This window comes from Artibeus jamaicensis, unplaced genomic scaffold (genome assembly GCF_021234435.1).
Source record: "Artibeus jamaicensis isolate MK-2021 breed Jamaican fruit bat unplaced genomic scaffold, CSHL_Jam_final contig_387, whole genome shotgun sequence".
NCBI lineage: Eukaryota > Metazoa > Chordata > Mammalia > Chiroptera > Phyllostomidae > Artibeus > Artibeus jamaicensis.
The window spans coordinates 37,421,895-37,493,983 of record NW_026521812.1 but is presented as its reverse complement, the minus strand read 5'-3'; the positions used below and the strand labels follow the sequence as shown (position 1 = coordinate 37,493,983).

The window sequence follows — 72,089 nt, the reverse complement described above, 5'->3', positions numbered from 1 at the left end:
AGTATAGGAGCATAGGTGACAGAAGAAATGAATTAGCCCTAGTGGAGGATGTGGAAGGTAACATCCACAATACTGTGCTTACTCAATGAGAGACCTAGGCCGAGCCTCCAGCCTCTCTCCCCAGTCTCCCAACAGCAAGGTGCCATCAAGCCAGGACCAGAACTGGCCTGCCAGCTGGTCTTGTTCCTCCAGAAGTGCCATTTCCTCACATGGCCAGCTGCAAGTCTCCCAGTTTCTGGCTCCAAAGCAAAGCTTCTTTGATGACTGCAGCTCCTTCCCTGCATTCAGGAGCAACTTGACAAATGCTGATGCAAGCAAAGCAGAAATGCACTTGTTGCCATTATATCAGAGCTGGCACGCCTACCTGACAATTACAGATCCTGAGAACCGGAGATTGTCCTGTCAGTGAGTCTGACCCTGTCCCCATCACTGCGGTTTTCCTTTTCCTTTTTCTTCCTTTTCTTTTTTTTTTAATGATTTTATTTTTTTATTTTTTATTGATTATGCTGTTACAGTTGTTCTATTCCCCCCTTCATTCCCCTCTACCTTACCCCCCGTCCCCACCATTACCCCCCCTTTAGTTTATGACCATGTGTCTCAAGTTCTTTAGATTCTATATTTCTCATGCTATTCTTGCCCCCCCCATCAATTTTCTATCTACTGTCTGTGCTACTTATTTTCTGTACCCTCTCCCCCCTTCTCCTCCTCCCACTCCCCTGTTGCTAACCCTCCTTGAGATCTTCATTTCTATGTTTCCACTCCTGATCTAGCTGTCCTTTTAGTTTGCTTTTGTTTTAGGTGTGGTTGTTAAGAACTGTGAGTTTGTTGTCATTTCACTGTTCATGTTTCTTTAACTTCTTTTTCTTAGATAAGTCCCTTTAACATTTCATATAATAAGGGCTTGGTGATGATGAACTCCTTGAATTTGATCTTATCTGAGAAGGACTTTATCTGTCCTTCCATTCTAAATGAAAGTTTTGCTGGATAGAGTAATCTTGGTTGTAGGTCTTTGGATTTCATGACTTGGAATACCTCTTTCCAGCCCCTTCTTGCCTGTAAGTTCTCTTTTGAGAAATCCACTGACAGTGTGATGGGGACTCCTTTGTAGGTGACTGTCCCCTTAGCTCTTGCTGCTTCTAGGATTCTCTCCTTCATTTTAATTTTGGCTAATGTAATGATGATGTGCCTTGGTGTGTTCCTTCTTGGGTCCAACTTCTTTGGGACTCTCTGAGCTTCCTGGATTTCCTGGAAGTCTATTTCCTTTGCCAGATTGGGGAAATTCTCCTTTATTATTTGTTCAAATAAGTTTTCCACTGGTGGCTGTGCCTTTCCCCCTTCTGGTACCCCTATAATTCGGATGTTGCAGCGTTTAAAGATGTCCTGAAGGTTCCTAAGACTCTCCTCATTTCTTTGAATTCTTGCTTTTTGACTCTTTTCTGTTTGGCCATTATTTGCTTTCTTCTGGTTTACTCCATTGATTTGAGTCCCAGTTTCCTTTTCATTGCTATTGGTGTCCTGTGCAATTCCATTCATTTCAATTAGTTTCGCCTTCATATATTTGTCTAATTTGTGGCTATAATCAACCAGTTCTGTGAGGATCCTGATCACCAGTGTTTTAAACTGTACGTCTGAGAGTTTTGCTATTTCTTCATCGCTTAGATTTATAGGCTCTGGGGCTTTAAGATCTTCTTGAGCCATTTTTGGTCTGTTCGTGCTCTTTAAGTGTGAGGAGCGGCGCCTTGGACTCCCAGGTCGCTGGGTTGTGACGCTGTATGTGGGGGCGTGGTCAGAGCGGGGAAATGGCGGCCACCTCTGCTGTTTCCCGCCGCTGGGTGAGGAGGAGCGCCTTAGGTGGTTCACCAGGGCCGGGCCACTCAGGGTCGCTGGGTTATTACGCTGTATGTGGAGGTGGGGTCAGAGCAGGGAAATGGCGGCGCCCTCCCTGCCGCTTGCTGTGGGGACCCGCTGGGTTCCCGTCCAATCGCCCACTCCCTTGCTTGTCTGTCGGCGCACAAATGCGCGACCACAGTCAACCCGCAGCCCTGATCCCTCGCTGTTTCCCCCTCGGTCGCTGGCTTCGTTGCTCGCTCGGTCCCTCACTATGTCCAACCCTGCACCTGGATTCTGCGCACCTGAGTCCATCTGACCGAGTTTTCCTGTGCAATCCTGCTCCACCAGCTGCTGGTTTCGCCCCTTACTGGTCAGGCTGAAGAATTTGTTGTTAACAGACTTCCGAAAAGTTCAATTTTCTGTGTTCTGGCTGTGTTTTCTGTTGCTAATATTTAGTTGTCTCTAAACTTGGTTGTGTGAGAAGGCACGGCGTTTCCACCTATGCCTCCATCTTGGTGGAAGTTTTCCCTTTTCTTTATATGTATAAAAAATCACTAAAAATATACCTATTCACAAGGGAGAAATGAAAGGAACATATGCATGTGTTGTTGAGATCAGTTTGTAAAGAGCAGTCCTATGAGATGAAAGGTGTGCAACCCCGTGTTCACTGCAGCGTGTTCACAACAGCCGAGGTTTGGAAGAAGCCCACATCTCGTGGAGATGAGTGGACAAAACAGCCGTGGTACACTTGCACAGTGGAATACTACTAGGATATAAAGAAGAAGGAGATCTTACCTTTTGTGACAGTATGGATGGATTTGGAGAGCACTATGCCAGGTGAAATGAGCCATCAGAGAAAGGTAAGTACCACATGATTTCACTCATATGTAGAATCTAATGAGCAAACTGAACTAACGGAAAACAGACACAGACTCAGGCACAGAGAACAGACCGACAGCTATCAGAGGGGAGGGAGTTGGAGGGCTGGGTGAAATAGGTGAAGGGATGAAGCAAACAAAAAACAACTCGCAGACACGTAGCAGTATGGCGATTACCAGAGGGGACGGGGGAACAAATGGTGATGGGGGGAGACCTGACTTGGAGTGGTGAACACACAATACAGTATACAGATGATGTAGTGTACAGAATTGTACACCTGACACCTATATAATTTTATTAACCAGTGGCACTCCAATCAATTCAATTAAAAAGTCATGTTTTAATGGATAACAAAATGCCTCAATCCTAATAGACAGCAGAATAATAGAATTTGAAACAAAGGTAAAGGAAATCTCTTAAGTAACAAATACTTAATTCTTCCTAGCCCCATTTGGCTGTTTTTAAGGGTAAAATAGAACATCACCAAAGCACTGTGTCTGAGTGGGGGCATATTTCACTGTTTCATTTCAACGAAAGCGCCTCTCGCTCACCCAGGGGAGCAGCCTGCTTGTGCACTGCGGACCAACCGCCCCCACACTCGTCACAGTGGCAGGCTGTTAGCTGAGGGGAATGGTAGGTTGTTCAGATTCTAAATGAAGTTCTAAGGAGCAATTACAGGTAGAGCGATGTTTAAACATTTCAAGCAGCAAAACTGGCTCAGGTACTAGCTTGTTTAGGCAGGGAAGAAACATAAGGGCAGATTTCCTGTGTTTTCTGATTTATAGACCTACTCAAAGAGTACGTCTTTTCTATCAGCCTTAAGATAGTCACCGAAGCTGGCAGCATTTAGTTTTAAGTGTGGTTGTTTTCATGCTGACACTGGGAAAGACAGACTCATCTGCTGCCTCCTGAGTGTGAGAATGGTTAAGAAAGAATGAATGAATTCTCAAGGGACAGGAAGAAATGTTTGGAATTGGGGAACCTCTCAGGATCTTGACTACATTGGTTTCACAGGTGTATACATTTTGCCAAAACTGAAATTGTACACCTAAATATGTGCAATACAAATAATACCTCAGCTGTTGAGCATTTATTGCTTAAGAGCTTTAAAACCTTTTGTCTAGTTCAAAACTAATTTACTGTAATTAATTTAATTATGGTAATTAAACGACCACTCCCAAGTCCATTAGATTTCTGACTGAAATTACATAAAACAAATAATTTATATGTACATCTAGCTACATAAATATTTGACCATGTTTTCCAGTTTAGGGAAATGTTAAATTCATGTTTTGCTCCGTGTTATTCGTGATGGTCCTGGTCTCTTTAGTGCCTCCCATGTCCTGTGACATGTTTTCTCTAGTGTTTTATGGTATTAGTGTGATTTTTAAAAATCTCCTTTCTACTTTTAATTATTGATATTATAGAGAAACACCACTGATTTCGATTCATATCACATATGGGCAGTATCAAATTCTCTAATTCTAATAGAATTTAAGTAGAATTTTGTAAACTTTCTATACAATTTTACATTCTGCAATTAAAGACAGTCTTATTTCTTAATTGCTAGTGTTTATACTAATTATTCTATTTGGGGCTCCTTTTTCATTAATTAAAACTTAGAAAATGTTGAATGAAGATAGTGCATCTCTACTTTGCTTCAGATTTAATTAAAATGTATCAGATTTAATTAAAATGACAGTCATCTATTTAGTATGCTGTTGGTTTAGATAAATGGTTTATATTAAGCTTGGGAAATTACATTTTAATCCCTCTATGTTATTTGTAACTATTATCAAGTGTCCTCTAGGCATCTATTGATATAACTGTACAGTTCCTTTAAAGTATTTATATAATGAATTACACTGAGATTAAAAAATGTTCTTCTTCTTATAAATCTTACTTCTTGATTGGTGCAGCCACTGTGGAAAGCAGTATAGAGAGATCTCAAAAAATTAAAAATAGATCTGTCTTTTGGCCCAGTGATCCCCCTTCTGGGAATACATCTGAAGAAATCCAAAACACTAATTCCAAAGAACATAAGCACCCCTATGTTCATTTCAGCATTATTTGCAATTGTCAAGATATGGAAGCAGCCCAAGTGTCTATCAGTAGATGAGTGAATACAAAAACTATGTGACATTTACACAATGGAATACTACTTGGCCATAAAAAGGAAAAATTTACCCTTTGCGACAGTATGGATGGACCTGGAGAACATTACACTAAGTGAAATAAGCCAGTCAGAGAAAGACAGATACCATATGATTTCACTCATATGTGGAATCTAATGAACACACTGAACTAACAAGGAACACGGGGACAGACTCAGAGATGGAGATCAGATGACAGCTAGTCGGGGGGAGGTTGGGAGGTGGAGGGACTGAGCACAAAGGAAAAGGGACTCATGGGCATGGACAACAGTGTGGTGATAGCTGGGGGCACGGGGTAGAAGGGGACTACATGGTAATGGAAAAATACGATGAGGATTAAAACAAATAAAAATAAAATAAATTGGAAAAATCCTACTATTTGGTGTATACATTTTTAAAATATTTTGAAGCATTCAATTTGGACAGATTAATACAACGATACCAGAAGTATATCATACTTTAATTTTTTAAATTTATCGATTGATCTTAGAGAGGGGAAGGGGGAGATGTATATGTAGAGAGAGACATTATTTTGTTGTTCCACTTATGTATGCATCCAGTGGTTCTTTCTTTTAGGTGCCCTCGCCAGGGATTGAACCCTCAACCTTGGTGTATTGAGACAATGCTCTAACCAATGAGCTACCTGGCCAGGCTGTACCATGCTTCGTAATGGCTATGTAGTATTACATGGTGTAGCTCTACTGTAGTTTAACCTGATGACTAATGCCTACTTAGGTTGCCCCGTTTACTCAATGCTATGATAAATATAATTGTATAGTACACCTCTAAAATGATTTCTGATTTCACCTTTCCTTTCTTTGCTTCCTCCTTAGGGACTGAGTGGTGGAAAAGACAAAGTTCATATATTCAAAACTCTTTGATTTTTCTGTTATTCAGGTATCCCTTCTTACATAGAAAGGCAGTTTTTTTGTTGTTGTTTTTACCTCAGCCTCCACTTATATAAACACATTTTGAGTTGGTTTTCCACTGTGTTTGGAAGTTCTGTCTCTGTGTCTTTCCTAATCTTATCCTTACTCCGTGCTCTTACTTTTTGTGAATGCCTGGGATATGGCAGATTTCATCTTTCTCTGACTCAGTAAGTGAGAGGAAGCAAAGTGGGGAAACCTCTGGGACTGGATAGAAAGTAAAATGATAGACACATGCTTCTTTGACACGAATGGGTACAGGACAGTGAACAGCCAACAGGTACCTCACTGACAACGAGGGGATTTGCTGTGTCTGCTCTGCACTAGCTGTGCTCCAAGGAAATTACCTTGACACTCCAAGAGTATGTTATCGTAGGTGCGAAAAGACAACAGATGGGCTGTGTGGATTCAAGGTGGACTTTCGTCAGGGAGGATTCTAACCTAGGACATGACTAGCTGTTATAAACTGCTTTTGGTTAGTGAGATTTAATTTTAGTCCATCCTTTGTGGTTATTTTAGGTCTCGGAGTTAAAAGGCTGCCACGCAGGCCTCCCCTGCGCTGGCCAGGGTTAGTGTGTGGCCCCTTTTCATCTCTCCACAGTGACCTTCCCTCCTGGTTATTTCTACTGGGCAACATACGATAAAAAAAAAGGAAAGAACTTCCGGGAAGGACAAAATCCCCAGGGCCAACACCTGAACATTAACCATCGCACTTTTGTTTTCTTTTATAGTCCTTGTTGGAATTGCTCCATTCAGTGGCATTAGTATTTCATTTCCATTAAAGACCAAATAGTTTCTAGAATGACCTTAGGACCTTAGCTCTCTTTTATTAAATCCATAAGAAAATGCATTACAAGTTCTAAACTGAGACTTTTGTATGCCTTGGGGCTTGGGAGACCTGGGTTCGAACTGAGTCTGTCATTTATTAGCTGGGCAAGTTTTCAAACATCTTTGGGCTTCAGATTCTCTGAAGTAAGGACAACATTTGAGAAATACCTGGAACAGTACACTCTCAGGAAATGTTAATTCTGTTGTTTCTTTCCAATAGTATCTCTAAGCTTGTTGAATTTTTCCTCTTATGGCTAATTATTTTCTCATTATAATGGATTGTTTTAACAAAGTTCATTTTTTAATTTTTTCACCTATTTCGTCCAGCCCCCAAGAAGCCTCTCCTCTGACAGCTGTCCAGACTGTTCTGTCTCGGAGGCTGTACCTTGTTGGTTTACGTTCTTCCAGATTCCACGTGCAAGTGAAATCATGCCAGCCAAGGTTTCTATTCATTTATTCATTCACTCAAGATGAAATTGAAACTTGTTTCCTAAGGTGGACTGTCTGTTATTGAATATAAGTTACTCCAAGTCTCGTTCCCAACTAGTGTTCCAACTAAAATGCTACAACTTCACATTGTGAAGTTACAACTTCACATTGTACATCAGTTACACACTCGGGAAAATCTTTTAACTATTGTACAACATAGTGGTCAGGTTTCAATACTAATGAGAATGCAAATTACATCTGCATTCTTGTGGGAGGCCAACTTTTCCTGTTTCTCTTTTTACTGCGAAGGAAGGGTGGAGTCAGAGGAAATCAGAGGAGGCAGTGACCTAGCTTCTTACCCACTCGGTCAGGCTCGTCTGCTGCAACAGACACATGCCAGCATCCCTGGAGGCAGGGTGGCTATGTGGCGTGCCAGGGTAAACAGAGGTCAGCCTATGCTCTTCACATCGCAGACTAACAGTGGCCACAGAATCCACTTCCGTGAGACTCTGCTGAAAACAGATGATGGAAAGGCAGACTCAGTACAAGCCTTAACCTTAGGAGCCTCTTTTCACCTCTGTGAAATGGGACTACCTTCTAACTATCATGTGACTCAAATGAGCATGTAACTTGGCATTAGTAACAGCAGCTTGGGTTACAGTAGGTGTTCAATAAAAATTGGTAACAGGAATTGGTTAATGAACAGCTAGATTTACTAAAACGAAGGTAGAGTTTGTGAAAGAGAGAGAGAGAGAGAGAGAGTGTGTAGCACACACCTATGTGGTGGTTGGAGGGCTAGTAGGTTGACAAATGAATATAATACTTAATATAACTTACATAGATAACAAAAAATAACCTTTAAATTAGAAGAATCACTTAACAATGCACGCCATGCTGTACTTCCTACAAAGTAGTACTTGCTGAGATTGTGAAGAGCACCCATGTAACCAAAATCGTGAATGGCAGATGATGTGTAAACTCTCCAACCAGCCGGCCCCTCCAAAATCATGGTCATCTCACAACAGTGTCACACTACAGGAATGCCGACTCCGGAGTTCGCGTTCCCCTTTGTGTAAGGTGGGAGCACGCCACTGGAGCAGTGCTCCTCACAGCTCATTTGCTGATGTAAACCACTCACCATCTTTAGGAACAAGTTTAGAATAAAAACCTGAGTTTTATTACAAACAAAAATAAATAAAAAACCTTCCTTCAATTATCCAGTATGCACAAGGATTTCTGTATTCATCATTTTACATAAAATGTTCTAAATGATCGAAGACGAACTCCTTACTATTTGAAGAGAGGAACTGACTGCTGAAAGTCACACATCTACAGAAAGAAACACGTTTTGCAGGCATGGCCTGTGACCTCTGGCTACAGGCAGGAACTGAAACTAGAAACATCAAAGAAACTTGGAGGGGAAAAAAAGACATTCAATACCCTAGAACACATCAGCAAAAACAGTCTAACATTTATATAAACAACACTTAAACAAATCTCTTCAATAAGCTATACTGCTAGAAGGTAATTTTTTTAATAATTTATTTAAAAAATTAAAAAATGTTTTAAATTACAGCTTACATTCTATATTTTGTATTAGTTTTGGGTATATAACATGTTGGTTAGACAATCACATACTTTACAAAGTGGTCCCCCCAATATGCCCAGCACCCACCAGGCACCACAGTTATTACGAATTATTGGCTCTATTTCCTATGCTGTACTTTACATCCCCATGACTGTTCTATGACTACCAGTATGTACTCCATCCCTTCACCTTTTACCCAGCTCCTCCCCCCACCCTGGCAATCATGCATCTGTTCTCTGTATCTATAAGTCCATTTCTGTTTGTTCATTTATATTATTTATATTGTTCTTTAGATTCCACATATAAATGAGATTATACGGTATTTTTCTTTTTCTGACTTATTTCACTTGGGCTAATGCCCTCTAGGTCCATCCATGCTGTTGCAAATAAGATTTCTTTTTTTTATGGCTGTTTATTATTCATATTTCAAATATGAATAATAATACTGATATGGTGCTAATAAACTCCTTTTAGCCTTTTCTTTCTGGGAAGCTCTTTAGCTGTCCTTTAATTTTACATGATAGTGTTGCTGGGCAGAGTAATCTTGGTTGTAGGTCCTTGCTTTTCATCACTTTGAATATTTTGTGCCAATCTCTTCCGACCTGCTAAGTTTCTGTTCAGATATCTGCTAAAAGTCTTATGGGAGTCCCTTGAAGGTAACTGACTGCTCTTCTTTTGTTGCTTTTAAGATTCTCTTCGTCTTTAATCTTTGGCATTTTACTTATGATGTGCTTTGGTGTAAACCTCTTTGGCTTTGTTTTGTTTGGGCCTTTGCGCTTCCTGGACTTCTACAGTTTTTCCCTTCCTTGGGTTAGGGCAGTTTTCCATTACCATCTTTTCAAATGTTTTCAATTTCTTCCTCTCTCTCTTCTCTTCTTGGTAACCCTGTGATGTGAATGTTGGTATGCTTAAAGGTGTTCCAGAAGCTCCTTACATTATCTTCATTTTGGGGGGATTCTTTTTTCTTCTTGCTGTTCTGACTGGGTGTTTTCTGCTTCTTTATATTCCAAATTGCTGATTTGATTTTGTTCCATCTACTCTAGTGTTGATTACTTATAATTTATTCTTCACTCTAATCAGTGTAGCCTTCATTTTGAACTGGTTCTTTTTTATGGTTTTCGTGCCCTTTTTTAACGCTAATTTTTATTTGATTCAAAAAAGTACTTTTATGGTTTAGGCATACTTCCCTCTAGATTAGGTAAAAGCTTTGTTTCTTTTCCTGGAGGCAAGAAGCTTTGTTCAGGGACTATTTATGAATTTCTTAGACTTGGGGCTTCTAGCTAGTTATTTGTTATTTTGGCCCCCAAACAAGGGTCAAAATAAATGGTAAAACCAGAATTAATTTTTAAAAATTGGCTCCCTGATAACATCTCTCTTTGAATGTTTGATGGGTGAGGACACTGGTGAAACTGGCTGTGGACTTCAGCAGTCACTGCAGTCCTCTTCTCTGAGCATCTATGATAGTCAGGTCTTACGAAGTATGAGCTTAGCAACACAACTATTTAAAAACCAAGTAAGGCTGAAGTGCACCTGTACCCAGGACAATTATAGTGAAAATCTCCAGGAACTTACTGTAGACAAACAAGCAAGCGTGCAAAAGCCTTTTTCACATTTGGCACCATGACTTAAAAACACTATTCCCGTTTACCTATTTGCATATTTTTATGAAGTGACTGCATGTAATAATTATAATAAAAAAATTTCCCTCTAAGTATGTAGAGCAAAACCACATTGATGATTAAGAAGTAAAATCAAAATCTAAACCCTAATGGAAAAGTCGAGCCTTAGCAGCCATGCTTGGGTACCTCATGGTTTTCCGGGATAATGAGAAAAGTCCCCCAGCGCTGACTGGGCCCCTCTCCGTGGAGTGACAGATTTCTATGCGAGCAGCACTGCTATGGCCCAGTTACGCTTCCCTTTCCTCTACAGTTACTTCTGTGCCAGTTTTATTTTACTATTAATATGTTGAAGCCCAGTATTACTTTCAGCTAAATAAATCAAATTATTTGGAAATGATAACCCTCCTTTTGTTTAAATGACGTGATAGTAGACATTTAATAGCAGATTTTGAAGAAGCTAAAAATGACACAGTGTAGTACAAACTGTCCTTTACCTTTATTGCTTGTATACACAAAGAATACATTATAAAACTCAGTGGGAGAAGGAAAAAAATAACAAAGAAAAAGTTACCTGCTTTAGCATTTTTAAGAATAGTTTGATAACTTCTTAGATTAACTTGCTTATCTGAAATTGAGCAAAACTACAATACAATCATGATATAATTTTAAGAATCATAGCAATTATGCTTTCAGTTTTATTTTTTCTTGAAAAACATTAATGTTATAAAAATGAGGTTGATGACATCCTTATTTAAAAGACACCTTGTACTGGTATCAAAATATGATTTATTTTAATACCAACTGAAAAAAATAGATCTCATATAGTCTATTACTTCAATGAAGTTTTATTATTACTTTTATTTTCAAAGTTGGTAGCAAAGTTATTTTTAACAATATAAACTTTCTCTTTATAAGTGTTGAAATTCCCTTAAAAGTACTGAAAGGCAGCAGGCATTCTAGGAAGGGCTTGCTACGAAAATCACTTATTCCAATATTGATAAATAGGATACTTGATGAATTTATAATTACTTTAACTTCCTTACTAACATTTCCTGATTTGCCAGGTTTTTTACCCATTTGGTATCATTAAAGTATCTAAGTCCAAGCCATTTTTCTGGAGCCATTACTTCCATTATTTCTCCTCAGTTTTTCAAATATATAGTAAAATGTTCCAATAATCACTGCAGGAAGGAATGATCATGTAAGTTGGATAGTGCTGATTTACTTTATAATTTCGTTTAAAAGCTATCAGTATTAGAGTCATAAAGGCTTTACAGTTTCAACACACATACATGCCATTACAGAATTAAACATCTTTATACCCTATAGAAAGGGTTCCACTTTGTTAATGTATCATAGTCAAATTTCAGTCTAATGAAATACACTTTCATTAAATACAGCAGCCACCACTTACCTTTAAATATTTTGTAGACGAAACTAAGTTCAGTACTGATCCAAGGATTCTGGAACAGAAGCCCTCACTCCCAACTATCCCTTATAAAGGTTCTGCATTTTTAAAACGCACCACCAATTATTTTAGATTTATCATACCCTGTTTTTAACCTGGTATATACCATTTCTTTTGAAAAAGATTTATTTTTTGAGATGAGATACAAGAACAAAATCATTCTTGAGGTTCCACCTCGAAAAAAAGATGTTTGCACATAGCAGCTATAGTCTGACACCCCCGTGTTCGCTGGGCTAGCCTTCACACAAAGAGCATGCACGTACAGCCACGGTTCACGAGTCTGCTTTGAAGTTGGGAACTGCTGCTTATTCAAGTCACAGATGCCCTCAGATAACGCAAGGAGACAGTTGAATTGTATGTCCACCATGAGAAAAGGAAAATTAATGATGACACAAAGTAGCAAATATAGGCAGCTGGCATTCAGAACACGCCAAAAAGCTAACACTCTTGATTGTCATTATCAGGGCTTTTCTTTCCTTAAAAAAAAAAAAAAAGTCTTTCTTTGCATATTTTAAAATTTAACGGTCCCAGAGAATCATGAAGTGCCTTGTCGTTTTTGCTGCTGACTTCTGATGACCTCTAGTTGTTTTTTGCATTGCTGGTAGTAGGTAGAAAGGCTTTTGTTTTCATCTAAGAGCTTTTTATGTTCCTGTACCAGACGGGATGTATTTTGCTGGTCCTTTTCATCCTGGTCCAGTTCGGCAACTAGTTCTTGCCTAAAAACAAATACCAATAATGAGATATTCTACACAATGGAAAAGATTCGTACCTTAACAGCGGCCGATGAAAGCTCAATGATTTAGAGTTTTTATTCTGGGTCGATCGTTGTCATCTTAAGTGTGGCACTCAAACTTATTTACGTGCTGGAATGTAAACTATTAATCACTCTTCTGGTGTAACCATACAAATACAATCTTTTTAGTAAGTAACTATACTTAGATAATTAGTGAAAACAGATACAATGGTGTAACACAAGTTTCAGAACATTTCCTCTGATATTCTTTTCGACAAAGAAGAATAAAAGACTAGGAAGGGCTTCATCTGATTACAGGACAAATAACCTGGAATTTTTATTGTTAACATTGTGCTTTTATACTCATGTACTTATGTTTTGAAATCGTAATCCTATTTAAGTAAAGTGTAAAGTGGTAGCTAACAGAACATTTGCCAGGTAATTAAAATGTATATGTTATCAACTTAAATCTCTTTCCTATTTTAAAACAGTAAGAATAATATAAAGTACCACTTTTAAATTATTCAAGTTTGCAAACACTTTCAGGAAACACCCTGAGTCTTTTATAACCTGATGAACTTTTAAAAGTCCATTTATTTGGGGGATGTTAAGTAGTAGCTCTTGAAATGAAGCCACTGGATATACTTAAATATTTCATAAAAAGTCCTCAAAATGATTTCCTAGTAATATTTCTCAGTTAAAGAAAGTATTTAAAATTGATTAAAACTATGATAGTTTCACATCCCTCAAGTTACTATTCGGTTTTCTTGCACAGAACTTCTCTCTCAAATAATTAAAATATGGAAGAAGGCTCTGGCTGGTGTAGCTCAGAGGACTGAGAACCAAAGGATCGCCAGTTCAATTCCCAGTCAGGGCACATGCCTGGGCTGTGAACCAGGTCCCCAGTGGGGGCCACATGAGAGACAACCACACAGTGATGTTTCTCTCCCTCTCTCTCTCCCTCCCTTATTTATTTATTTATAAATAAATAAAACCTTAAAAAATATTTTTAAAAAAAGTATGGAAAAGGTATAGGCTAAATATGTGAAATGAGAAATACAGAGGTTCTTTTTTTTTTAAACACGAAGTGCCAACAGTTCCATAATTCACTCTACAATCTGCAGACTCTAATACAGGACAGGGCAAAACTAGGTTTATAATTGTTCGTATGAAAAATAAAATGATAATCAACAAAGAATGATACAAAAATACACTCTGGGTTTTTGCTCACTCACAACTGTAACCCTACTCTGCCCCACCTTGTATTTATCTCCTTTCAGATAACAGCTTGAATCCTCTTAAATCACTGTTATGAGTGAATTGTGATGAAACGATTCTTTCCCTTTTTTGTATGTGAAAGAAAACTTTCCATAGATTACTGCAGGAAACAAGTTTTTACTATCAGAGGGGACCCTGCCACCGCACGCACTGGGTTCCAGGAGCCTCTCCTGCAACAACCCTATGTCGGTCACACCGTCCGCCTGAGGGCCACGCTTAAGCAAACTAAATCACGTTTTTCTTAAAAAAAAAAAAACCCTGTAAATAAAATGATATGAAAATTGTACTATATTTCTTAAAAAAGAGATAAAGACAGTCTCTACAACTCTCAGAAAAAACCGTGTGAGTATAAAACTCCCCAGAAAAACGTTCATTAGGTATGAAATAAAGTTCACTAACAAGTAACTCTACTCTCCTCACCACACTCCCGGAAAGAATGTAACCACAAAATGTTTCTAAGATAAAGCACAACTGAATATTAGTAAATCAAATTATGTTACCTATGTCCAAGAGAATGAATCTTTATAACAATAAATCTAAATAGCCTTTAACTTCAAAATGCTGAGAACACTAAACACATTCATGTAGCACCAGTTTACTTTCCTCAGTAATAATATAATATGATATACTCAAGAGTTTTTTTAAAAATTTCAATCCTCACCAGAGGATATGTTTATTGATTTTAGAGAGGAAGGGGGACAGGGAGAGGTAGAGGGAGGGAGAGAGAGAAAAAAAGCATCGATGTGAGAGAGAAGGATCGATCAGTTGCCTCTAGTACCAAGGACAGAATTGGCAACCTAGGTATGTGCCCTAACTGGGAATTGAACCTGAAACCTAGGTATGTACCTTGACTGGGGATCCAACCTATGACCTACACACGTGCCCTAACCAGGGATCAAACCTGCAACATTTTGGTGCATAAGATGACACTCTAACCAACTGAGCCAAGGCAAAAGGGTTGACTTTTGCATGAAAAATAGCCAAAAGGGGCTTAAACACAAACATATATGCTTAATAACTAATTTTTAAAATGATGAAGGTTTTGTGTCTTCAAACAATACTGCAGCTTAACATATTTCAAACTCAAAATACTAATTTTTATTCATAAAAGATAACTTACTTTCTCTGTAATAACAATGCAATTTCTGTTTGAACTTTCATATATTCTTGTGCCATTTTACAATGCTGTTCAAACACTGCCATAGATTCTTTGGAGTTTGGGCATGGTGCTAGAGGCTGAAAATTTAAAAAAAAAAAGAAAAAGTTAAAACATAATTAAACTAAATCCCAGTATCTCATATCTCGCTAAGAGTTAAGACTGTGTAATATATTTTTATAGCATTAAAGTAATGATCTCTTAAAAGTATCCCTTGGTCAGGGTTAACTCAGAACTTAAACTTACACTTGCTGTTTTCAACACTTGCTATTCCATCAAACCACGCCTACAGTACGCTTGGTCTCTGGTTTTACCTTTCAGGTCACCAAGCTGTATTACACCAGAAGATGTTCACAGCTCTCATACTCATGAGGAGACACTACAGTGTACTATTCACATTTTCAGTCACTACAAAAATGCCAATCACAAAATGTATTATGTACGAATGAGCTTATATGAATTTTATATCTTAGTGCACTAAAATTAAAGAACAAAAATGCTATTCTTGGCAGTTTTAAAAATGTGAGAGTATTTTAACATGACTGTTGGGATAAGAACATACGATTCTGCCAATTTTAGATCGGATTAACTTAACTGAAAGAATAATTTATTTTCACAAGAATAAGGAGGTGAACTGAGAGTATGAATGAATATACAATGACAGAAACACAGCTGTCAGCCTTAAAGATACATTGTCTACACCCCGCTAAGAAAACACTGAGTGAGAAAGCAGTGCTCCTTTACCTGCAGCTGGTGATCCAGTGTAAGGTAAGCCATTGGGATGGAGTTATCTGATCCATTGGTATCTGTAATTCAAGCATGTTGTTTTATTTCATATAAAATATAAAATAATTCATAATTCAATAATTCATTTTCTTTCATAAGTAATTATAAACAAAATTAGGAAAGCATGTATGAAATACTGGTATTTTTTCCTAAAGTAAATAACACATAAGTTATTGTTACTGGTGACAAAGACTCTCGTTTTGAACTTTAAAGATAAACAAAGGGCCCTGGCTGGTGTAGCTCAGTGGATTGAGCACAGACTGTGAACCAAATGGTCACCAGTTCGATTCCCAGTCAGGGCACATGCCTGTTGCGGGCCAGGTCCCCAGTAGGTGGTGTGTGAGAGGCAACCACACACTGGTGTTTCTGTGTCTCTTTCTCCCTCCCTTCCCCTCTGTCTAAAAATAAAAATAAATAAAATCTTAAAAAAAAAAGATAAACAAAGGATATCCAATTACCAGATAATTAGAATGAAATCACACTTTCATACTTTCAATTTAAGTTGGCTATAAATTAAATAAAATTAAAGCTTGTAATCCCTTGTTTAATTAAAAATAAAAATAGTGACATACTAAAGTAATAATCTTTTAAAAATAAGTGTTAAGCCACATCTCAGAAAATCTGTAACCCTTTGTCAGAGGTAATTCAGAACTTCAGTTTACACTTGTTTGAACACTTCTGTGGTTACACAGGGCCGTGACTACAGTACACTTTGTATTTACTCCAGAATAACGCCCTTTACGTTTTAAATTCAGTCCTCACACACTCCATCTACCTACTCAAACCCACACCTCTTTCTCTCCTTGATCACGCCAGGTTTACTATCGGGCTGTCTCCACTCTGGCAACACCAGTGTTCCTTAACAGGGGAGAGGGGAAAGCAAGGGACACATGCAGTTCCAGCGGGTCACCTTCAGTTTCCACAGATTCCAGTGTGAGCCCCCAACCCCACCCCTGCTAGTGAGAATCGCTGCAGAAAGTGAGAGGTGTTACCGATGGGAGTCTATCACCCACACACACACTGGTGCGAAGGCATGCCCAAACGGTTAAATGTGCTCATTTGAACCACTCGAATTTTATCCAACTATTTGAATAGGCAGCTTTTGTTTGTATTCCAAAGAGGTAAAACTGCCCTAACTACTTGCCTGAGAAGCATGGAATAGACTCTTCCCAACATTAATGTTTATGCAGAACAGTTCCAGAAGCAGGCAGGATAACTGTGAAGTAATATGGACTTTCCTGTTTCAGAAGCAGCTGCTTTCCTACTGTTAGTAGAGAACAAAGAACTAAACAAGTGAGCTGCTGCTCAGCCCTTTTTCTCACAAAGTAACTCATTCGAAGAGTAGTGTGGATAAAGGCAAGGGCAGGGTAACAGCAAGGCAGTTTGATGGTTTGATTGATACTGTAGTATTTTTTTTAACTATTGAGAATATGCTTGTAACTCCAGAAGCTAAGCTAAGTCAGACCATATGATACAATGCACGTAAGAAATACCATGCAACGCTAGCATAGAGTAAGCACTCAGCACACGGTAGTGATGGTTATTATTCTTGTTACTGACACTAAATGAAGAACAGTGAAGGAAGGGTATTTTAAAATACTCAAGTTTGTATTTCAGGTCGCAAAAGAAATGTTTATTAAAGATACAACAACAGTATTGCCTAGGAAAGCCTGATTTACCCTAAAATCATATACTAACATAAATGTTTTTCTGAATTGGCTCAGTTAAGAAGTACAGTTAATTTATTTTTCTGACCAACTCTCTCCCCACCCCCAATAGCGGTTTCAAACTATGCTCCCATGAAACACTACTTTCCACAAAGTTACAACTGTGTGAAAATGATTTCTCCTTGACTTTAAAGGAGAAAGTCTTAAAAGTTTTTCAATTTAACATTCCCACTCCTATTACTTTCTTAAATATTTGATAGCTGATATATCTTATTAAGTCAGTAACCTGTATTTGATATGTATTTCAGAATTAAGTATAATATATCAATATTTCACAATATTCTAGGGGTAGAAAAAAAAAAGTCCAAGGATTTGTTCAGGCAATTGAAGCCTTTCAGTGGTGGGGAACATAAGGTCCTTTATTGAATATTGGTTTTTTTCTAAAACCAAGAAGTGAGATTTTACTTTCTCACTTATACACAGACTGAATTTAGTTTTTAAGTCTGTAATAGCAATAATTGATTATAAGACAGCAAAGGATATTCCATGAGTTGGGTTTTTAATGTTTAAATTGTTAATCAAATCTAATCTCATTTACTGACTGTTGAGACTCACATTTGTTTGGTTAAATTAGGCAAAAATATCTTTTCTGGCTTTTCAAACATAATACTTATAACCATTTCATATTTTCTAAGTATGTGGTCCCTTCATGTGAAATGTCGTCTTTTTTCTGCTTTATGCCTAAAGGACAAGCCTCACAGTTTTACAAAAAAGGCTCAGACTCTGCCAGGTCCTACCGGACTGATTTCTGTCTTAATTTAGTAGTTGATCACACTGCATGGGGACTTGTTTTAATGTGTCAGTACTACAACGCTCTAATGGAACAGCAAGCAACGGACGTCTCACTCCTACCTCGGCACAGTGCTAAGCACAGGAGAAACTCTCTTCAGGGGGTGTTCCCACGCTCTGTGGCTCTCTTTGCTAGGTTCAGGCATTGCTCTTACTAGTTGCTCTTGGGCATATTTGTTTTTATTTTTTTAATCTCTATTTTATAAATAGAAACCCAGAAACCCAACAGCACTCATTATATGCTATGATCATTAAATCATCATACTCTTTATTTTTCTCTGAACCTACACAAAAAACTCACCCCTTTTGTTTAAAAGAATTTAACTAATTAAGTTGTTTTAACTTATGTATGCATTTCTAATTTTTTCCTGAGTCAGTAGGCCTTCAAAGAAAAAGGCTTTACCTGTCTCTTTCCTGTAATTTATTTCATCAACTTGATTATTGATACTTTTTCTTAGAAATTGTACAAAGCTGAACTTCATTAATTATAAACTTAAAGTAGAGCTTCAACTTCTAAAATTGTATTCAATATTATTTAAAAAATAAAGACTACACATTTGCAATAATTCCAAGGCAAAGAAAAAATTCAGTTAATATCACAAGCTGGGCCTACATATGATTTCTGGCTATTAATATTCTATAATATTTTAGTTTCCAGGAAAAAAAAAAAAGAAACGAGGGTTAGACGGGCAGGAGCGAACACATGGAGCAGAAACACAGCATTGAAATGAAATGTGCATCGGAGAGTTCTGACAGATGAACTCACAATCTGTCACAGGTTGACTGGCATGTCTGGATTAGTCCAGACTGAAGTCAGGAGGCCCACCATGCTGAGAACCAGGTTTAAGCAAACACTATAGCGCCAGGGAGAGTACTTCTTCACTGGAGGGTTTAGGAACCAAAAACAGCTGGTATTACCTGACCTGACTGTGGATGATCAAATCTGTCAAGAGCATCCCCCTGTCTGCCTCTGAGGACAAGTGCATCGTGGGGAACTTTGCACATGTGCTAAGCGGTGGTAAATGTTCTGAGCGATCCTAGGCTGTGCTGTGCTAGGGGTGAAGCTTGGAAGAGCTTCTGCTACCACTAAATTTAAACTTACTAAAACTACAGAGTACACACCCCTGGCTAAACATAGTTCCGTCTTAACATGACACAGAGAAAAGCCACCCAGTTAATTTTTTAAATTAAATTATAAATTTGACTAAACCATGCCAAATATCTATAAATACTTATAAGCAGTATTTTAGTTTGTAAACACAGTAATATGATTTTTTAATTTCAATTTAATTACCACTATTAATAACACAGTTGATTTTTTTAACATAGTTGATCTTACATAAAATCCCAAATGGTTTTACTTTCCAAGGTCTAAGAGATGGTTGTTTTTTCTCTGACATCATACCATATAAATAATTTTTATAGGAGTTTACTGCCAAGTATTTATCAAGGCATTCTTTTAATGCTAAGGAAAAGTTAATTCTCCTATGGCAGAGTTTCCTGCTTGCATATAATGAAACTACTCCAGATTAGATATCAAGGCTAGTATTTTGACCAGTTACTCATGTTAGGGAGCTTTAATAACTCTTAACACACTTTTAAAGGTCTATTTAACAGACTATTTATATAACTGAAATGAAGTTTCCTTATTATTTAAAAGGTCACAGTCAGAAAATTTTTTCTCACTAAAGTACCTGATATCTTATTATCTTTAAAACAAAAGAGTGATATGACGATAATTATTGTTACCACTCTGCAGATGGTAGGTATTGGTCTCTGTGTGAGTACTTGAAAAAGACATTTTTAAGTTTGTTGCTAAATATTTGATTTTATTAATATGAAAATCTAAACTACTGTACCATGCCTGCCTTTGTAGAGTTACAGCAATGACAGGACTAAATGATAACAAACATGGCAAAGTCAACTTCACGATGGTGGTGGGGAAACAGACTGCTCACCTGTGGAATCATCAGGGGTCCATGGATGGCTTCGAGGTGGCTTTTCTGAGGTTGGTCCTGAGGTAGTAGTGATCATTCTGATGCTAGGACTGGATGACCTACTGCTCACCTGTAGAAAATGACAGTTTTTTTCTTTTTAATGAAAAGAAAAAATTTCCATCATAAGGCAAAGGACAGAACAGCATTCTTTCAGAAGTCCTGAAATACTCTTGCAAAAACAAAACAAAAAACCCAAATAAATCCTCTAAGGAGACTGCACATACATACACACACACACACACACACACACACACACACACTGAACACTAATGGTCAAAGCTTTTGTCTGGACTGTCTGCTGCACTCAGAGGAACAGGTGTGACGTCTTGGGCCTTTATAGGACGTTGAATCAGGATGCAGAACCTCATTCGTGCTTAAACCTAAAACCCAAGAAAGGCTTCGCTCTCAGGGAAAGAAGGAAGCAGGAACAAAACCCTGTCCTACAAAAGAAGATAATATGTAAATTTGTCTGTCTTGGAAGTGGCTGTGGGTGGAGGGGTGAAAATGTATCCACTGTGAATCTGCAATTTCTAGAACTGATGGAAGATATAACAAATCCCAACCACAACAAATCCTCAGCAGAAAAATTACGAGAAAACACACAATACTGAGTTAATCGTGGGGCAAATTATAATCAAATTCAAAACAACAACAAAAAGAAGCGTGTAAAGAGCAGCCATAAGAAAATATAGATTACCTATAAATGACCAGAAAAATTCTCAATAGTAACAAGGGAAGCCAGAGAGAAGAAAGTAAAATTATCTTCAAATTGATAAAACAGAATAACTGAGAACTAGAATTATTTAGCCAACAAAAATGTGAGAATGAGGTCAGAATAACATTCTCAGATGAGCAAAAGCTGAGTCTATCATTCATAGATTGTTACTGTAAGGGTTTCTATAACATGTTTTTTAGGGAGAAGAAAAATTCTTCCCTAATAGAATGGCTAAGTGAAATCAGGATTACTGGTAAACACAAGTATGGATCCATATACTGAAAATATTAAACAATGAACACAATGACTAATTTATAGAATTACCAAACAAATAAATAAGATGGTACTGAAATCTGAATAACAAGAGCATCAGCAAGAGGAATGTAAATTTCAAAATCTTCATATCAATTAGAATTAGGGTAAAAAATACCAACTTTAGGTTGGGCATGAGTGTTAAAATTTCCCAGGTAATTACTATAAGTAGTAATATATCTAACTCCCAAGTTAGATAAAAAAGGAATGGAATGAGAAATATATCTATTGAATTCAAAGGAAGGTAATAAAGGAGAAAAAAGACAAATAAGAGAGAACAAATTTGTCAGCAGTCATAATCAATATAAGTGCATTATACTCTTCAGTTAAGATATTTTTTTAAAAAAATCAGGTAGCCAGGCTGAATTAAATGCTATTTATAAGAGACATATATGATTCATAGAGATAGAGAAAACAGAAAGCTAAAGGATGGAAAAAGATAACCAGGCAAAAACTATCCCAAATAAAGTTATATAGCTGTATTAGTATCAGAGAAATATATTTTAGAGCAAAAAAATTACTAGGGAAAGAGATATAAATGATTCAATTTATAGTATAATTCAAAACTTATATGCTGTGTTTATAACAATATAGGCTGTACCTATACATAACTTCCAAACAGATAAAGCAATAAATATGTAAGAGAAACATTTATGATCAATCATAGTAAAATATTTTAATTCTCTGTAAATGATATATAAAATCAAACCAAAAAACAAAATATGCACATAGCATAACCTAAACTCCATGAACCCTATGTCTGAAAAACGAGAATATGTATTTTTGAAGCACCCATGGAACATTCATAACTGATCATGTACTAAGCTATAAAATAGATCTAAAAAAAAATCTATTGTCATATAAACTAATCTTTTTGTATTGATTCACAATTAATCTTTCAAAAACTCCTATGTTTAAACATTTAAAGACACTTCTAAATAACTCACTGGTCAAAGAAAAAGAAAATTTAAAATATTTGAATTGAATTTAAACTCTAATCACACTAAAAGTTGTGGCATGTGACTCAAGAAGCACTTAAGAGAAAAATATTTAATTCCAAGTTCAAGGATGAGGAGTGTCTATAGCAGTGCGCAGCGCACAAAATGTTTACTGGTTGTTATTGGGTCAGTTCTGAAATTCTCACCCTGGCATTCCTGAACTTCCACCCACAGGTTTACCTTACCTATACAGAACATCTCTCCTCTGACAGTTCCTTATGCCTTTTCCCTCCCTGGTTTTAATCTTGACCTAGAGTCATTCAAGGACTATATGGTACAGTGCAAAGAGCATGTATGAAGCTGAACTATATATAACTGCCACTTTTATAGGTCAAAACAGTCAAATGCAGCAAATTCACATGACTTAGTCTGGCGATTTTCAAGCTTTTTCATTTCATGGCACACATAATCTAATAACTAAAATTCTTATATAAAACACACAAAATGACTAAACCCTGTAACAAAGACTTTTCTCCTTCAGTTTTGGCTATATTTACAGTCTGTTCCTACATAAACTTCAATTTGAACCAGAAATGCTTTATACTACTTTCAAAGTTTGTGATAATTTCATATGTACTTTTGTATTATACTTCCCGGGATTTAGGAAATGACTGACCATACAATAACCACATAATCAATACTCATTGAATAAAATATAATATAACTTGTTGGCACTCAGAAATAAGACTGGTGCTGCTTAGGCTTATTAACCTTTTATACAATGTGTAAGAAGAATAACAACACACACCGAAGAGAACCAGTCAGGAAACACATTTCTTATTTTTAGAATGCTGCTGTTACCCTTGGTAAAACAAGTACAGATATTATTCTTACTGAGTCCTTTTAACCTCTTTTACTGAAAACAAGTCTTGTGATTTAAAAAGAGTACACTGATTTGACCACAGTTTTAAATTCTATTGTAAAACAAGAATAATTTTTCTTCAAAGTGCTAGTAGAGGAAGTTTTCACAGTCAATCTAATTTTATGTTAATAGTTTCACTTTAACATTTTAAGGGGAAAAATAAATAAATATAAGTGTTTGTAACATGTGAGACTCATATCAGTTATAAGATATTAAATTAGATACAAGTAATAATCAGGTTTAAATATAAAAGAATAGATTTTGTATATTAAAAAGGCCACTGAACATTTGTCATATTAAAACAAATAATTCTATTTGGACCTACTATGAATTACAGTATTTAAGTTCATATGTTTCTCAAGAGAAATCTTTGCTACTTATTTCTTTTCACCTTCTATTTTTCAAGAAACTCTTAGCACCCAAAGTGCATAGTTATTTTTTCTGCTAGAGATTTGCTATTGCTATAAAACTAAAAAATAAGAGTAATATTTTTAGGTCAAGTTTTAAAACTGGTCTTTCCTTAAAGCTACAAGAAAGGTTGAATGAGCTAAATTTAAATACACAAAATGACTTCATAATTTGAGGAATATCTCATATATTCATAATATCTCAATGAATAACATAGTATGTATATATTTATAGAAAAAAACTAAAAAAATATTAAAAATACAACCATAATTATATATTTTTAATACCTGAAAAATAAATGGTATAAATAAGAGGAACAGGTAATATCTGAAAATTAAAAAAAAACTAGTTTGTGGGTTCAATTTATGTTACAGCTTAAAATTTGCTATGGAAGATGTCTTATTTTATAGTAGCTATTTTTTTTAAAACAACGGTAAAAGTCTGATGGCCATAAACACTCTCAAACTATTAACCTACTTAGGGGGGCTCCTTCCTTTAAGACATTTACAATTACTTTATTCTATGCTTACTAAACTGCAAAGTTTAAGAGATATATAAAACTTGACTTACCAGAGGGATTGGGTATGAAAGTGGTTACGAGAACAGAGAAATGCCACATAGCAATTTAAGGCAGCAAAAGAATATGAAGCCAAATTTAAACTGCAGGGGCAAATTTACCATCGTAGACACGAATGAGAATTGGACATTGACCAGAACTTTATCTCTATCATTTATAAAAAGAAATTGGGTGTTATTTTACAGACAAAAATAAAGCTTTGCTTCTTTTTATGTCTCACCTGAAAGACTGGGAAAATATTTTCATGAGGCAAGAATTTATGGCCAGTACTACTGTTCAGACTGACATTTTAAAGCTATTTAAAACCCTCAGAAATCTTAGTTGCTAAATTTATACAAGCACAAAACAGATTAAATGTTGATTTATATAATATTCTGGCCAAAGTAACATCTGCATAACAAATACTACAAAGAAATGGGTATGGGTTGGTAATGTGCATTTACAAGTGTACTTCCGCCACTGACAGCCACAGATAATCCAATGAAATCTGCACAGGACAGCGTGTACTGAAAACATTTTTTATATCCTGAAGGTAGGGCTCAATTTAATTCTGGCTTCACTTATAGTTTATTATGAGACAATTTTAGAATTTTATTATTCTTATGTAGCCTTTAAACTCTCTAACAGAAAAATACAAAATTCCTACGACCCTGAAATTATTTACAACTATTATGTAAGTTTCTGATTTAGTTTCAACAAAATTATTTACACTAAAGGTACAGATTGAGGATGGACAAGTAGTAGTAGTATACTAAATTACATCTCTTAAATGAAACAATGTATGGTAATACATCTATGGATATGTGATAAGAGGACTTTAAGGTAAATATTTTCCATAACTCCTGATAGAAACTTCTCTTCTAATACAGAAAGAATAGAATGCCAATAGATTTTACTTCTTTCCAAGTGTTTCTTTTTGTTGTTGTTTCACTTCTAGATTGTAATACACGATAGAGAGAGCAAGGAGAGCGGTAAGAGCCTTGGAAGGCAGACTATGCGGAGACAGGCATACAACTTATATTAAGTGTCTCCTGTGTGTCTGCTACTTTTATATGCTATAACCCTGAGGTGTGGGCATTATGGTCCCCACTGGGAGATAAGGTTACTGAAGCTTAGTCACATATCTGGCTAGTAAAAGTAGATTCTAAACTTCATACTAAAATTTAGTATGTCTACCTTTCTAAACAATCATAATTGCATCACCTTCCAGTTGTGATTTTTACTGACTTTAGTCCCCTCAAGGAGAAATCTCATAAATAGACCTGTACTGGTTACATTCCCAGCAGGTATACAAGAGAATGTATAATTTTAGTGAACCACAGAAAGGTTAATCCAACTGTATAAAACATAAATTTGTGCAGTCATCTGTAGACATTTATTATCAAGGTGGGTTAGCCTTACTCAACAATATGATGCAGCAGAAATTCATCATCACTGCAAAACTACTTAATTGATGATGATGAAGACTACGAGAAGCCAAAACACTTGAAATGAAAGGGTTCTAGGGTTACTTTAGCATCTGTTACATTCAGTTTTATATGCACACTGGAATGATAAAAGTGTAGAGCTTGGGTGCTTTGGTATCAGATCTGGATCCCAAACTTGGGTGATAGCAATTACTGACAATGAGACTTAGGTAAGCTTCTCTAACCTCCAGTTTCTTAATCCACAAAATGAGGAAAATAAATAATACAAATTTACAGGATGAAGATCAAATAATATATGTTAAAGGCCTGACTGGCACAAAGTTGGTACATAATAAAGAAACAGCACCTGTTATTAAAAAGTGCTGTGGGGATAAGATCTACCCAAATGTGCTCCTTGGGGACTGGGTGTTCTTGGTAGTCTGTGTCCCCTAGCCAAAGGCCACCAGGAACATACCTACAGTAAGAAAGACAAGTTGGTTTCAATTTTTGTTGCAGTGAACCAAAAAACTCACCATGGGGCACTGTGGGGTGTCTCCCTAAGAGGGTTTTAGAAAGAGCTTATTACAGGATTTGAGATTTTGTTTTGTGATTTAGGCAGGCTCCAGAGAAGGAGGGGTTCACTGTAGATGGGGCCAGAAAGCAGGAGCAACTCTACAGGAAGAACGGACCAGAGTGAGGATAAAACTACAAGCAGAAAAGCAGCAGCAGTCACTCAATCAGCTGGGAGAACACAATGTGTGGCAATGTGTGGCATTGTGTGGGTGACACAGGGACCTTGTTTTTGTCTGTGCTTGGACAACATCACAAAATGGTCTTGTTTCATCTCATCTTATCATGGTCTCAACATAACTTTGCCTACTGGTGCTCTGAGAAACTGTTTATGTTCCAGTAACAGTGAGGCCTCAGTGTCCAATCAGTTTGTGAACATTGAGCTGCTTTTTCTCAGCATCTTTTCAAAGCATCTAGGAGGTCAGAGCCATTATGTGTGCTTAATAATCTTCCTGAATAAATACCTGAATTAATTTAAAAGTGATTTGTGTATTCTGAGTTTACAAAAAAACTTACATAACTATTTTTAATAAAGAAGCTTGCTTGGTTCACTATGCCTCTCAACAGAAATGATAGTATAAAAACTAATCTGATTTTAGTTTATAGATGGAAAGTCTAAGTGATTTTATTACAAGATTAGTCTTGAACCAAGAGCCAAAAAATATACCCGCTGGACAGTTTACTTTCCCCTGCGAGACAGAAAGTTAAAGCTTTATCAGTAAGCTCTCTCTCTTCCTCTGACGACTGTACTAGGTGGGCACCTTATTTTCTTCATAGTTTCATCAGCCTCCGTGGCCGCAACAGATGAACGAACCCACCAGCCCCGTGCCTGTGTTTCATCACTGCTTAGCCAGCCTCTAAAAAGAACTGTGCCTTCAATTTTGAACATGCATATTGTGCAAACTTTTCTTCTCAAATAATAATATTTTCATGAGTAATATAAATTACTGAATGCTCAATTAACACTTTCAGGGGAAAATGTTTTCACAGTGCCATTCTCATCCTGAGCTGGATATTAGGCATTTTAAGTTTCCAATACTTAAGTAATTTTGAAAGAGTAATTTTAAAAACTGTCTACACATAGATTATATATCACCTATTTTAGAACACGTTTTACTGCCATATCCCACTCCCCCTCATGCCAAATCTTCTGGAGTAATCCATGACAACTCATGCAAATGACTGTCCTACAACAGTCTGCCTTAGTTCCAGTGTTTTACTACTTGGTATTGTAAACAAGGCTAACGATCATAATCTCAAGTAACACAGAACTTGTGAGGAAATAAGTAAGGCTTTGTATGGTGAGGTCAGTCTCGAATTATAGCAATGCCTATTAGAGTACAGAGAAAAGCATTTGTACTAGCAGATGCTTCTAAACTGTCTTAGCGCAAGCTTCTCATTCCTAGTCAATGGGAGAACACTTGGCTAGAGTTTCTCATAACAGGAATATCAATGGCAACAATAAAGAGTTAACAAGGCTGAGGTCATCAAGCCTTTAAAGAATCAAAGCAAATACCGGATACGTTAAACTATGTTACTAAGTGCCCTGATTAATACTTTAAGTACCTGAGGAGGTGAAAAGTGGAAAACTTCATTCAAAAGTTCTGAAGTTTCACGAAAGCAGATAAACTGAAAAAAGCTGCTATTAATAATAAATAAAATCAAGATCTAGGGTCACTTAATATAATAAAATATACAATAAATTAATGTGTATGTGTATATATATCTATGCATGTGCACATCTGTGTGTATGAATGTGTATAGGCATTGTGAGGAATAAATATATTAACTACAAAGAATCTCTAAAATTCAAAGTGTATTATAAAAATGAAATAATAAAACATCTTTCTAGAATAAACGGTATTCATATATTTTACCATAAATTGAACATACTATTTGTAATACATAATCCTATAATTTTATATAAATATGGACAATTTTATATGAATATTTCAGATGCATACTGTATTCAAAATTTACTTATTTCTGCACAACTGAAAACACATCAACAAACACCTCATAGTTCCCATTCATTTTAAGAATATGACATATATGTATTATATATGTTAAGTTTATCAATCTGAGTAAGAGATGAGCAAACAATGTCTGAGCTGCAACTTTACTTGGGTTAAAACTCTGTACTAAGTAGTCAGTTATGGCTTAATTGTAGCACAGTCTGGCTCATCTACAAAAAAGCAGTAACAGAGAGATAAGGGGCATTTAGCAAGCATCCAGAAATATAAAGATGAAGAATGAGAATCTTAACCACTGGGACAGAAGCCATTCTAGAGTTTACCCATCTGCTTAGTTAATATTTTTCATAAAAGTATAAATCCAGTGAATATGACAAATTAAAGATGTTAAGAGTCCTCGGGGTACGTCAGTGTCCTATGTGACTGCAGAGAAATGACATCTTATTAGGGAAATATTTAGTGATTCCCTATAGAGGACAATGGTAATGACAAATCATTTCATTACAAAACTGAGTATTTCCTTATTAAAGCATACATAAAAACCATGTAACATGCAGAGGACACTCCTGAATTAATCAACCTTTCCTAAATCTTTCAAGTTAAATTAATAATGACATTTAGATTTTTTTCTCCTAAGAACTTCAAGTTCAAATGAACTTCTCTATCACATGTCCAAAAGAACTTCTGTATCACAATTTTAGGTCAATTCATAGAATAGTTTTGCAGAGTATATGTATTAAACTTAATTCTTGAATACTACCCATTACTACTGTTCAAAGACTGAGAATTCAAGTGTCAAGTCTTACCTGACCAGGTTCTGTTCCAGTAACAGTCAAGTCTTGGATGGATCTACGTCTTGGCTGTCCGTTGCCTTTTGGAAAATGAAAAAATGTAAAATACTGAAATCTAGTCAGACAATAAGGGATGTAATTGCTACATTAGGAAGTTGGAACTTGTTGCTTCTTGAATCTACACAAAATGTTTGTGAAAAAAGTAAATTTGTTATAAAAAATAAAAAGAGAAAGATGTAAAAAAAGGAAGAGAAACGGCTGCAGTATTTTAACTCCAAAGCTGCCAGCCTGCAGTGAAATATGCCCTAATACAAAACCACTCCTATTGCACAAATAGCTGCTGAACTCTCTCCCACCATCTTCTGTCATGTATTTAAATAGATGAATGCCTGGGGGATGGGACTGATGACGGCATCTATTTCAAGGGCCTTACGTAGGGCTTCTACAGCAAGACAGCTATCAGGTTGTAAGACATGACTTTTAACCAACAGCAGTACCTTGTTCATTTCAGGGCCTGAAAGGATGCCTTGGCTTTAGAAACTTCTATGCTATAATAATTTAAATATCGGTTTATGAAAGAATTCTACAAATTTAAGTCTTCAGCAAAAGAGAATGAATTAAGCAATAGCTGCATTCAGCACTTTTATTTGGGCATAGGGATGTTCACACAGAAGATGAGAGATCAGCTGTCTAAAAGGAAACACCAAAATATTACGAATAACAGCTGACAAAATACTCAAAATTCTTTTGATTCTGAAAGCTGTGTTATGTAATTTCTCAACTAGTAGGCAGCCCAGAAAGATGTACTCTAACAGTTGTAGCCTGTTAGCAGGCAGAACTCATTCTTAAAATTTATCTATAATCATAAGTATCTTATTTTAAACTTGATGAGGAACATAATTTACATCTTAATCCATGTGATCCATTATATTCTGCACCTAAACTAAAAGGACCTTACAATAAAATAATAATGTTCAATGCAATAATATGTGTAGTAAATACAAAAAGTCAAATTTATAGCCACCCTTGAACATATAAAATATCATCAGCTTATTCTAAGTTGTTTTAGAATTTTGTATAACTGTAACTAAAAAATGTATTACAAATTTCATTTTATCCCAAGTTCCAACTTCTGACTACAAACTAACATAACAAACTGCACATTTATTCACTCACTCACACTAGTATATTTTTGTGAAAACTTTTAACTACCACTAATTCCAGAGGACAAAAAGGATCCTCAGTACTATGACTAATCAGCAATTTTAGGCACATTTCATTCAACACAATCACTCTAAAATTAGCTTACATGAGACAGGCTTGTAAAAGTGTCTGGAATTCTCTTTTCAGATAAGCAACCTTTGTGAATCTGGGGAACCACCTAGTACATGTGTCTAAAAATCATTACATCACCACTGCAATAACAACAAAAACAAACTCAAATATAGGTGGGGGTAAGAGGAAAGGGAAGTAAAAACGTCTAAGGAAGTAGGCTAAAGAAGAGCTGACAGTTAACAATGCCATAAAATGAAAAAATTTTAAGCTACAACATGAGCCAAAGCAAGCAATATTAAGCAATGCATCTTAATTAGCATACCATGGCAGAAACCATCTGGCATACAGTTCAGACAAAGCAAAACAGGGCTGTAATCAAGATACTTATTGCTCCAATATTAAGTTTTAGGTCATAATTTAGAAATATGAATGTAAAAAAATCAAACACCTATTATTGAAAAGAAAAATTACTGGGTATGTTCTTAGTAAATTGGATTCTGATTTTTTTACAACTAAATACTAATTTGGAAACTCATTTGTTTTACTTTTTTTTACAGTTCCTTGATATGTGCGTACCTATGTTACATGTGGTGGTAATAAAGAGAAAAAGAAACAGAAAAGAGGGGCAAGATGCCTGATCAAGAAATCTGAATCCTGTAACGATGTCTTTAGAACTCAATTTGTCTGTAATGAATTCTGGAACTTTTCATGACTTATGACAGAAAACAAGTAATATTAAAAAAAAAAACCTTTCTAAGTAAGAGCAACAAAAGGAATACACGATAGCCCTAGGCCAATCTACCTCCCACTCCTAAAAATGAAAGGGTGGTTGGAATAGTAGCTTACAGGTCAATTCAGTTGTTTCCACAATAATGTCACAAAAACAGAGACCATCTCTTCAACAAGCTGCTGTATTAAGTATACCCGGTTTCCTGAGCTGGTATGTGAAAGACACCAGAGTTCCTCCAGGGACTGTGGGCTTAGGTCTTAAGTCACTCCTGTGGTTTTTCTTACCTGTTTAAGCAAGGTCAGGGTTTTCCTTACCTTAGCTAGCTACTCTGATTATTCAGTTTTCCAAACTTCCCAGAAATTGCAAGTGAAAATCAACACTACCTTTTCTTGGAGACATCTCTTAACTAAAATGTTAAAAATTCTGAGATCCATAGCTTTGAACATTACAAATTGTAGGACAATGTGCTCTTTGTGTGTAAATATGTAAGATTTCTGAAATCTGAATATCATTCTACTCTGCAGTATTACAGTACTGCCTCAGAGTAAGCCAAACATGTAATTATAAACATATTATTTAGGCTGCCGCAAATTTCACATTCCTTTACTAATACTTTTTAGAGCCAGGGCCATTGTAGAACAAGTATCAGAACTGTGTAGTTTGATCCACACATAAAGTCCTGAGGTATTATAGGTGCATTGTTACTTGACTCAAGACACTACTAAATTGATGAATATTGTTGTTAGCCAATGTCTAAGGTTGTTTGCTCTTCCTCATGAATGATGGCATAGTACATAACTGTGTTGAAGATCAAACAAAAAACACGATTTGAATTTGTTAACCTAGGACTAGGTTTAGGCAGTTCAGTCATCATAATAAAGTATTTTTTTAAAAATTCTTTTGACTCATGGATATAGACAATAGCATGAAGGCCAGGAGAAGGGGGGATGGGGGCTGGGTGAAGGTGGGCAAAGAGGGCAAAGTGGGGGACATCTGTAATAATGTCAAAAGCTAAAAATTTAAAAATTATTTTGAGCAACAGTGTACATTTAAATTTTTTTTAAACTTAAAAATGCCAGGAGCAACCAATACTTCAAAGAAGTATATCTGTGCACTGTAAGTACACATAACAATTTTTACAATGCTTAAAAGAATGCTCTTATTTAAATCTTCTTTAAAATATCAGTTTGTTTAAAATAGATTCAGTATATCGCTTTGGCTAAAGGAAGTATTACTTAAACTACAATACCTATCCATAATAGATAAAATAAAAAATATAGCTATATTTTTTTAAATGCTTACAACTGGGATCTAATGTATTACAAGTTTAGATATATCAAATAAATATCTAGTAATAACACAGAACTTGTGGGAAACTGACTTTAAAGAAAAAAATTCTGGAAGGTATTAATAAATTAGGAGAATAAATATGATCCTCCTTTATAATAAATATATCCATGATATTGGACATGGATATATATGTCCATGGTATGTCCAAGATAAGCGATGTTCTCAAAGTATGGCTTATATTTGTATTTTTAACTATAAAGTACAACTTAAGAACAAGTTAGTATTTGGCTTTTATGTCTAACTGTTTCAGTTCCAGTGCTTGCAGTCTTTTATTAAAAGAAAGCGAAACTGATTAGGTTAATGTTGGACATATGGGGGGAAAGACAGTGAGAATATTTAATAAAATGTTTTACCGAATACTATTTCCATTTGAACACCTTGTTACTCTTGAAATTAAGTGTAGAATTAAGGTTTCTTTACTCCATAAGGATCCAATGTCATAAAAGAGGGTATCCTGGCTGAAGAGCTTTGTTTAGTGCAAATCATGAGGAGGAATGAGGCAGAACTACTCCTTCTCTGACTCAAACTGAAAAGGAGAAAATGGGTGTCATTTGGAGTCAAAAGATCTAGGTTGGAATTTCGTCTGTGTGACTACGGGAAAGACACTCAACAGAGTGTCTCAGACCTCAAGTGAGGTCTGAGGAGACCCCAGTTATCTGTATACCTGTAAAATAGCTATACAATGCATCATTTTACCTGATAACCTTACTTATAAGTCTGTTCTGAGGTCAATTAAGATAATGTATTTTAAACTACTTTATAGAACACACTGAGCATATATCTAACCAGGGTTTCTTAGCATTGGCACTGGTGACATGTTAGGCTGGACAAAAATCTTGGCTGTGGGAGGATGTCTGGGACAGTGTAGGATGTTTAAAAGCATCTGTGGCCTCTGCCTACTACATGCCAATAGCACCTGCCACTTGTGACAACTGAAAATGTTTCTAGATAATGCCAAATGTCCACCGATGGGCCAATTCACCCTAACTGAGGACCACTGAGACTATTCTCTTTTCCTCTCTCCCTGTGTACAGGATTGGCTATATCGCCTACTCTGTGTTTGTGTGTGTGTTCTTAATGTCTACTCATTAAGACCTGGATTAAGATTATACTACATCTGCTTAAATTTTCCTGACTCCCTCAAACAAAATAATATTATGTTGCCACTTGGTTAAAATATTATTCCCTGAAACGTAGTATCTTTCAGCATGAAGGTAAAATGATGACAAGTACTTGCTAACTTTGAAGGTAGCCCCTGACTCAATAAATAAAATTACTATGTAAAACATAGGTTAATTCTATTCTCTGAAGAGCAACAGTGATGATGTACTACAAACTACTTTGATAACCAGAAAAACTAAGATAGAAATTGTATAACTTATTTTATTCATATTTTTAATTTATACAGATTTTATATTTATACTAGCTCCTGGCCACTGGACCTCAGTAATAGTTTGTTCATTTGTTTAACAGGCACACATTTATTACACACTATGGATGAGAGTGCTGATCCAATCAACACTCAATGAAAGTCATGACTGGTGTGGCTCGGTGGGTGGCATCCTTCCGAAAACTGAAAGGCTGTAGCCGGATTCCCAGTCAGGGCACACGCCTGGGGTGAGGGCCAGGTCCCTGGTTGGGAGCAAGCCAGAGGCAACCTATTGATGTTTCTCTTGCACGCTGATGTCTCGCTCCCTCTCTTTCTCCCCATTTTTCCCTCTCTAAAAATAAATAAAATTAAAAAAAAAAAACCCTAAATAACATGCCCTGGTTGGTGTAGCTCAGTGGATTGAGCACAGGCCTGAGAACCAAAGGACTGCCGTTTGATTCCCAGTCAGGGCACATGCCTGGGATGCAGGCCAGTTCCTAGCAGGGGACACATGAAAGGCAACCATACATTAGTATTTCTCTCCCTCTCTCCTTTCCTTTCCCTCTAAAGATAAATAAATAAAATCTATAAAAATACTAAATAACAAAGATATCACCTCTATCCTCAGGTTTCAGTTTACTAGAGAAGAAAAGAACCACTAGGTATTCCACTGTAACATAGCAACTGTAACATAGCAGTATGCTAAAAGCACAGTCACAGGCAAAGGACAGGGTGCTGGAGAATTCTCCCAAAGTACACCCATGAGTGTGTGGGGGAAAACTATACATTTTCTTATCAAAATTTTGGTAAAGGAAAACCTAAAGCAAAGGGATAAGGAAAAGATAATTTGGATAACATACATTAGCCAATACTGAAGGTCACTCGTGCCATTTAAGTTTCTATCAAAAATGGTGATTCAGATTTTAACTATGAAATCATCCCTACAGGAAATAAAAGTAATTTACCAATTTGAGACACCGAGTACCATGTGTGAGTTAGGTATAAAAACAAGTAATTTGCAAGAAGATTCTCCTGACAATACACAAGAATCGGAAATGACCATGACTCTTTGGCAAGATACCATGCAAAACAGCAAATCTCACTTAATTAACTTTGCATCTATTTTCTAAGTTAAGGCAAAACTGTATTTAGCAACTCTCTTTTCTCAACTTCATATTTCACTTGCTACCAACAGAAAGAGGCTGGGATAGAAAGCTTAGAGGGAGCCCCAAAAGTAGTGACTAAGGATGAAAAGGAGCCAAGGGTAACAAGTACTTTTAAATGCAAGTAGTTGTTTCCTCTTTCTGCTGGGTGCAAAACAGGTCTGGGTTCAATTTAGCTACTCACCTAAAAGCTGAGAGGAAGGTGGTAAAGTCTGGGCTGGCATTCTCCCTTCTGTGAAAAGGTTTACTTTGCCTTCTAGTTTATCCTCATTTTTGGGTATCTGAGGTATCCTGTCAAGCCCACTTCAGTGCAGATAAGTGTATACAGTTCTCAATCTGTCTCCCTAATTACTGCATGCAAGGTATCTATTTTCATGTCCTATAAAAATTGGAGCAAGAAGCATTTTATAAGTACCAGGGATCATTATTCTGGTTCCACAGTTATTAGACCAACTCAGGTGGTCTATGATACCTGATACGACGATCTCAGGGACATCCAGAATGTTGCCAAATGAAGCAGTTTTACGGTGGCCCGGTTTAGGCTTGGAACAGGCTGCAAAAACATATATATACAGTATACATGCAAACAACCACAAACGGTAACACAAAACAATAAATTACAAAAATAGGGGTTTTCAAATAGTTATGTTAATAACACTCCATGCAGAAAGGCATGCAGAACTATCTGACTCTTCATCCATGCTGAGAAAAGGCGAGATTAAGGAGCAAACAACTACCAATACGTTTCACACATTGGCTTTAATTAGCAAAAGGGAGGAAGAAAACCAAAGTGCACAGAGACAAACAAAGCTGCAGGGTAATGAGGAAGCTAAATGCAAACATGTTCACAGAAACAATCTGCCTAAGTGAAACTACTGATATGTGATGGGGCGGGGGGGTGGCTAGGATGGAAGCAGGAAAGAAGAGTTTAAACAAATAAGCTGCCATGTTTGTTTTAATCACAAAAATACAGAAATATATGTTCAAGTTAGGTGTTTCTTGGAGTGTACTACAAAGTAAAACTCATTGATTTAAATAATTGTTGAATCAAAGTATAAAAGGTATAAGCTTTTATAATTATAAATATTTATACCACTTCTGGTAAACCGAATATTTATTGTCATTTCCAAAGTTTAGGATACAGTCCCACTAAACATAAACAGTGTTGAAAAGCTGGAGAATACCAGCCTTTCAAAGTAAGGCATTGCACTAAAAAAGTGCAATCTGTTCTACATTTAAGCAGAAAAAAGGATAAGGTAATTTAAATGTGTGGTCATCTTTACCCCAGTGAATTAGCACTTCTGTAGAAAATAATTAGAAACCAGTACCTGACTAGAAAATTGACACTAGCAGATATAAAACAATAATTACAGCACTATTTTCTATTTTGGGGTCACAACCACTATTTGGCAGGTTCGTCTTGAATGATATCCCCAAAGTGGGAAAAATTCCCCCAAATGTGAGGGTATATCCACATTCATGTGACATTACAGTGAGACTCCCTCCCTGCACAGAAACACTTCTGACTCATGGAGACCAGGAGAGCTTGTCGGTGGCCTGTGACTTCCAATCATCTAGATTGTTTCTGAAGCCCAAACTGCGTGGCAGAGATGCATATGCCCAGCCGATCACTCTTTTCCCCTTCTTTCTTAGCAACAGAGACCTTTACTCAGGACAGCAACGCTCCCACATAAAACTTCACAGATCCTTCTTTTCATTGGAACCATGTGTGGTCAACAACATGTATGTGGAAGTTGTTCTGGGAAACTTCTGGAAAAGCTCGGGCATGTGCCTTTTTGGCCTTTTCTTAATTTTTCCTTCCTGTGGTCTGGATTGTGTGGTTGTGATGACTGCAACTGTAACAACCATCTGGAGCACAAAGTATCTCTGAGGATGGAAGCTGCCCCATAAGGACGGTGGCACAGAGGGGCAGAAGGACTCCAGTTGCTTAATGACTATGGAGCCGACCTCCAGATTTGTTCAAGTGTGAAAAAAAAAAAGTTTATGGGTTAAAGACACTGCTATTTTAGATACTGTTTTATAGACCTGATTCTAATACTAAATAATAAAATCAGTGATCATGATTAGTTGAAGGTGTAGTACAGTATAATAGTCCTTTGGACACCTTCTTTTTGAGAAGAACTTCACACAAAATGAGAATATTCAACTTAGAAAAAAAACAAATGAATGACAAAAGACCTGGTTAGCAAATTAAAAAATATACATATATACACATAGACAGTTAAAAGACTAGAGGTAAATCCATAAAAATGTTGTGTTTATTTCTGAGTGGGACAACTGTGAAAGACTAAATTTTTTGTTTATATTTTCATATTTTTCACAACAGAAATGTATTTACTTTTAAAATCAGCTCCCTTCCACCTCTGGGATGGGAGAAAAGCAAATTAAACCAGCATTACTAAAATGAAGCCTGGTTAGGAAGAGGGGCAGACATTCACTCAGGTACTAAGACATACAGTATTTTTGTGTGACTAGTCCTTCCATATTTAATCATTTTAAGAACTGAAAAAATGGAATTTAAATGTTAGCTTTTACAAGATCAAATTAAATTAGCATGATCTTTTACTTTTACAATTAAAAGCATTAACCACAACCAACTGAGCTATCTTTGCCATTGGCAGGAGGAGGAGCCAACAGTAAGGCCATATCACGTGATTCTGGGATACATTTTTTCCTAATTTCTAAACATTTGTTAGAATATTTGTTATTATTTGAGTTCAGCACAAAAGTCTAGTAGAGTCACTCAAGCACTTCTAAAACATTCTGGTTTTGATAAAATGTCAATTTCTCATATAGATTTTCTGCTCATATTTGCACTGAATTACATTCGCTTAGTTTTATGTCATATAGTCCTCATTTGGAATGTTAGAGAAATGTATAAATTATGCTAGAAGGTTAGAAAGTATACTGTAAGCTACTTCCTGCTTTAAGAAATTTTAAGACACAAAACCCTGCTGTTCTCACTACTGAAACAACTGAAACTATCGTTTTCACGTATCTTGACTTCTATTTCCTTTTTACCTGTGGTCGCAGCAATCCTGGCTTCTATCTCAGACATGTCGGCACTCATCCTCTTGCCCTCGGAGGTTGGGGGCAAGCTCTCTATGCTGCTCCCACGGGAAGCTCCCAGGCTTAACCGGCCAGATTCACTCTGTTAAAATTACAGGTCAATTTGAATTATTGCAACTCTTTAGATTTAAACTGCTAGACAGCCTAGGAGAAGAAAGAATACTCACTGGGATTCTCATAGGTTCTGTTGTTTTTCTGAAAGTAAAGGCAAGTTTTCAGGGAGAGGGAGCTATAGGGCTAAGGGAGAGCAAGCTGCAATAGTGACTGGCCTTTGGAAAAGGGCAGTCACTGGAGTTTGGAGTTAAATGCCCCAATTATTAGTTAACCTAAATGTAAATGCTTCAGGCAAGATGAATAAAATCACATCTTAAAATATTTTTAAACCAATAATAGCAAAAATATAATAAATCTGAATGATATGAAGTGATACATTTAGGACAACTCTTTTAACTGAGTAGTAGAGCCAAGAAATGGCCATTATATAATTTTCAGTTTCAACAATAAAAGTCAGGGATCACTGTAGGGAGGGAGCTGCACGGTTAGCAAAGGCAGCAATTATCAGAAAGGAAGACAGTTTGGTAAGAGGAGATTCTCATTACATGTCTCAACTCCTAAGCTTATGTTTCAGGCATAATGTTCAGAATTTGTATAATGGAGGATAGCAAATCATTTCAGTTGGTATAACATTATGACTCCTACAAAAGTTACCAAATGATTTTACTTTTAATTACAAAACAAACCTGTTGCTTTGCTTGATTTTTCAATAATTTTGATTCTAAGCGTTTAATAGTATCATTTGTGGAAGGAACTTGCTCCATATTAGTGTCACTTTTATTACTAGTATTTGTAGAAGCAATGTCCATGAATGAGCCTAGGAAAACAGAAACATTTATGATTATAAATTGGGAACAATATAAATACTTCATTCAATATGTAAAATAAATTCTTTTCTAAATTACTTAAGACATATATAGAAATAACTAATACTTTCCAAGCTAATTAAGATAGCCCAAAAAATCCATTTTAAATAAAATTTAGGGATAGCACAAAAAGGGAACCCAAATGCTGAATAGTTGCCTCATAGTCAAAGATGACTTTAAAACTGTCAGTCTGAACAAGTAGTATGAAGTGGTTATTAATTAAGATGAGGAAACCATGGCAGGAATGAGTCTGAAGGGGCTATCAGGAGGTTACTTTGGAAAATGATGTTTGAGTTATTAGAATTCAAGTACTGGATATGAGAATGGAGTTCAGGTCTGTAATGGATCAAAACACCAGCAGATAGATAGTATAGAAACTCTTGATATTAACAAAGATTACCAAGGAAATGAGGCCAAATACCAAGCAAAGAGGCCAAATTACTGAGCTCTGGGAACTCTAACTTTATAGGCTGGGAAGACAAGAAATAAACAGCATACAAAACCATCCGAATAGTGCCCAGAGGTGTAAGACAAAATCCAGGCTAATATGGTATCCTGAAAATCAACTGAAGAAAAGTCCTATAAAAAGGAGAGTGTAATGAACTGTATCAAATGGTACTGATAGTCAAAAAAGATGAGAACTAAAAATTATTCATTTAGTTTCAGTAATTTGGAGGTAAGTGGTGATACCTTGACAAGCACAAATCTGGAGCAGTGGTATAATAAAAGCCTGAGAGGAGTGGCCACAGAGACAATGGGAAGAGAAGCTAAAGAATAAATGCAGCTTATACATGCTCCGGGAATGATACCATTAGAAAGGCTGAAACTGATGACGCAAGAGACAGAAGAACTGCTGGAATGGGATTTAATACACAAGTTCACAGGCCTGCCTTTGGCTGAAGGCAGAGACAATTCAGCCACACCAACAGAAGAGAATGTGGAGCAGATGGGTACATGTAGTGAAGGAGCCTGTGGAGGCCATCTTCCGATTAATCCAATTTTTTTCAGGGAAACAGTAAACAAGGTTGGCTGAGAATGAGGAGAGGGGAGGAGGTATTTAAAGCTCGAGGAGAAAGGCTAAAATATAAAATTAAGTCATCTAGAAGAGGGAAGAGGGACTAAAATAAAGTACAACTGTCCAAAGCACTAAATAGGCATTTGAGGATAGTAAGAATGTGTCATCTCCAGCCACATTCAGCTGCACTGACACAGGCAAGGAATAAGTGGAGAGTCAGATTTAACTAGGCTGGCGGTTTAGCCAAGCAAGTCTAAGACAAGGCTAGAGGGCTGAGGATTATTCCTAGTGGAATTATAATAACTGCCTGGAATTAAGTGGAGGAGAAAAAGAAGAACCTAAGAGGACTGAAGGTCAGTGAAAAGGTGAAAGAATCAAAAGGCTGATGGTTACAGTATAAAAACAGAGACAGGGGTTGAAGGCAGTAGTAGAAACAAAAAACAGTAACGATTTTTCTAAGTTACAGTATTACTTCTACTATCTTTTCTGATGAACTGCGAATCCCACTACTAAGTACTTCATGAAAACTGAAGAACTCTGAACTAAAACAGAAGAGTATCTACAGACTCTTCTACAAAGAGCAAAAAAGTAGGGTGTGCATGGTGAAAAAATAGGTTGTTATATATATTTATAATACTTTCGAATACTATTTAATATAGCAGTATTTATATAAAAGCTATTCAAAGAAGAAATGACATTCACAGCAGCATAACATCCAACATTTCTGTATATAGCTATGGAAGAATTCCAAGACTCTGAAGCAGGTCTTTGGTAACTCTTTCAATCTGGGACCTTCACGAAGAATGATGCACTTAGAAACTCAAATTGAAGTCAATTGTATAAAACAAAGAAATTAAAATGCAGATGGGGACACCATCCATCGCTTAACTATAATTTCATGGGATACAAAAAAATTTAGTTATTACTCTTCCAATCTATCTATTTACCTGTACTGGTGGCAGAATTGCTCTGTCCTTCATCCGAATACTGACAAGGGTATTGTAATGGCTCATCTGCTCCTGGAAAGTACTATATATATAAGAAAAAAGTAAACCCAATTTAAAATTTCTTTAATATAAATTAAAATCCTGTAAAAATTAACAAGTACATCTGACTTATTTCATTTTCATGGGATTTGAATGTAGCAAAGATGCTATTTTACTTTCCTTTAGGCATAAACTGAATTTGTAGACACCTAAGGTTTTGACTTCATAAAGATGACAATAATGTGTTCCTTTCCTGAATTTCAATTGTGATCAATGCCATGTATTATACCTAAGAAGCTACTTCACACAGAGACCAAAGTCTTGAAGAAAACAGCAACATTTCTCTAAGGGATTATATGAAATACAATAGTATTATCATCCCTTGCAATTATATAAAACATATTTATGTTCTCACAGCAGTGATATAAACTTCCAAATTATTGAAATGACTGTTAGTCTGACAACTGAGATTGGTGTGCCAAAGAATAATTGTTAAAACTAATATTTTAAGTAAAAGGAATAGGTTATGGATATCCCTCTATGAACTGGACATATAATATTAGGAATATTTACTGCACAAATAAATCGAATTTAGAATTAGAATTAGAGGAAAAAAGATTACCTTCTTATATTAGACAAAATATATATTAAGCACAGCTGCAATTTGAACAATTTATATATCCCAATGTTTTAAGGTATCTGACTACAGAGACTAAGTTGTTTCTTTATGAACATATCTTTAGGGCCCAGAATTCTATATATAGCTGGTACCCAAATATGATGGTAAGTTTTAATCACATTAGTTTGAGCTGATTTGCCTGAATTTTCAACAGAATGAACAAATTAAATCTTTGGTCATTTAGGAAATCACTTAGCTATATTTAAGGTGATTGAAAAATTCTTCTACTGAGCAAATTGTTCTGAAATTCAAGTACTTTAAGTATATTAACTTTTAAGTCAAAATACTGCTTGACAGATTTTGTTAGTGAACCAAAAACAAGAGGCCTAAAATTGTTCAAATAATTCTAGAAGTATTTCATTTATAGACCAGGGAATTTTGCTAATTATTTAAAAGAGTTGTTCTAAATTGAAAAATTCTATAAATTCTAGAAAACAGTAACTTTTTCATAGCAAATGGAAGGCTGAAAATGTGCAATGAGAAAACAAAAGGTCAAAAAAGAACCACTTAAAAAATGTGCCAGAATGCAATCTCTCTGTGGCCCTGTATAAGTAACTGCTTGATGAAGATTTACACTAAAGAAAATTAAAAACTTAGTTTAGCAAGTATTTAGAGTAATAAAATACCTAAGTCCTATAAAGGTATTTAGAGATCACCTAATCCAGCTATTCTCATATTATAGATGAGGCAACAGGCCAGAAACAAACACATTTATCCGCTAAGTTAAACTGGAGGAAAAAAAGCAAGTCCAAAAACCCATTTAGCCAAAAACCTATCTAGCTGCCTTTTCATTATAAAGAACTAGATTTTTTTCCCCAAATAATGTGTTCTCCTCTGATTATGAGTAATAAATGCCCTTTGCAACTTGGAAAATATAGAAAAGTATATAGCAAAAATCAGCAATAAAGTCCTTTTATCTTAAAACTCCATTAAAACTCAGTATATATCACATTCCCCTAAACCCAAAGCCCCTCAAAAGAAGGATTATACCCGCATCAAGTGAGTCATTATTTTCACAATTTCCTCCATTGAAGGGCGCTGAGAAGGATCTTTTGACCAACAGCGAGTCATCAGGCTCTCAATGGGCTTTGGTAAATTTTTGATCAGTGGTGGTCGAGTACCTAAATTAAAAATGAAAGGATGGGAAAGAGTGTATTTACCCGAAGAATATTGTCAGCTTTTTAAATGTATTTCTAAATTAGTGTTTATTTTAAAGACCTTGTAATTTAAGATTTTTTTTTGGAGTAATGAAAGTACATTTCTTCCTTTGGTCATTTAGATTAACATTGTATTTTCATTAAGAGAAGACACACCATTTCAAAAGTTAAATGAAAAATTTTATATGCAGTATGGCAATAGTAAGACTAAGAATTAATAATATTTCATTTGTTACAAATTTTCTTTTAACAAATAATAATGGCTTCATGTGTGTTTTATTAAAAGACAAATGGAATGGTAGTTTGGGGTGATCTTACTTGAGCTATATTTTCAGATTCATTACAAAGTTTCAAATATGTTTGAGAAATCACCTTCCATACCTAAACAGCCATCTCCAAATGACTCTTTTGTGGGAGCAGACCTTTAGGCTGCTGTGAATCAATCATTTCACGAGCTGAAAACTGCCAACTTTTGTGTAATTATCAAAACTGTAATACTATCAGTAAGGTCCCTAACTTAAAGAAGGTCTTAAATACAATGAAATCTTTGCAATTTTATCAATTAACAAGTTAGTTCTTTTATCCCCTTGCCTCACTGCTGTTCAATTATCATCTACTGACAATTGACAGAGAGAAAAATGCTCTAGCATTCTCCACAGTGACATGAAAGGAAGTAAAATGAAAGGCAGTACAGAGAATTGGTAAAGTGTTAAGATCACTGAGGTGATGGTGCTGTGTGGTAGGTGTACAAATGACCTAAACAGCTGGGGAGATATGTGTTTGTCTCACTTGTAAACTAATGTAGTAAAATGTCAGTAATCAGAGTTATTATAATCAAAATAGAGACAGAAATTAATAGAGAGTGATGTTAAAAGTTTAGAAAATTAAGCAATTTTCCTACACGAAGAGTAGGACAGAAATTAATAGAGAGTGATGTTAAAAGTTTAGAAAATTAAGCAATTTTCCTACACGAAGAGTTTATTTTCCCAAAGCAAGTATGAAGTAACTTGATCAATGAAGAAGATGAATTCTTAACACCATGGGTGGTTAAAAACACTCTAGGTAGGGATACAAAATGAGTAGAAGGGATATAAGGACATTGAATCTAAGTCAACATAACTTAAAAATGAGCACTGGAGTCAGAAAGATGTGGACTGAATCCCAGCAATATCAGTTACTTATCTTGTGACCTTGGGCAAGTTATTTAACCTCTCTAGGTCTCAGTTTTCCTAATCTGTAAAACTGCAAAATGAGGCACTAATAGTATTCACCTCATAAAGATGAGTGAGAAGATATTAAAATATACATAAGTCACTTTGTGTTTTACTTTTCTGAACAGCTTAAGTAACAACTCATTATTTTTTCCTTTCTCTTCTCGGTGAGACCCTTGTGCTTCTCAGGAAAAAAGGCTATAAGGTCCCCAATAACCTTAACCACGTGAGAGATTTAATTAATAATTTTAACATTTATTCCTCCAGAGTCCAGTCCAATGCTTCCCTAGCCTCTGCAGAGAGCCAACCGAAGCAGCTGGCTCCCGGTGTCTGGTGAGGGCCTTTCCCAGTCAGCACAGTCGGCAGACCTCCACCCCCCAGTCCGTGTAAACACCGGGACCACTACTCAGCCCTGCCCTGCCTGAGTTTCGGGCTGTGGGGAGGGTGGGAAACTGCTAGCGGAAAAGTATTCTGGTAACAAAGAGTTGTACATTTTAATGTTAAAGATAAATGGTCATCTACGGGGGAACTATATTAAAGAAAAATGTCTGTTCACAAACCATTATGAACAGCCCACATGATACGGAAAGCTGGGCCACCAATCTCATCAAAGGGTTTCCGACGTGTTATCACTTCCCAAAGGATAATACCCCAGCTGAAGACGTCACATTTTTCACTGTAATTGCTACCTAGAAAAAAATATGGTATAATTTCAGGACTTTTTCCCACAGGTCTTACAGAAACAACTGTTTTCATAAATTTTAAGAATGGGCATCATGTACAAAAAACAAGAGGAGGCCCCAAGTAGAGCTGAGAACTTACTCTTTTTGAAGTTTCTTAAGCCTTTACAACAAATACCCTTTTAAAAAATGTGCTCAGGACTGTTATGATTTTTTTTTAAATATAGATTTACAGAGAAAGAGAGGAAGAGGGGGAGAGAGAAACACATTGACTTGGTGTTTTACTCATTTATGCATTCATTGACTGACTCTTGTACATGCCCTGACTGGGGATCAAACCCACGACCTTGGTGTGTCAGGACGACGCTTAAATCAACTTAGCTACCTGGCCAGGGCCCAATGAATACACTTTTTAATGAATTAAGTATTAATAATGAACTATGAAATCTACTTTAGAAAGTTTGTCATTTTCATCAAGAGACACAGGCCTTATCTTTAAATAAGACATACTTTCTCTGGGGCAGAGAATGAAATACTTGTATATCCTTTTCCAAAATATTTTCTTAAATTTTGTCCACAATCTGAGAATGAGGGTTAGCTGCACACCTGCTTGAACTTGCATGGAAGGTGCTGGACAACTTAAATCCTCCCAGGAGATTTAAGATTTACAGCTATACTTAATACCTCCTCAGACTTTAGTATATGCTTTATAACTACATACCACGTCGACATAAAACCAGGCACAAGATCATAAACACATACTGAATTTACATGGAGTAGTAAGACAGATTACCAATCATGTCGTGCTTGTCATTTTACCTTCAAAAACTTCAGGTGCCATCTTACCTTCAAAAACTTCAGGTGCCATCCAAGCAGCACTCCCCTTGTTATTGGTCATGTGTGTCTGAATGTCACAGGCTGTACCAAAATCACAGATTTTTAAAACTGTCCCTCCTGCAACCAGCAGCAAGCTGTTAAAAAAAAAAAAAAAAAAGGAAAGCTTTAAGACTAATATTTGATTGTACAATAAATTTGTGGAAACAGGATTAAGCAAAATGTCACCATTCAACTTCTGTGAAATGCTACCTGTTCACTCTAACAGCTTAATATAGTTCAGAGGAATATCAGCAAAAATTGACTGATCTTAGGAAGACTGCTAGACCCACAGCTGGACGCCTCCATCTCCATCTCTACAGTGTCTCCTGACAACAGTTCCCTCTGGGCCAAAATAAAACATGGGGCTTAAAAAACTTGGAGTAGGTCAACGAGACGGTGCCCCCAGGTGGAGGGAGATCAACGCCTTTATAAATCACTTGCTGGCCCTATCCTTAATTTACCTATCCTGTGTTTTTCAAGTTGCAAGCCAAAATCTAGTCATAAAATCAAAATCATAAAAATTCAGATGACAGATCTGGAAAGCCGGATCACAAAATCAATTCAGTAGACTATGAAAGCATCTTAAAAATAAAACAATACACTTGGGGGGGGGGTTGAGGAGGAATGCAGATAACTGTAATTGAAGAATTAATTAAAAAATAATACAAGCTATCAAAAGGCGTTACAAGATTTATTGTTTCATGAAAGTTGTTTCAGTTGTATACACATTACTATGTAACACATTATAGTCTGTGAAGTATTTCATGCTCTGGATCATGGTCTAACAGTTTTTGCAAATCTTGTTCTCATTAACCTTATGGTGAGCAAAAATGAGTCTTTAGCCTAATGTAGAAGACTGGTTAGCTGTTCACCGACCCATTTCCTCCCCCTCATGAGCACAATGATTTCCCAGGATTATAAGTAGTTAGGTATCCCTACATGATCATTCTAGCTAATAGAGTATGGGTGGAAGTGATGTACTTCACCTCCAAGCCTAGTCCATAAAAGTTTCCCACATGTATATTCCTTTCCCTTTCCCCATGGCATTGAACGCAAAGGATTCTGAACCACAAGACAGAAGGAGACTGGGATCCTGAACTGCCATATGAAAAAATGCCCACTAATCAGGAACATTGACTCTGGAGTTCATATGATTGGGAAAAAAAACCCTGTACTGTTAAGCCATGAAATTCAGGTCTTACCTATTATAATAATGTTACGTATGCTAGATGACGTAAGAAAACGATAACTATATTGGTGTTGCTCTAACAAAAATCTAATGTATTTGGTACTGGCTTAGCAGTAGGCAACAAGAAACCTGAAACTGGAGGCTGGAAAGATAGAGATCCATGCAATGACGTGGAAAAACATTTGGTAAAATTTGTCTCCTGTAATAGTCTGTGGTTTTAAAGGACTAGAAAAGCTGATTGCTTCTATAGTCCAATAGTAGGAAGACTGACAAAGTTCCATTAAGACTCTACTGTGCCCTGACCACTGTGGCTCAGTTGGCTGGGTGTCGCCCTACAGGACAAGAAGTCCGATTTGATTCCCAGCTGGAGCACATGCCTGGGTTGTAGGCCTGGTCCTCAGCTGGTGCATGTGAGAGTTAATCATTTGATGCTTCTCTCCCACTTTCTCCCTTTCTTCCTCTAAAAATAATGAAAAAAAAAAAAAAAAGACTTAGCACTGCAGCAAAGGACAAATTAATAGAAAGAACTTCCCACCTAAACTTGATAACCTCAAGGTATTTCCACATTCAGTTGAGAAAAAGCATTTAAGCCAGGAATCATATTAATCAAATCCAAGACTGTGTGTAAGTAAGAATTCTGTTAGTGTCACAGATACATGGAACTGACTAGAATCAGGGAAATCAAAAGCCTACTGAGGAAATGTTATTGCTAAGGACACCTCTAGTCTGGAATAAAAAAGTCTTTGGCCTCGTATCTGTTAAAGGAGAAAGCAGGCTGTGCCAGCTGCACAAGTTGTGAGGGGAGTATATGCCCCCAAATCTGGCTCTGACGTGACCATGGAGAATGTACAGGGAGGAACCTACAAAAGGGTAAAGCTAGGAGTCTCGAGCAATGGATAAGGGAGTTCCTCTACAGGGCCAGAATCAGGGTCTGGTGGGAATGTCTCGCACCTCCAGGGCAGAGGGACCGGACAATGCAGGCCTTCCTCCCTACAAACCAGCAACTACTGTATGCCTCCATTATACTCTGTTCCAAAGGAGGCTTTTACTGATTGTCTTCTACCATTGTGTGTTGCAGGGAAGGGGATGTGGAGGGTGAGAGATAACTTGTCTTTTTAATTCATTTATTTTAAAGACTGGAGGAGCCACATCCAAAGGGTTGGAGAGGACTGAACATCATCCTGAGACCCTGCACAGAGAGCTGGATGGTGACCGAGAGTGCCTCTGGGGTGTTTAACTTGCAAAGGGCAGTGAGTGGTTCTACCTGCGGTAAAAGTAGAAAAGATCCTGGGGGACCAGAAAGTAGACATGGCTGGGACTGGCCAGCTGCTCACCAAACCCATTGCTTCTTCTGGAGCATACATTTCCCACCCTCTCTTGCACAGTAGGTGTGGCTAAGATTGAGTTGTGGCCACTGGGTAGAAGGGACATAGGTCATTTCTAGGTCTGGCTCAAAAAACTTCTCATACACAACTCCCTGGGTCCCTCAAGTCCTGGAGGATGGCGGAAGTAGTAGATGAAGGAGGCCTGAACTAGGTTCTAAAATTACCATATGGAAGGTCATCTACCAAATATGAACACCTGTTTTGGATGTCACGTGAGTGAAACAGATTTCTATTATAATAAGCCTCAGATTGCCTACAGTAGCTAGTGTTAAAATAACTAATATATCCAAGTATTTAGATTTCCTTGAGAATACACAGTCTTAAGGTTTATACCCCAATGCAACTTGTTATTCCTATAATAAAATATATAAAGCATTTTGAATGTACGAAGTGAATGATGAAAGTAAAAGATAATTTTTGTGAGTTTCTGCAAAAGGTGCCATTTAGAAATACAAATGACTATACCCGTATCTACAAGACTTACAGACATGTAGGTTACTCTGCAAACCAACAGGAACAAGTCTGTATTCTGAAGCCCCTCCGATCATCTGACATGTAAGACACTATTTCAGAGCTGACGTGCTCTTTAATGTATGTTCACTGCTTTTACTTCGCCACTCCGTTGTGAACCTTGTATTTTTGCCTTCTAAGTCGTTTTCTTTCTTCCCAAAATACCTTTAATGGAGACCTGCTTACAGTGAATTTTCTCAGGTTTTGTTTCCAAATGTCTTTAGTTCACTCCCCTACTCCTTAAAAACAACTTAAGGCAGACACACAACTGAGCAGTCAACTCTTTTTTCTCAGCTCTGTGAAGCTGATTCCAGTCCCATGGCTTCCATTTTGGTGTTGGAAGTACACTTCGACCTGACTGCCAAGCCCTTGTAGGTAATCTCTTTTCTGTTTAGCAGATTTTATTTTTTTATTTTTTAAGATTTTATTTATCTTTAGAGGGGAAGGGAAGGAGAGGAGGGAAATATCAATGTATGGTTGTTTCTCGTGTGTCCCCTGCTGGGAATAGGCCTGCAACCCAGGCATGTGCCCTGACTGGGAATCAACAGCAATCCTATGGTTCGCAGGCCCGCGCTCAATCCATTGAGCTACGCCAGCCAGGGCCTGTTTAGCAGATTTTAGAATCTCCCTGTTTTTGTTGTTCTGTAGCCTCATTATGGTATGTCATAGGGTAGATTCCTTTTCATTTATCCAGCTTAGAATTCTTATCTTTTATCCAGAAAATTCCTGGCCAATCCCTTTTGAAGTCTCTCCCCATTCTATTATTCTATTTTCTTCTACCAGAATTACAATTATATACTCTTAGTCCTTCTCCTTTTCTATGTTTCTTAATGCCACTTTTTTTTTCTCATCTGCCTGTTACCTTCTGGGTAACTGCAGACATATCTCACAGCTCACTAATTCTCTTGTCATCTATTTTATAAACTATTTAAAAATTTTAATTATTTGGCCCTGGCTGGTGTAGCTCAGTGGATTGAGCGTGAGCCTGCGAACCATAGGATTGCGGTTCAATTCCCAGTCAGGGCACACGCCTGGGTTGCAGTCCAGTTCCCATCAGGGGACACAAGAGAGGCAACCATACACTGATATTTCTCTCTCTCTCTTTCCTTTCCCCTCTAAAAATAAATAAATAAAATCTTTAAAATTTTTTAAAATTATTTTTAAATGTTTTATTCAGTCCTTTGGTCATCTTTGATTTCTGATATTTTCATTCCTTGCACATTTTACTTTATTAAAAAATTTAAAAAATGTTTTATTGATTTTAGAGGGAGGGGGAAAGACAGACTTGCTGTTCCACCCATTCATGTTCTCCCCGTTTGCTTCCTATTTGTGCCCCGATTGGTGTACCCCGTAACCTTGGCATATCGGGACAATGCTCCAACTGAGCCACCTGGCCAGAGCTCCTCGCACTTTCATTCCTTCTTTTATATCTTATACTTCATACCTGATAATTCCAAATATATCAAGTCTTAATATTTGAGGGCTTAATTCTGCTTTCTGTCTGCTACCACTCATGCTGATTTGCATCCTATGTGTATGTTAATTTTTACTGTGGCTTCATATTTGATCAATCTTACTCTGGAATAATCAACCCTAAAGGCCTAGATCGAAAGCATATGACTTTAAGCACTTTTAACCGGTCTTGTTAGGGTTTTCTTAATAGTGTAAACGGGGCAAATTAAAATTCCCAATAGCATGAAGGGAGACCTTCAGGTAAATAAAAGTTTACCTAGTCAGAAAACTGCTATTTTTCCTAACTTACTTTCCTTTAGGTTGTTCCTGCCAAGCCTACTAAATTCATACAGAGGCCTCAGTCCTGCTACCTCAGCTGGTTTCAGTTACACATGAGCCATTAAGACCTGGGGCTCCATATTCTACATACAGGCAGAGGTCACAGAGGTAACCTCTGTACATACAGGCAGAGGTAAAGCCCTTGGCTTCCATGAGTGGTTTCCCAACTCAGGATTCAGTTCCCTCCATCTTTTGCTCTGATGACATCTCTTATTTTCTTGTAGATCACCTACACATGTAAAAGTATGTTTGTTGTACTATGAAGCATCTCTAGATGTTAGCTGTAGGATGTTTTTTCAGTGTTTCTGGTTTGCCATATTGCTGGAGTGCCAACATTTGTATCATGTGAGCATTAGAACCCAACGCGCTGGCTGGTGTAGCTCAGTGGATTGAGTGCGGGCTGTGAGCCAGGGGGTCACCAGTTTGATTCTCAGTCAGGGCACATGCCTGGGTTGTGGGCTGGGTCCCTGGTGGGGGCCCCGTGGGATGCAACCACACACTGATACTTCTCTCCCTCTTTTTCCCTCTCTCTAAAACTGAATAAATAAAACCTTAAAAAAAAAAACAACCCAAGCCACATTTCCATATTATCCCTCTGAACACACACAAGGTGTTAGTGCCTCTCAAAGGAGGGTATAAACCTCGTCAGCGTAGCCGTGTATGCTGGGACGAGGAGCCGGGGGCCCACGGAGCCCCAGGTCCAAGTTACCTGGGATGTCTCCCTGGACCATCACTTTACCAAGTTCTAAGCATTTTTAACACCCTAATACGAACTTTAAAACAAACCGCATGATATATGAAGTTGAACAGAAATTCACATATAACTTTCCTTAAGGCTTCTGTAGACCCTGCCCCTCCTCTCAGAGCTACTGAGGTAATACTGTATCATTACTCTGTTCTGGGCAGGTGGGAAGATTTGAGAAGCACCAATGTAGGGCATTAAAATCTTTAAGAACTCCAAATGTCAAATGATTCAATAGCATTTTATTTTCTAAAACCACCTCTATAAATCAGGTCTTCTCAGTGTAAGACTGCTAATGAAGCCAAGAATAGTTTCTATTTTAAGTACTTACTTTCCTTAAGAGTATATAAGAAATACTATTTACCTATTAAAAATAAAGAGGTAAAGCTCCGTATGAGAAGATGTCTATGTAAGCAGAAAAAGCAACATTATGCACAGTATAACCCATAAATGCTTAAAGACAAAACAAAACAGTGGCTACTGCTGCGGAGTGAAAATGGGAGGCAGGAAAGACTGACTTTGTATTTTTGTATATTGTTTGAGTTTGTTTTTAATCATGAACATGCATTGTTTTAAAAATAACATTTAATTAAAGAAAATAAAACCAATATAAAAGGCAAAATCCTCATTTTAAAGGAACTTTTTAAAATACTCAAAACCAAAACCATTTTTACGTTTATAAAATAGCTGTGGGAGGAGTATTACCTATGATTGTTAAAATGGCTTAATGAAAGACTTCCAGAAAATTTTCTGAAATGAAGACTCTGACTTTCCTAGGTGTGATATAGGCCAGTACAATCACAAAGAAGCATACACTCACTTAGGTTCTCCTGATGACAAACAGAAATGAAGATAGGGTAACCTAATCTGCACCATTATGCTGTAATAATATTCAACAGCAGTATATGGGGATTCATTATAATTGCAATTTTATGTATTCTTGGTATGTAAGGTTGTACTATAATTCTAACTGGAGAGATTATTTAGAAAGTTAGTTTGCTTTTAGTCCAATATGGCTAAGATAAGTCAGATAAACTACTACTTACATGTCCATAATGCCACACACAGAAAGAATGCTAAATGCAAGTTACTTCAACAAAATTTTTCCCATTTCACGGTTCTTGTTAAAGCTCCTCCAGTATTCTTTATCAAAGATAAGAACTCTGTGCCTGGTTTCCATGTTTTATCCTGGTACGTTCAAGATAGCACACTAATCTTTCTGGATGCCTTTATATTATTACTATTACAAATCAGCACTCCTTTACTCATAAGATGTTAACAGTTCACTGACTCTGAGCACGGCATTCGAGGCTCACTGAAATAAGAACCTAAATTATCTTCGCAGGCTTACTTTCATAGAGTTAGGACCAAAAACACATTTTTTATTTCTAAAGTACATGCAAATGAAGTCGCAAAAGGTAAATAAAGTAGGGACATGAGCACAAGCTGATCTCCTGTATAAAACACCTCACCAAATCATCAGATGCCTTCTTTATATGCCATTTTGATGAACTCTTACTAACCACATAATCTGTAGGTTTTCCAGAGACAAGACATAGCACATGTGCTTATATACAATTGTATAAGAGAGCACAGTCATTCCAAAGAATTTTCATTTCCCCAGTACATTCTAATAAATCAATTCTAATTCTAAAGCCCAATTTGTATACTGGGGTGGGGGGGGAGGGGGAAGGTACAAAGACAATCTACAATACTATAGATATAACTATAAGGAGGTTCCAAGAGGAACAAATGACCTAGCTCGGAGCTCTTATAAATGTGTTACTGGTATTTATCAGCAAAAGGAGAGTCCCTATCTATGAACAGTTTCAATAGGACATATCTGGTTTATCTAAATAGGCTGGTTAAGTAAAATTTAAATTCTAGAATTTATGGATTATGGTACATGGTTGGATAGTGAATGAAGGTAGTCATTTAAGCTGTGTAATTATGGAACACAAATGATGTTAGAAAACTGAAATGACTTCCTTTTGAGATATTTTCATGTATGTTAATAACTAGTCACTTATTCCAAAGCGAAAACATGCTCTGACACAGAAGGGACACTTCAAAGAGTCGCATCCGATGGCTTCTCCAGGAAAAGGGTACTTTGTGCCTGATGCTGGCCTGTATCCTTTGTCAGTCAATTTGTTGCTGGAAAAGAGCAATATTTCCATGATTTTGCTTTGATAATTCAACTCTGTTAATACAGTGGAAAGGAGAAAAAAGAACAGGCTAAGTGATTTCTTCTTCGCTAACCAAGACAGGTTGCTGAGGAGAAATAAGGTACACCAGTAAGAACAGTGATTCCAAGAATTGGAGCCTCTGCAGAGTGTATCAGATTAGACGTGAGAGTTACAAGCTATACCCAAAAGGGACATTTAAACAATTTAAAGCAGTATTATGAGAATGGAATAGTTAAGATGTATTCCCTAGGGAAAACCTCTTAATGGTGGAGGACATGTGGGGACTCTTTTACGCCATCACAGTTGGATAAAAAAGAAAAAATTAGAGGGGAAAAAAAGACAATAAATACCATATATATGTTTTCTTTCATTGAATTCCTATACAAACAAGCCCCCTCCCCCAAGTTTTAGCCTTTTAAAGTACTTCTTTAGAGCCCTGGCTGGTGTAGCTCAGTGGATTGAGTTCCAGCTTGTGAACCAAGAGTTGCCAGTTCAATACCCAGTGAGGGGACATACCTGGGTTGTGAGCTAGGTCCCCAGTAGGGGGGTACAAGAGGCAACCACACAATGGTGCTTATGTCCCTCTCTCCTTCCCTTACCCTCCCAATAAAAATAAATAAATAAAAATCTTTTAAAAAAAAGTATTTATTTAGGGACTTCTGAAATTCTTTCAAAGTCCCAGGATCCTCAATATGGAGAAATGTAGAATATTTTCAAATTCTACCCAGATGCCAGTAATGCCCCTTTGCCTTCCTCTGAAAGGGCAGATAGTAACCACTCTGTAAATTTTCACAGAATATCTACTATGTGTGGATATTGTGCTAGCTGTTAGGTACACAGCAGGGAACGAGATAAGAGCTGTCTCTGTTCTTATGGGACTGTCTAGAGGCAACAATCTATAATGCAAGCACAATAAGATAGGCTAAAAAAATTCTACAAGTATGCTAATCTAAGGTAGGAGTTACTAAAAATAAAATCTGACTAAAATAAAGATGCTACTATAGACAATGCTGCAAGCTTAGATGAATGACTAACTGATGGACAGTAAAAAGAAACTCTTAAGCCAGCCAAAAGGGAAGAGAACAGAGAAGCTCATGTGCAACCTATAAGGTGAATTAGGGACTAGGGGTGGGAGGTGCAGAGAGTAAGACAGACAGACAGAGAGACAGAGACTGACTTACTTTGGTGGTTTCAGGTCCCTGTGAATTAGCGCTTTGGGCTGCATGCTGTGAAGATAAGCCACTCCTTGGGAACACTGTAAACACCAACTCATGGCATGGGCAGCGGTGTAATACGGCAATGGTTCGGCACCATGCAGCACTGCAAAAGAAAGGCACAAACTAAAAAGAACTTTATTGCACATAACAAAAGATACGAGAGGAATGCACGCACTGTCAGAACACACGACTGGGTATTTTTTAACACATGTTCCTACTAGTCCTGCTTATCTAATAATTTCAAATGAATAACCAGTACATAAGTACCTACCATTTTATAGCACTTCCACTGAATGGTATACACACATTTAAGTGAAATCAATATATACTACCAGAGTTGTTCATATTGATAGTTGCACCCACACAAATAAATAATAAGCAATGTGAGGCACGCTACTCTGAGAGAGAGAGAATGGCTCAAAAGGAAACACAGCGCGTACCAAAATGTTTACAACTACGCTTTCTACAATAGCTAAAGACTAGAAATAGTTTAACCAAATAAAACAACAGAGCCCTGGCTGGTGTGGCTCAGTGGACAGAAAGCGGGCTGCGAACCAAAGGGTTGCTGGTTTGATTCCCAGTCAGGGCACACGCCTAGGTTGTGGGCCAGGTCCCCAGTGGAGGCCACAGACATTGAAGTTTGTCTCCCTCTCTTCCCCTCTCTCTAAAAATAAACACATAAGATCTTTAAAATGAATGAATGAATGAAACACAGAGTATTAGATACCCACCAACAATGATGGATACATGGGCAGTAAATATAAATAAAAGGTTATATAAAATAATGTTAATTAAAAAAATAAAATGAGCAATTTATTTTACATGAATAGTACAAGTGACAATACATTTATATATATGGTCAGTGTTTCTTAGAAAGAGCTGTTTTATAAAGATCAATAATACACAGTTTTCTTTCATTGTTATAATTAAAATGTTCTATAAAGTGAATTTTCAGTTTTATTTTTTGAAAGGAAAGCAAAATGGGGAATGAGGGCTGAGTGGAGGAAGGCAAAGGGGAAAAACGGGAACATCTGTGATAGTGTAAACAATAAAAATAAAGTTAAAAAAGTAAAGAAAGCAAAATAGAGCAGAATGAAATGGAAATATAATTAGAGTTCTAAAATGAGGAGGCTCAAAGCTAAGGGAGGCAAAGAAAATTAAAAGAAGATATTTTAAAATCTATTTAAAAACAAATTTTACTTTGCTTGTGCTTAACATTATGAAAAGTACCATCAAGTTAAAAGAATGATATACTTAGAGTTCTGAATTGTACATACTAATGTTGTAGTGCTTATTTTTAATCGTTAGCAGATTTTTAAAAAATCATCTCCTTTTGGGACTCTGAAGGTGAATTGTGAAGAACATTAAGTAACTAAGTTTCTATTGAAAGCTTTTCACTTATTTTATTCTCCCAGATAAAGACAGGCCTAACGACACTCACCATTATATAAAGAGCCCCCTTCAGCATATTCCATCACAAGACACACCTGAAGGAAACATAAGCCAGAATAATTAACCACAGAGCATCTTAGCGGACTTGAAAGATAACTCGGTTCAATCTTTGATTTTATAAATGCATTAAAAAACATTCTTTTGGCCCCTACGTAAATGGCACTAGGGGGAAAAAAAAAGTTATCTATGATCTAAGACCTTGTCGGTCTAGGCACCCCTGTCCAAGAGTAGAGAAGTATGTAACGACATAATCACAGGATCTTCGGGGACTTTTTCCAGTGCTAGTGAGTAGGTGCCATCACAGAACAGCATATACCTCATAAGAAGATGGGGTTACTTGGATAAGAACACCTAAGACAACAACTTCAATATACTTACTATATTCCTAAGAGTAGAAAGAAAATACATAAAGTAGTGCAAAATTTTTCCCCCTGGAAACAAGATGACATCAAAATAGCTAAACTACACACCTGCACACATCTGCCATGTGATTTCTTATGCACCTGACAATGAAACTTACTGGACTGAGGAACTTACTGGATTCAAGCAGGCTCCATATAGCTTTACAATGTTAGGGTGGTTCACTCGGGACAACTGCCGAAGCTGTAACAGATTAAGGTTTCTTTTAGAAAGTGCTAACTTTGGAGGAACTGATCTCATAGCATCATCAAAATCTGAGGGTTGTACAAAGCATCACTCATTCAATAATCACTTTACTAATTAGCAGGCACTGTGGTCCTAAGGCCTTCCCAGAATAGTGCAGAATCCCTGTCCTAAAGATCTCACAGTTTAGTTGGGCAATAAACATGTAAACAAATAATTAAAAGCAATGTGCAAAGTGCCACAACTTTGTGTATACAATGCATGAGTACAAATAAGAAAAAACTAACTTGGCCAAGAAATGTTACAACACCATCCCAGAAATGGCTTCTTCTGGCTGTTACTGAAGCCAGAAGAAGCCCTCTATAAATTTATGTCATCATTATCCTCCTCAAACCTGTGGCCGAATCATCTACCTACTACTCCATGCTGGGCCCTCGTGGGCACTTTAAAGATACTGTATAATTCCCCACTACTCTGCAAGGTAGGTATTATAATTTCCATTTTAAAGACGAGGACCTTTAAGATAAGGATCAGAGAGGGTTAAGTGAGCTGCTAAATATCCTAGAGCTAGGAAGTAGTGCAGCCAGGGTTTGACCTTTGGTCCATCTGACTTCAAATTTATACTTTTTTGGCATACTTGTCCTCTCTCCCCCACACTCCATCTCACATCTCTTGAACAAAATTCCTCCTCTTCAGGCCCACTACCATTGCCTAAATAATTCCAACCGGAACCACTGCAGTAATTACCTTGGCCTTCTCCTAGCTGGTCTCCCAGTTTTAATCTTCCCTGATCCAATGATTCATACTGAGGTCAGTGAGGGGTTGGCTAGCCTCATTTCTCTTGCTACATATATATCTCAAACTTCTACTAATGTGTCCCCTTAACCTGCTCCTGGCTTGCTTTCTTCTCTTCCTCCTCCTCTCTTTTCTGCCTTCCCCCCTTTCTTCTTCCTTTCCTTCTCTACTGCCTTCATTATGCTGCTGGTTCATATGAAGTCCACTAAGGTAAACTGTTTTACTGTATGTGATTAGAAAGCTGTATTTTTCTACAGCTAGTATTTGTGAATTTTCAGCCTTGACAGTAGAATTAATATCACTATTATGCATATTAATTTATTACATATATTTCATCTTGTTCAGATTAAGCACTGAGTTTCAGATAGCAGACTATATAAGCAGTTACTCCTGCTCCTTCCCCAAATCCCAACACAGTAAAGGCATTTTTTTCAAGGCATAAACTCAGAAGGATGGAGAGAATGTAAAAGCTTTGGAAGTAGGAAGAGAATGACTAGCAGTAACTGATAAAGCAGACTTAAAAGAAATGAGAAAAAGTGAGAGGCAACCAGATTTAGCTCACAAAACCTCCAACAGATTGGGAAGTGGTGGTAGCGTAAGATGCCTATGCACATAAGTTAATAAAAGAGAGGAGAGATTGGCTGGAAGTTAGACCCAAAGATCTCCTCCCCCCCTGACTTCAAGCAGGTTAGTGACTGGCTCTTTATCACCCCAAAGATTAAAGGTAGACACTTTATAAAAGGCATAATAAAGAGTCTATGGATTGGAGTATAGCAAACAAAATAAAGAAACAAATTCAAAGTAGTTGCCTTTGAGAAGCAGAAAGCTTGATGTGCGGAGGTAAAAGATACTGAATTTGTTTTTAGTAAGAATATGTAGAGAACTGTTTGACAATTTAAATTACATAATGTATAACTGATTAAATTGTTTCCTCCAAGCTATTATAATCTTCTGGACTGTTATTTCCTAACATTTAACACTTACGCTTTTACCTAGTTTTGCAAAAGTGCCATACAACAGTATATGATAAATGACCTTGTCTAAACTCTACAGAAAAGTTATGAATAAGGCAAAGCTGATGCCAGACTCCTGCAGCATACTACTAGAGATTATCTTTCTTTTTTAATCCTTACCCAAGGATTTTATTTTTATTGTTTTATTATTGATTTTAGAGAGAGGAAGGGAAGAGGAAGGAATGATGGACTTGGAATTGAACCCACATCCTTCTGGGTGTATGGGACGAGGCTCTGACCAACTGAGCCAGCGGGCCGGAACAGAGATTATCTTTCTTTACGATACCATCAAACTGTTCATCAGTACTCCTCAACTCATTTAATTAATTACAAATTCCACTTCATCACATCACAACCAAGTTCTCATTTCTCAATGTTATACATTTAAAAATATCATGCAGTATATTTTAAAATTATAATTAAATAAAATCACAAGTGTAAATTCACAAGGTTTATAAAGTAAAGACTACTTATGCATTGGCCAGTGAAGTGATAAAACCACTGATTTAATGAAACACTACGATTTAATATACAAAAATAACACAAAATTAATAGAGAATAAGTCTGATAACACAATTTCATGATTATTAAATTCTCCATTAATACATGTGTATGAGAACTGAGCTGGTACATTTTCATGCTATATGAGAAAAATTAAATTTGAAATTATTTTTCCTTAAAATAATCTCATTTGAATTTCTAAAAATATCCAGTCAAAATAAATGCATAAAATTCCCCTTCTTAATTTTAGATAATGGGAGAGAATAGCATTTCTTTTCTACTTTAAAATTTAAATTTTATGTACTGAAATGGATGTGAATTACATGGATGAGGTTATATTTTAATTCACAGATGAATTCATTTAGGAAGCCTCCTTTTCCCCCCAGTTTTTAATGAGAATAAAGAGTGTGAATGAAAAACATTCATATGGCATTGCCTGTGGTTCAACCAAATTGCTGATATTCAAGTATAAAGAAAAATGACAACTGAGAAACAATCTTTTTCATAATTAAATTCAGAGTATCTTAGGTGAAAAAATATACAACAAAATGACATCTCAACTTACCTCTACAATGAAAGCTTTCCTCTCAGATTCACTTTCTATTTGTTTAATAGCAACATCTTTTGCTCTCCACTTAGCTTTGCAAACTACTCCAAAGGCTCCTCTTCCAACAACCTAAGTTAAAAAAGAAAACAAAACCATAAGAATCATAAACAAATAAATCTAGCCCAACATATAACACTAAAGCCCATCTGAAAGACTTATTAAAGAGAGGATAAAAGAAATGCATTTGTCTCTATCTTTGAAAGTTTATGGTCTAGACATCTCTTCATTTTCAAATAAAACCAAAACAGCAAAGAAAAAAGACTCTTGGAGATGGAACAAAACAAGCAAGATGAATAGGAAGATAGAAAATGGTCTGAAAAACTAAAAAGCAGAAATGTAATCAATGTTTTAAGCTATCATATTTATTAAATTAAAAACAACTGTGAATAATCCAGTAGCAGTAGACAGTGAAGGGAAAAGGATAAAAATACAGAAAAAAGATCGGCCACTATGAAGGACAGAAAAAGCATGGCACTATGTATAAAATGTTTCCTCAAGAAAAAGAAACTGATACATGCTGTGACATGAATGAACCTCAAAAACACTAGGGTAAGTGAAAGAAGCCAGATACAAGAACCCACATACTACATGATTCCATTCATATGAAATGTCCAGAAAAGGCAAATCCAGAGATACAAAATAAATCAGCAGCTCACCTGGGGCTGAGAGTGGACATTGGGATTAACTGTATACGGGGAGAAGAAATCCTATCAAGGTTTGAAAACTGAATTATGGTAATGATTGCACAACTGAGAAATTTATACAAATCACTGTAATACTTCAAATATGTGAATTTTGCTATGCAAAATACCTCATAGTTATTTTTTAATTATAAATACCTAAAAGTTTTTTTTTTTAATTATAAAACACAGATTGGCCATGTATTGTATCACTGTTGAAGCTAACTGATGGGTACCTCATGGGTTCACTGCTTTCTCATGCTAGTCTACTTTTATAAATGTTTGAAATTTGCCATAATATAAAAACAACAAAACAAAACAGGTTTTGATATTTGTGGGAACAAAATCATTAGTTTATCATTATAAAGGACCTTATTTAGGTGTCATTTACTGAAATCTTTCAACTTCCAATGTATGTATGCACTTTTCCTTAAGTGAAAAATCTACTGCCCTATAAAGGTATAATTTATGATGTACTTTCTATGTAGTGGGCACTGAGCTGAGTGCCTACTAACTTGCCCAAGGCTATGTGGTTAGTAAATACCAAGTGTGGTTTGATGCCAAATAATTTAACACCAGAATGTTAAGAATCTTAATTTGTACACACGTTTCTGTATTATATCTCAGAAAGTATCCCTTGGAGGAGGAGTCTTCACTTTAGACAAAAATTACATGAACAAATTTGTGATTTGTTCATGTAATGAACTCTTCTATAACAAAGGTGGCTGTAGCTAGGGTAATTATAGATATTTTTCATGTTGTATAATGTATAAAACCATTCATATGGTTCACAATTATTGTTTATCATATGCCAGGTACTAGTCTATGTGCTTTCAGGAATTGTCCATTTAATTCTCCTCTGTTTTAAAGGTAAGTAAATCAAGTCACAAATTTGCAAGTTGCCCAAGAGCACATGGTCAGTAAGTATTCAGAGAAGCCAGGATTTGAAGCCTCCAGTAGGTAACGATTTCACTCTATTCAGCTTTTGTGTGTCACTGGCTTAAAGGAAAATGGACTGAGTCTAGGCAAAAGTAGGCCAACACCTTTGGTGTTAAGTCTTTCCTTTAGTGACTTTCTCTTTTTCCATTTCTAGCCCATTGTGCTCAGGGCCCACCTGTTCTTTAGGTTCTTACTCCAACCTCTCCTAAGAGAAAGGAACCAACATCAGGCATTTGCACTCATCATCCAGTTGCTTTAACATAAACAAGCAGGGCTAAACCTGGCACCATTAGAATAAAAGAAAGAGCATGCCTGGGCTCTGGAACCCAACAGACCTGAGTTTGAATATTGGTTCTGTCTACCTATTAGTTATGATGCTGGACAAGTTCATGTCTTTGAGCTTCTGTTTCCTCAACAGTGAAAGAGAGATGGTTACATTTTCCTCAGTGAATATCTATGGAGTTCATAAGTCAAAACCAGGCATCTCCTTCAATATCACAAAAGAACGGTAAGTCTCAGGGTTGGGTATAAGCCAATGCAATGAGTTGTACTACTTATTTCTCTCACAGTTATCCATGATGAATAGCAAACAGGTCATAAAACAAATTTCAACTTTATTGCAAAGTCAGGCTAAGAAAGTATGGGTGGAGACTTGCCTATCTATTTGATATTACCAGGAAATAACGATTATGAATTTACTATATTCATCAACCACATATTTATAAATACGTCAAAGCAATGGTACTGAGTAGGTCTCCTCTTGTTTCATGTTCCTATTCTCAGGAATGTCCATACAGGGATTCCAAACATTGCATGTGTGGATCTTGCACTTGTCACAAACTGGGTTAGGTACGTATGACCAATTGTGATGCACAAGTGCCACCTAGTGCTGAGAGGATGGCTGACTCTGAACTCTCAACTTAAAACCCTGGAAACAAAATGTGGGCAAATCAGGACATGATACACTTCTCCCCCTTTGGCTTAAGAAAGCAATTTTTTGAAATATAAAATAAGCGTATTCATGTAAGATGAGAGCCCATGGCCTTAAAAAGCCTTGAATCAAGCTAGAGCCGTAAGCTATGTTACAAGTATGTGAAAAAACATCTTTTCAGCTAATAAAGTTCCAATGTCCATCCAGGTTGTACATATAATCTGAATTACATGATAGGAAAAATAACCGCTGTGAATTCGAAGGAGTGAGGTTAGATGCACAATGTTCAAAGAATTGAAATTTCTGCGGCTCAAATGGTTCTGACCACCAATTCCAACATGTGGAGGGGGAGGTTCCCTACCACCAAGCAATTCTCAGATACCAGCTGGGTGTCCTACAATTCAACTCAATTCTGACACTATCTACCTGGAGACAGCATCAGATTCCACAGGTTAAGGACTCAATTCTACAAGACTGTACCCCACCCCCCGCCCCCTGCCCCTCCAGCTTCTGACCAACCACCTACAGATTGGAAGTTTCAATAACTCTTTGGGTAATTTGCTAGAGTGGCTACTGAGACAAATATTTTACTCACTAGGTAACCAGTTCATTAGAAAAGAATATAATTCAGGAACTGCCAGATGTAAGAGGTACACAGAGCAAGGTACGCAGAAAGGGAGGCTCCATGCCCAATCTGTGTGACAATCTCCTCCAATTGCTGGAAGCTCTCCCAACCTTGTACTTTTGGGTATTTAAAGAGGCTTCATTACAAGGGCATGGCTGATTAAATCATTCCCTATGGGGCACTGATTCAACCTCCAGCCCCTCTGTACTCCCTGAAGGCACGGGAGGTGGGACTTAAAGGTCCAACCCTCTAGTCACCTGTGGTTGGTCCTCCTGGCAACCAGCCCCATCCTCAGGTGGAGACCAAAAGTAACCTCCTCAACATAACAAAACGCAGACAAAAGATATCCTTATTGTTCCCTCACTGAGGAAGTTCTTAAGTTTGGGGAACTGTGAGCTAGGAACCCTGGACAAAGACCAAATATATTAAAAATACATATTTTGGTCATCTCAAAGACCAAATAAACATTCCTTATAAATTACTATACCGCCATATCAAAAATGACTTTATTTTTTCAAAGGGCATAAATGTAGAAATATTAAAGGTGAAAAAAATATATAAAAAATCAATCCCTGCCTTTATGGGATGAAAGTGAGATCAAGAAGAATTTTAAATACAAAACAACAGTACTCCACATTTTTTTTTAAGCATCGGCTGAAGAAAGCCAAAGGTGAGAGTCCATGACAGTGGCTGAAGAACCACCCCTTCTCCTTCTGGGACAGGATTAAGGGTTAGAAGGCAGAAAGGATTTATCTCCCCACTTCACAGTGAGATCCCCTGGAGGAAGCAGCCCCACAGAATATGCTCTGCCAACATGGGAAGCTACAAATGAGTAAGAGTGGCAAGGGAGATACAGACAGAGGGAGGCCCTACTCAGATCCTCTCAGCCGCAACAGAACGTGGAAAATGATACAGAAAAACTCTTGCCGAGAGAAAAGCAAGGTTACCAAAAACTGAAGACTCTTCTGACTGCAGGAAGAAGGCTCTTGTGCACAGTGTTGGAGCCCGTATCAGAGGCTGTGGGATGGCATACATCCCAAACACAGAGGGCTAACTGCAGAGCTCTGCTGAGTTTGAGAAGGACCAGTGACTGCAGAAGGGGAAGGCCTAGTCAGCAAGCAGGGAAAGATGGGGGAAGGTCTGCTTTCAAAAGGTGAAGTGAGGCTTATACCAAGGGAACAATGAATTTTATTTGTTCTTAAACCAGTATTTCTTGACTGTCTTTGGGATATTAGAAATACATGAGTAAATAATACAATGTCTCTGATCTACATGGAATGTACTTTCAATTAAATGGGAAGGGCAGAAGTAGTAAACAGACAAAAAGATGAATTAAAAAACCATCAGCTAGAAAAAAAATGTCATGTAGAAAAAAAAAAAGAATGATATGACAAAGAGATTACAGGCAAGATAAATGTGAAGCTCATTTAAGGAGGTTACTAACTGGATATTTGAATGACACAAGGAACCAACCCAAAAAAGAAACAACTAATGTAAAGGCCCTAGAGGGAAAAACCCCCATTCCCTATTCGACCATATTTGAACCCTATCTATAGGCTAGGTGCTATCCTAGGCACTCAAGACATAGAAGTAAACAAACCAAAAATCCTTGCTCTTACAGCTTATATTCTCACAAAGGGAGACAAATACAGAGGACGCAAACTATATAAAACATAATTTTTAGAAAATGTAAGTGTGCTAAGGAGCATAGTTAATTGTATGTGTGTGTACGTGTATATGAACTCCCCTCAACTCAATTTTAAACAGGGTAGTTGTGTAAGGCTTCACTGAGAAAGAGGACATTTCATTGATGACCCAGAGAAAGTGTTCAGTGTGGGCAGTGCATCAAGGGAGCAGGGAACAATGAAGCAGAAGGAGGGTGGAGAGACAGGCCCCCGTGGAGATCCCAAAGGGCTCTCTGCACCATAAAAAGGGCTCTAAATCTCAGGCTAAGTGCAATGGGAAGCAATAGGAGAGGTTTAAGGAAAAAAGATGATATGATTTCACATTTAAAAAAATCATTCTAGCTCTTATGTGAAGAATGGATTGGAAGAAAGCTGGAGTATACAGAGAGACCAGGTAGGAGGGCTATTACAACAACCCAAACCAAGCAAGACAAAACAGTTGTGAGGGCAAGGTTGATGGTAGTGCAGAAAAATGGGCAGATCTGGGATATGTTTTATAGGTAGACTCAAAAGTTTGCTGATTGTTTACATGCAAACAGAATGGATGGACAGGAAGACAGATTAGGTCAAGGGTGCCCAACCTTTCTGGTACCAGGATTTCATGGAAGAAATTTTTCTAAGGACTAGGGTAGGGGTTGGAGAGACAGGAGGCAGAGCTCAGGCTGGGGAGGAGAAAGGTTGGGGACCCCTGGATTAGGCAACAGAAGGATAAGAAACAATCAGGCAGGCAGATTTTAAAGAAACAACAGTTCTATCTCAGTCGCACAAAGTTTAAGATGCCTATTAGATACCTAGGTGGAAATACCATGAAAGTGGAAACATTGGTCAAGAAGATGTCAGGCAGGAGATAATAAGTTGGAAGAGTTATTAGCATTTAGCTGTATTTCTAGTTAGTTAACTGGATGAGATAACTAAACAATAATATGTAAATACTGGGGTCCCAAAATTGAGCTTTGAAGCACTTTAACATTCTGAACACAGAGGAGAAAGAACCAGCAAAAACAGAAAGAACAGTCAAAAGGAGGCAGGTCAACCAGGGGAGTGTCACAAGAAGCCCAGAGAAGAGTTCCAAGAAGAAAGTAGATGTAGAACCAGCAAAAGCATTAAGCCAATGGCTCTCAAAGCATGGTCTCTGGTTCAGAAGTATTAGCATCCCTTGGAAAATTGCGAGAAATATAAATTTTCAGGTTCCAGCCCCAAATTACTAAGCTTGAGGGTTGGGCCCAGCAATCTTTTTTTCAACAAGCCCTTCGGGTGATTTTAATGACTGAGAACTATTAGGTCACGTTAAAAACATAACTAACAGTGAGGCACGATACCTCAGTGGAAGCCATGACACTGACCAGAAAGTCTTCCTCTACTGTTGATATTATTTTTGGAAATTTCTAAGAGTGCTGAGATGCCAACTTGGGCAGGAAGAAAGAAAAAGGAGAATTCTCATGAGCAAACCAATGTTTTTCTTGACACACAGTGGATCGTAGAAAAGACCGGCACAGAAAGGAAACTGACATACACTGGCAACTGAGGTAAATAGAGAAAAACCTAAATTCAAACTCCAAAATTCTTAAAGAAAGTCACTTTTTACCTACTACCAAATTTATGATTCAAGTCCACAAATCAAATACGTTCTTTGGAGTGCATTCACCTATGAATAACACAAGTTCCTTTGATATGTTATCAAAACAATTATTTTGAATGACAACTTTCTCCAAGGACCAATTTTCACCAAGTGGAAATTAAAAAAGGGCACACATCCAAATTACAAGTATCTCCCCAATCACACACATCCATCTAGAAATATTTCAGATGTTTTTTACAATCCCTCATCTGGAAAAATAAAAGAACAGAGGAATGCAAAGAGGCTTTGGTCTTAAAGAATAAGTAAATTTAGAAATATTTACTTCTAAATTTATACTGTTTTCTAAATTAAAATGTTCTTACAGCAATTATTTTACAATATGCTTCTCCACCCCCCACCCCCTATGGTTTAGTCTCCTCTAAGAGTTGTGTTTTGAGTCCATAACTTTAATTTCATAGAGTAAAGTATATTTAAATTTCTTAGTAAAAAGTGTAACAGAAAAATGTAAGAGATGGTGCACAGAATATTTCAATGCAATTAGTATTAAAGGCACACACACACAAATCAGAATTTGGGGTGTGTGTGTGTGTGTGTGTGTGTATATAAAGAAAGCAATTCCTTTAGAAACTAATTTCCTCAGGATGGAGACTACTTCATTCCTTCATCCAAGTCAGTTTTATTAAAAACAAAATTAAATGGAAAAGGAGGTATGCTCTTGTGTTTTTTATTTACTATGAAGTAATTCTTACCTGTTCCCAATTTATGTTACTTTTAATTTGGCAACTAGAGCTGTTGGCGTAGTCTGGCCCTATTCGATGGACTCTGAGTGGCCCCTGGCTAGGCTGCCATTATGCTGGCTAGAAATCTGGAACATGACAGAACCAGCAGAGGTCTTACATTTATTACTTAGAACTTGAAGCCTCCAACTATTTCAGAACTTCAAAACCTATTAATAAACTGTGGCAGAGTGGAACTGCCATCTGCTGACAAAGCAGATTTGATAACACAAAAGATTGTTCAAACTTTCTTTTGAATTTTTCATAGTCTTTTGAAGTCTACCATAAGATGTATGACCCACTTAATAGGCTTTTATTTCAAATATGTGTATATCACCTTTTAAGCTTTACTCACATAATATAAAAGTTATCACTGGGCTATCTCTTCACCCTGATGACGATTCCAGATCTACTGAAACCAATAATCACTGTTTCACACAGAAGAGTTTATTAATAATTTTGGATATCCATAATTAAATACTAACAAACCTATGGACTAGGTTTTTTTCAGGTCGCTCTAAATTATGTTTTTCTCTATAACCAGTTTCCCATACACTCATAACCTAAAACTACAAAATACACATATATCACTCTCAAAGTTTTTATATCTCCCTTTCAAACAAAGCCTTTGCATGCCTCTCTAATGAAGCTTCAGAATACATAAATGTGTAATGATTATATGTGCCGTTCTCATATGCTATACCCAACACTAAGAGCCTTCCTTTTAAAAAGCAACCATGCTGCCTATGGTCTATTTAGCATTTTAGTAAAGGCCCACCAATATTGGGCTTATTCACAGCATCTGACCCCTGCTAAAAAAAAAACAACTATGTGCTAGGTATAATGGAGTGTTATATGGAATTGACATGTGCAAAAAGAGTCAGATTACATTTCTAGTTTATACGCTCCCTCACTCAAATGAGTAACTAATCTTAACCTCTGGCTTTATCACATGTAATATAACAGAACCAGATGGGCACTAAATGTTCATGATTATGCTGTAACAACTTCATTTACTCATTCAACTAGTATTTATAGAAAACCTTCTAAGTGCTAGGCATTGAATAAGGCACCTTACATTTTGCAGTTTTGGTTATTGGTAAACACCATAAGAATAAATGGAAACAACAAAGATCTAGGTTATTGAGGAAAGCTTCTCTAAGAAAGTAACATTGCAGGTGGGACTTGAATGGTAAGAAGGGGCCAGTTGTGAAGTTTTTTTTTTTTTGGGGGGGGGGAAGAATTCATTCCAGGCAGAGAAACAACTGCAAAGAATTCCTCTTAGCACCATTCCCAATTCATGAGGCTTACTTTACTCAAAAACTAGTTTCAAACTCTTTTCCACTCAAAAGAGCCTTGTGAGATTAAACCTACTTTCAATTTATAGCTTAAGTGTTCAATTTACATTACATTCAGTTTTAAATTTGTGGTCCTAAAAACATAACTAACTGTTCTGTGTTTATTTTAGTTACACAAGTCGAAATTTTTAAGGAGGGAATTCTAAGATTCTTCTACTCATTTTCTCAGTACCTTAGCAATATTGTCTAGGGGGTAGAATGTTCATTAAGTGCTTGGGACCAATTATATACTAGGAAATCAGTATTTTGTCTCCTCATTCTAAACATATGGTTTGGTTATAGAGTAATTTACAAAAAACTAAAATAATTTTGTAAATTCAGTGGTAAGAGCAACTGAGTCAGGAGTGAGAAATCTCAAATTTAATTACCAACTCTACTGTTTACTGAGGCATAAGGTTTCTTACAAATCAAATTCTATGATCACTTGTCAATAGATACCTCACAATTTATTCTAACATTCTCTACACTTAGATCCAGATGGTAAAAACTAAATGGTACTTTTCAAAAAAAGTACCATATAGATTTCTAAGGCTAAACCTTACATAATTTGATACCAGAATTTAATTTAGGAAGTGCCATTCTGATGTTACTGAGTCACGATATCAGGAATGCAAGGATTAAAATCAGTTGATGCCTTAGACATATGCATCTACTAAATTATTGCCCTGTGGTTGGAATGTTTTTCTTACAGTTTCCAACTGAATCAATAGAATGCTGATTTAATTACATTGTTATTTGACAAATATAGGATGTGATATTCTTTTACTTATAGGAAATATATCTTTACCATACAAAATACTGAAAGGGAATAAATTACTTATTGTTTCTGGTCATTTTTCTCTGTTCTCTTCATGATATTAACCTAGAACCAGAATCTAAGTTGAGAAATAGTTACTGAGTGTCAACGGTACAGCCTGGATCATATAACACTGTTTTCATGTGTGCAAATGAAGAATATGTGACAGAAATTATGTAATGGCTTCAATATCAGAAAGGCTGAAATTCAATATTTAAAATACAAATAAACTGGGTATTAAAAAAACTGAAACATAATCTAAACTTTAAGAAGGGTTTTTGGAAACATAATGGCTTTGGGGGAGGAACAGCAAAGTAATGTCTCCTTAGTAACTTCCATTCCTCCAAGAAGCAAGGGTGTTAAATGCTTTAGAAAGCAGTGTGCAAAAACTAAGGTTGTTAAGGCTCAAATGATGTAAGTCTATGAAAGCACTTGGTAGACCATGAAGTACAAGTTATTATTATATAACAATTTGTAGTCTACAAATGAGTTATTATTATGTTACAATTTGTAGTCTACAAGTATGACAGTTCCCCACAGAGTAGACGTAAACGCTTATTTAAAAACTGCAATTCTTTTATACTGACTCACTGAATTTTTATTCTTAAAAAAGAAGGAATGTTAGCCATGAAAGCTGGGTCAACTATCCACTTCTGAAAAAGGAATTTACAATAGCCTCGACAGAAAAAAAAAACAACCCAAAACCACACACATGAAAAATTCCCTTTTTCAAAATATGGGTCCTTCTTTTAGCTATGCGACCTTAAACCAGGTCACTGTTTCTTGCTGTAACTCATTTTCCTAGTAACATGTATCAGACACTGTGTTTGGTGTTTTGCATACTGCCTAACAATTACTCTTACTGTATGTAGAGTTAAGGAAACTAAAGCTTGAAAGGGGTTAGGAAACTTGCTCTAAATGACACAGCTATTAGCTGATATATGGGACTTTCCTCCAACTCCAAAGGCCTTGCTCTCGTAAAATAAGATTTTCCTTGGTGATTAATCCATCATTCTTCCAAAAATACTCATTGAAAAAACTTATTTGTTAAATACTTATCTCACCTCTTTTAGTCTGCCACTACCTAAAAACAATTTTGGATTTTTAAAGTAGTGATAACTTAAGAGTATAACATAGGACATACCGTGTTCTTCATGGCATATGTAATGCAAAGTACTTAATTTCAAAGTACTAATAGATACTATTAGACACTATTTCCATCCAAGTTTTACTTTATAAAGTCTTTAAAATATATATATGCAATTTTTATTTTTTTAAATGTTACGGTCCTTAGAACAAACCTACTACTCTGAATTTGAAAAGAAACAATGTAAAGACACATTATTACTTTGCTCCAAAATAACTTAATTACTACAGAATAGAGACTGGATCTGGGTTTTCTAACAGAGATTTCTGGTCTGGAGTTATATTGTAGTTGTCAAAGAAAATCATTAACTATCTCTTTAAAATATGCTACTTGAAACAGCTTTTCATTGTAACCAGTCTACATTACTGATGTTGAAATTCATCTAAATTAGTCCAAATGAAGGCATTACATTTAGTATTACTCTACGGAATAGACTAAACAAACCATTCTATACTCGGGGAAACACTTTGTTAGATATGATGATGATGCATTAATTTACCAAACATTTACCGAGCACCCACTACGAACCAGGCAGAGCTAGATGTCCAACCTAATAGTACAATCCTTGGCCCTTAAGTGAACTGAAACTCCAAAAACGGCTAGTCTTTGATTAATTTACTATTTACAGATAAGAGAACCGGTGGACCACCCTGTCTCACCAGTTCACCTTCCTGTTTGAGAAGTCCCAAATCCAGGCACCTGGGTATCAAATTCAACTCAAGAATGCCTAAGTGATGCAAAAAGAGCTATCTCGGAGCAGTTGAACGCACACTTCCCACAACACCCGGTTTCTGAGGGGCGATGGGGACTTTTGGTGAACCCTGCGGGGGCCTCGAAAATCAAAGGGGCCGAGAGGCGCCTTAAGAGTCGGGACCAGGTAGAGGCGAGGCCGGCCCGGGCCAGCATCCCCGTGTTGGGTCTAGCTCACCTCTTCCACCTCGATCTCCTTGTAGTCGATCTCTTCAAAGTTGAGAACTTGGGAAGGGGCTTCGATCATGTCACCGGCCGAAGACGAGGAGGAGGAGGAAGCGGCGGAGGTTGTAGACATGATCTCTCGCGGAGCCCGGGGGGCCCGGCGAGGCTACCGCCCGGACACTCCGGGGGAGACCCGCGCCCACCCGCCTCCGGACCGACCTTCAGCCTGGAGCCACGGCGATCCGTGGAAGGGACTGCGGCCACAGCCGAGTCCCCTCTCCGGCTCCGCTGCGTTTTCCGCTGCCGGCCCCGCCCACTGGACTTCCGGTTCCGGCCTAAAGTGTGAAACCGGAGGAGGGCCGTGAGCTCAGAAAAAGGGAGGGGAGAATTTTGTAAGTGAGAAAGGAAGAACAGTTTTGAAGATGCGTGGGGGAGGGTAAGAGGCTAACTTTGATTTGTAGGACAAATTTCGCGAGACCTTCCTCATAGTGCCTCAGCAACCAGGTGATATCGCGAGAGCTAATGCTATGACGTACCTAAAGTGCGCGAACGGAAGTGGCTCAGAGCACGACGGAATATCAGTGTCGTTGGTCCTTTACGAAGTAGCGGGAAAGATGAAAGCTGTCGTTTCAAATCTGCCTTTTCAGCTCTTTTATGGACTCGCTCCCATTTCTTTCGGAGACCTGCGGAAGGCGGGGGTAGTGTTGGACTGAGTTTTTGTGATAAAGCTTACTATTTAGTTTCACCCAAACTAAGGTGACGTATTTCTTTAAGAAGCTTTGGAAAATGTGTTTCTCTGTGGTGTATGGAAGGAAGCACTTGCTACTGTTACTGTGAGCCAGTCCATGACTCTATGAGAGAGTCTAAGAAAATAATACAGAGCGAGCCAGCGCATGTAACCTGAATAACAATATGTAGGCAGAGTGCTCAGGCACAGAAACTAATATTAAGTAAGGTAGATATTTGTAATTTAACATAATTTGTTGTGTTCAGATATCTGAAGTTACAGGTTGCATTAATAGTACATAATAGAGTGTGGAGCACCATGGTAGATGCTTTATATTTAAATCACTGACCATAGCCTTAAAAAATTAAATATTTTTGTTGTCATATTCAGGACGTGAGGAAATAGACTCAGGATTAAAATGTTTTAAAAATTAACTTCCGCAAGTGTTTTTTTTTTTTTAAAGTAAGGTTTTATTGAGCTAGAATGCTAGCCAAAAAGAATACCAGAGTCTAAACACAGGGAGCATGGGTAGGTAGAAAAAATGTCATTTCTTTCGTCCAGAATTTTGCAAGCATTTTAATACATCAAGTAAGGGAAACAAAGAGGTACTGTTAAGAATTTGCATTAGCTATAGTCAAAGG

The 72,089-nt window shown here is 36.9% G+C and overlaps 1 protein-coding gene across 4 annotated transcripts; it reads right to left on the bottom strand.

Annotated features, from left to right (window-relative positions):
* Positions 1–12,200: 12,200 nt before the first annotated feature.
* Positions 12,201–71,126, bottom strand: MAP3K7 (mitogen-activated protein kinase kinase kinase 7). Of its 4 annotated transcripts, XM_053664805.1 has the most exons (17): positions 70,735–71,125; positions 59,249–59,359; positions 56,309–56,374; positions 55,761–55,806; positions 54,284–54,422; positions 45,270–45,394; positions 44,304–44,432; positions 42,366–42,496; positions 40,658–40,739; positions 38,516–38,646; positions 37,728–37,857; positions 35,158–35,238; positions 28,814–28,878; positions 20,148–20,256; positions 15,632–15,693; positions 14,852–14,967; positions 12,201–12,436 (listed from the first exon to the last, which is right to left on the bottom strand). In XM_053664805.1, the coding sequence occupies exons 1-17, from the start codon at positions 70,852–70,854 to the stop codon at positions 12,256–12,258; spliced, it is 1,824 nt and encodes a 607-aa protein (XP_053520780.1). In that variant the 5' UTR covers positions 70,855–71,125; the 3' UTR covers positions 12,201–12,255. The 4 variants fall into 4 exon arrangements, with proteins under 4 accessions (XP_053520780.1, XP_053520782.1, XP_053520781.1 ...); XM_053664807.1 differs by lacking the exon at positions 44,304–44,432 and having other exon boundaries at positions 70,735–71,126; XM_053664806.1 differs by lacking the exon at positions 35,158–35,238 and having other exon boundaries at positions 70,735–71,123.
* Between the last annotated feature and the right edge of the window lie 963 nt (positions 71,127–72,089).

Bases quoted from the DNA above. Each gene is read 5' to 3' on its own strand.
- MAP3K7 (XM_053664805.1), bottom strand. From the start codon at position 70,854: ATGTCTACAACCTCCGCCGCTTCCTCCTCCTCCTCGTCTTCGGCCGGT. The intron at 54,423-55,760 runs GTGAGTGTCGTT...TTTCTTTTGCAG, and splicing joins AGGGGGCTCTTTATATAATG to TGCTGCATGGTGCCGAACCA. The intron at 15,694-20,147 runs GTGAGCAGTCTG...CTTGAATTACAG, and splicing joins GACCCCTGATGATTCCACAG to ATACCAATGGATCAGATAAC.